Source organism: Haplochromis burtoni, unplaced genomic scaffold, assembly GCF_018398535.1.
Source record: "Haplochromis burtoni strain Fernald_Lab_line unplaced genomic scaffold, NCSU_Asbu1 Contig_305, whole genome shotgun sequence".
Lineage (NCBI taxonomy): Eukaryota > Metazoa > Chordata > Actinopteri > Cichliformes > Cichlidae > Haplochromis > Haplochromis burtoni.
The window spans coordinates 570,618-642,706 of NW_024582666.1; the positions used below are offsets into that span (position 1 = coordinate 570,618).

A 72,089-nucleotide genomic window follows, 5' to 3' on the forward strand; every position below is an offset into this window, starting at 1 on the left:
AAATGAACAGCAAGCAACGGGAAAGCCACTTTTTCACTGGAGAAATGACGACTTCAAAAGGGGTGAAGAAACAAGTGGTTGCTTGTGCAGTAGTGGTCTACTGTACACAAAGCAGTCCAGTTGCTCAAGATTACATCTTCACTTCAGAAGGAAGACCGAAAACTCTATGGGGCTTTAAACGTGGGTTAAAGTTCAAATCATGATGCAGTTCCTCTCAAATTTTAACATTGAATGGGATAAAAAACATGACCGATCACATCAGATAAATATATTTATAAGGAAATGCTGTTAAAAGGCCAAATTATTCATGCTTTGTTTTGCTGATGGTTGCTAATTTTTGCTCAGCCCTGCAACATTTTAATGGAGACATGAGAGTAAGCCGTTTTTTCCGTTATATAAGATCTTACAGAGTATGTAAAGTGCTTGAGTGCTGTAAAGAGCACTATAGAAGCCAAGTAAAATGTATTACTCTTGCCGTTCTTTTCCTTTATGCCGTGGATTTGATTCAAGCCTCGATTAAGTTGATCTGAAGATGTTTCTACTAAGCACCTCCCCGCCATTACCAGCTTTTATGATGAGCATTGATTCTGAGGCATGGTGCTTCCTCTCTGCTTACTGTAACAGTTTCAAAGGATGGTTAACGGCTTACAGTATCTGCACTCCACCAATACCGCACTCTGCCGCCCATAATTACCAATCTTTCAAGTAAGCAGATCTGCACTGTGCCTCATAATCAGTTCTGCACTGTAAAGATCCACGATAATATAAACTTGTGGCTGGCGATGCGACGGAGAAATTGCACAGGAGCCGGGGTATTGATTTCATTCATCTCCGCTGGTGCTGGGACTTGTAAACAGGTGTCTGCTGATTCTGTTATGGCGTTGTAGCACGCTTTGCAGGTAATGCAGTGGAAGAATAACGCGAGGACACACATCAAGGTCACCTTCCCTTTCAGCAGTTACCACAGAGGTGCATCTTAACTGCCTCGCTGTCCCCGCGGCCAGCTGTGCAGCGCTGGTTGCAGTGGCCAGGTGTGAATGAATGTGAAGTGGCTGTGTGAGTGTGAACCAGACCGTGGCTGATAGAAAACATGTGCACCTCAAAAAACTTTCCCTGGTGAGTAGCATGGTAAAAGAGCATTTTAAACATCAATAGATCACCGTCAGGGTAATTACAAACACTTGGTGTAATTACCATTAGCACATGAGACCACAGAGGAGACAACTGTCTGCAACTCACACGTGCAGAGGTGTTGATGATGCTGGGTTTTTTAAAAAAGCTGCAGAGGGTTCACAACTGATATTTAGATATAATTGCAGCTAATTTTCATAACCAATTCATGTATCTATTTTTTTTTTTCATTTACTGGTATTTGAAAAAAGGGGTGAAAAAAGGGCCATAACAATTTCCCAGAGTTATAAATTTCTATTTTTTGTCCAAAACCCATCCCCGCTTAATTCATGAGAAATAAAAGCAGGAAACTCTGAAACCGCAGTAGCTAGAAGTAGCAAATGCCATGCACCCGCTAAGTGTGTAGTTGATCAAAAGAAAGCAAATCATCTAATTGTCTCAGAGCTGGTTCTTGAAAGCAGACAAGCAGAATAAATGTGTTTTTGCTCATATCAGGAAGAATATGACGTTTATGATCCTTTCACTTTAAAAACAGACGTGACTCTCTGTGAAAACAGGGATGCTCATCAGTCTGCCAGTCTTGTCCATTTAATTACATCTGAATGTTTATTAAACTTGCATGACAACTGAAATTAATGATGTCATGTTACCAGCCTGAAATATTTATGCACTTTATCTTTAATCATTATTTAATTGATCTTCTCTATTAGTTGTAATTTATGCACATATGCTCCATCGTGCTGCTATTCATCTTGTTATCTTGTTGTGATGCTGGCTGCAGATATCCAGAGATGTCCTTTTAGTACCCGACTCGTGTATTCTTCTCTCTGCCCTCGGTGTTTCTTCATATTCATATAAATAAGTTCTACACTGCAGCAGTTGAGAACGATAGCAGACCGCAGGCACACAATCATGTACAGTAGTATATAAGCCAGTATCCATAATTAATATTCCCTGAAGAAAGTAGTGCAGCAGCACTCTTCATATTCAAGTCGAGACGTGATAAAGACAAGTGTGGAGAAAGTGCGAGAAAACAAAAGCACTGATTACACTTTCCCTGTCAACAACTGTGAAACACAAACAGGTCTTATATTTTAATTATCTTTCATTTGATACTGCAGCGTCTCAAGCAGAGGCCGGTCTAATTAAAAAAGAATTTTTATCCAAGTTTATGGGGTTTTTTTTTTTCTTAAACACACTCAGCAATAGGTTTACAGCCTGTCATAATAAGACCAAATAAAATGTGAGTGTGAATAAAAATCTGATCCAGATATCATGAGCAGACACAGAGCAGTGTGCAGCAGGTTGTTATAGTACAGTAATTATGCAGACACTATAAAAGCAGAAGACTGGTGCAATATGTGATGGTGCATCTTCTGTGCTAAATGGGTTAAAAGTCACATTTTCTTGATATGAAAACTTATATTAACCTTATATTTCAATAATATGAAAGGTTACTTACATAAAAACACAGAATTTTCAGGGACATCATTTGGTGCATTCATGCCTGCACATCAATACACCAGAAATGCTATTCAAAAACATCATGTCTTAGAAAGAGATTGTGAATCTATGTGCTTCTTTACTTTTTATAAACAATATATATTCCACTTTTATTTATTGCCCTTCAATAGATGCTTTGACAATTAAGATTTTGTAGCAAATATTTTAAAATCAGGCAGTGGTCTTACCATTTTACATGCAAATGGACCATTTAGACCATTTATAAATGCAAATGGTCTAAAAGAAAGTGTGTTCAGTGTCTTGAGAATAAAATGAAACCATATTTTGAAACACTGAAAGGACTACAGTCATTTAAAATGCCATAACACGTGCTATATCATATCGATTCCTCTTCCTGTCACTTTAATGTTACTAGTCTAGTCTATTTTTCATCTTTTTGTACTCTTTATTAGCATTCAGCAAAAGAAGTGTTGGGAAACAATATAATATTATAAAACAGAGCCTAAATAAATAGGATTTATCTGCTGTCTGCAGCAACTAAGGACTCTGCCGACAAAAACAGATGAGAACGTTTAGCATGTATACTTGATGATTCAGAGCCTGTGCTCTAGGTAAAGTGAGCAGATGTGTATCTTTTTTGATGGGAATACAAATTATGTGCAAAGCATTAAGTGCCATGTTTTTTCTGTTTCAGCATTTATAATGACTTGAAACTTGGCAAACACGTGCTTGTTTTGGTATAATATAATTTAATAATCACCACTTCTTCCCATTAAAAGCCAACATTAAATACACGTGGAGACTGAGCTCATGCTTGTATTAAGGTGTCCCCGGGGAACCTGTGATGTGAAAAGCAATGACCTAAGTTAAAAAGACAAGAAATTTATACTTTAGAGGCCCAAGGAGATCACAGTGAGCCAGGATGGAGAAAAAATTTCACAAGTTTAAGCATCAATACATCCACTCATGGTTTTCAGCAGTCTTTTGAGATGAAAGCGTTATTGGGAAGAAAAATATGTTGAAGTAATACTCCCTCTTTTGAGACAAACAGTGGTTCCCTGTGGATTTGAAAGGTGCCTTTAAAAGGTTCTAGCTTTCTCCTTCGCTGGAGGAGGTGGCTACGGTCATCTTGTATTCATAGTGGGTACAATGAATACCAAAGGGGCCCCGGGTTCACAGCAAAAAAGCATCAAAATAGAACAGAAACTTCTGGAAAAATGTGACTTTTTTATTTGTACTTTTTGCGCTTATAGATCAGAGTGACTCCCTGGTTCATTTTTGGAATAAAGACCTTTGGCAAATGCTACTAACCTGTATTTGGCTGTCATGAAAAATCTCTCCCTGGAAGCAAAACGCGGGACTCTACCCTTTAGAAAATCCTGCATATTTTCCTTCGTACTACTTTACATCCCCTTAAATTAACTTTTCTTTCCCAGTACACAATTTCTCTTTTCTGTACATGCATTTTGCATTACCTCGCATTAAGCTTTATTCTCCCTCATTCATATGAATAATTGGTGTGTTGGACTTGTTCGGTTAAATCAGATACTACAGTCAGGATGGATAATGTGGAACCACACGCTGCACTGCTGCTGTTCTGCCTGGCTCTAATGGCTGAGGTTGTAATATGGTGATTGCTTGGACATTGGCTGCATTTGTGGTTGAATCCCGGGTGCTATTAGTATGTCTGTGCAGTATCGAACATTAGCAAGGCGGCAACACTAAGCCACACAGGATTTGAATCTGCGGTGCTTTTAATCAGATGTGTTACCAGCACACTGCAGGAGTCAGGAGAGTACAGCAATAAATTTACAAGCAACTCAATACAACGTTCAGTCCACACAGCCAAGTTAATCTACTGCACACATACACATACTACGTGCATGCAGTTAGCCATTTGGCACATCTAAGCTAATGTATCATAGCCATAATCATAACAACCAAAACAAAACCAATGCTACAGCCATATCATCAGCTGCAGCACGTCGACCCATGGATATAGTTATAATCACAGCTACCGCCTGTCTCGATCAGCCTCGGGAGCAGCTGATGCAGGAGCCGGATGAACTAGCTCCTCTAGTAATCTTTGTAACTGCTGCAGCACAGACTTGTGTATGAGCAGCCACAGCTGAGGCTAGAGCCTGACAGCCAGCATTAAGGCTATAAAACAGCTGATAATGCAACACTCTTTGTAGAAGATTGTGTTACAGTCGTTCTTCCTGCATTCATAAACAACTCAGGCTGTCAACACATAATGTCTCTAGTCCTGTCGGTGGATGTAAGATGACTTCTTCAAGCATAATATTCAGGAGAAAAACTGTATCATATCAAGGGCAATACAATGGTTATCTCCAAAATGTACAAAATGCACCAGTGAATGCAGAAAGCTTTCCCAATCAATGGAACGAGTAGGAGCTGGGGAGCTAACAAAAAAGCCATTCAAACAAGTATCCGTTTCCAATAAAGTCTCGCCTTGTTTTCAGTTTCAAGAGGTTCTGTGCATGCATTCAATAACAATGTAATTAACTGCTGTTTCTGGACTGTGCCTGTAATGCAGCTACATCACAGAGTTACTCAAATGACCAGGTTTCAAACATATTAAAAGGATAATTAGACCACAGACAAAATGCATTTGACAGGAACAGAAATGCTGGCAGCAGCATAAGTGCCGCCAATTAACAAGCACTTTTCCCATGTTTCACAGTTCTCACTCTCCATCTCACCTCAAGAAGCATACTTTTTCCTTATGACTTTATCACACACCTTATGATCAGAGCTAACAGCAAGTCGATTTATAGCTACTGTGAATCCAACTTAACATGAATCTTTTCTGGATCGCACCTACAGAAGTGAAATGACCTATCAAAAAGTGCTATACCACCATGTTCCACACAATAATGAAATCTCATCTGACTCTAACAAATCAGTTAATAAGGAGAAGCTACATAGTATTAGAGTATGACTTTATAGTAACAGAAGTTGTACTAACTTCACAAGATGAACGCTTGAAATTCACTCAAATAAAAGGAAATATGATTGTCTGCGAAAGGCTCAGTCCTCAAATCTCATACTTTCCTCTCTGCACACTAACATTGACACCTGCAGTCATCGGTGCAACTAACTCCTGAAGTTGTCAGATGGTGCCAGTTCATCGGGTTCCTCTTAGATAGGAATGAGTCTGCCTACAGGAGGCAAACTGACAGTCTGGTGACCTTGTGTATGGACTTATACCTGAAGCTCACTCCAGTGGACATAACTGTAGACTTCAAGATGAAACCCTCCCCACAAGATCCCAGGTACCTGCATGACTGCTGAGTTGAATCTATGAAGTCTTTGCGTTTCCTGGGAAGCGTCGTCTCCCAAACAACAACATCAACTCCCTCATCAAAAAAAGCACAGCAGAGGATGTGCTTCCTGCAGCAGCTGAAGAAATTCAACCTGCTGAAGTTAATGATGGTACATTTCTACTCCTCCATCACTGTATCTATCCTCACCTCCTCCATCACAATCTAATCTGCTGTCACCGCTGCCTATACCACCACCAACACCTCACGCCCCTACCTGCGTGTCAGTAATATAAGGTATTGGATACATGCAGGTGGAATAGCAGCTAACTGTGGTTCTATTCTATGCATAATGACTGTAATGAGCAAATATTTAAACAATTTTAGCATCACAACAAGTTCAACTGTGACCCCCTAAATGGCGACTTGAAGGTGTCTTGATGCATGCTCAATCACCCAGATAAGACAATCCCAGGAAGTTCTATTCATCTGGATGTAGAAATTTCAGAGGAAGAAACCTTTTCTCACTCATCCAAGTGACTTCTTCAGACTCAGCTGCCTGCAGGTTTTCCTAACCTTGTTTATAAGCTTGAATTGGGTTTCTATGGACTACTTCCCACTTATTTAACAACGGAATATGGGCTAAATATTTATAACTCACCAAGTTGGATTTTGCTTACTCGAAGTCTAGATGGATGTCTCTGAATGACAAGAGTGTTGACACAGGGAGGTGTAACCAGCAGCTGTCTGTAAAGCCAAATGTCCATTAATTCACCAAATTGGACCTCTTGACTGTGTCAGTGACTTCTGAAGCGTTTTTAAGGGAATTATCTGACCAATAATCCAGAATACTGTGTGATGCAGCCCACTTGGTGCTCGTTGCATCAGTACAGATTATGGATTCATGCTGCTAACCAAGCTTAAGAAGTCTGCGAGCAGATAACTTAGAACCAGATTTGTTGATTACTGTAACTTCCCAAAAACAACATGGTGGTTACCAAAATGCTAACGCTGAGGCTTCAGTGTCACCACAACTAACATCATTATTTTAATCATTTTAATCATCATATGATTAAATTATTTACATTATTTCCTATTATTTTATCTTTAATAACAAAACTTTGACGAACAGATGCATGTATTCATCCTCCTGTCACGTCTCTCTATTTAAAAAGCATTTTGTTTCTTGTAGTTATTTGCAGGCTGCTTCAACTTGGATTAAAGATTTGGCGTCTCATCCCACAGACTATAATGAAGGAAAGCAAGTTCAGTAATTCATGTGATCGGATTTCATTATCACATAATGATTTGTTATCATCCTTGGAACTGACGTGGGAGTAACAGCGGAACATATTTGTCTTCTATTGACACTGCGCGCACGCACACACACACGCGCACACACACGCATGAACTGACAAAAAAAAGAAGAGGAGATGAAGAGAAAATGAGCTCTTGATTGTCAGCACACTTTCATGTATACTTGGAAACACAAGCAAACTCTTCCACACTGCTATATACAAAGCCACTGAGAGGTAAAAATAGCCTTTGTAACAGTATTAGAGCACATGGCCAATTAACTGGTTTTGTGTTTAGAGGCTTGCAGCACTCCTGAGGCTACACAATCCACCAGTGAGAATACGGAGCTAAAACAGACATCTGCTTTTGTTTTAAATGCTGAAAGGAGATAAAGAAGAAATTTCTTCTCAGATACTAAAAACTCTTATGTAGAGAATAATCAATCTGGAACACCGCACTGCAGTCCGGGAGATTTTTAGTGTTGTAATGTTTTTTTTTTCTTTTTGGTCTATCTGCTCACCAACAGCCTGCCTAATTCACTGCTGCTTGTACCTACATTTGCCCAGAAAGCCATCTGACAACGCCCTGAGGACAGACAAGAACCTTTTTTATTTAGCTATGGATTTTTCTTGTTCACAAAGAGAGCAATAAAGGTAGCCTGAGAAAACAGAAGTCTTTTTCTAATACCTTCACCTATGGTCTTTGTGCATCACTTTTCATGAGAGATTACTTACATGTTTCTCATATGTGAAAAAACAAAGTCTAAAAGCACATTTTTCCTGCTTTTACTTCCTGCTTTTGCTACCATGGCTCCAGTTTTTAAATGCAATGACCTGCTCTGCTGTAGACACGTCGCTTAAATCTCTAAAGAAAAGCAGAAAAAGAAAAGATCCTTTGTCTGAATGATAACAAGGCAAACAGTAAAACCTTTCACTGAGAGGAAATTTAGAAGAAAAGGTGTAGGATTGGAGAGCTTTTTAGACCTATTTATTATAGTGAACTCATTAGTGGTCTTTTCTGTAAAAGAAGCCAGGACATGCTGTGAAGAGAGAGCTTTATGAATGTGAAGCCATGGGAACAGTGACCCATCGCTGAGGACGCCTGTCTGGATCTAAAATATCACGTGTACCAAGAAAAGTGAGCACTGGTGAGGCACTAAAGAGGTTTAACCTGCTGTGCTTGTTCTTTAAAGAAGTGCGACCTTTAAATCGAGAATCACCTATTATTTTTTCACAAGAAAGAATCTTGATCGATCAATGAATTTGTGAAGGAAAGGTGTAATAAAAAACTACCTGTTTTTGAGAAACCTCTGTTGCAGTTGAAAGCAAAAAGGAAAACATGCAGTTTCCAATCAGGACTGTTGGAAGCTGAAAGAAATGGACCATCCATCCATCCAGGGGAACCCATCCCAGCTGCCATGGATCGGGAAGCAGGATACATCCTGGATAGATCAGCTTTCTTTCAAAGGGTTAATGCACAGAGACAAACATTTATATTCACAATCACATACGGTTAATTTAGAATTGGCAGCTAATCTAACATCCATGTCTCTGGACTATGAGAGGAATCCAGAAAGCCATCTGACAACCCCCTGAGGGGAGAGGACCCAATCAAAGGGAACCCTGAAATCTCCCAGGACTTTCTTCCTGTAAGGCAACAGTGCGCTCCACCATGCCACCGCTTTTCAGGGAATTCAAATCGAATCTCTTTTTTTACCTGTTCTCTCGAGAGAAATGCACCATTATTTTTCTTCGGTCTGTCTAATTCAGGCTGCAGCGTCCCTGCTCAGGGTTAATGTGGTGGTTTGTTCCCTGTTCACTCTTAGGATTTTGTGTTTTTACACTTCAAAGCTGCTTGCGTTTAACACTTGAACTTGTTTGATTGGATTTATTTGCATGGGGACAAAGAATTTAATGTTTCTCATAATTCTATTATAGTCTATGCCAAGAAGATGTTATTGTCCAAAACAAAGCCTTCAGTGCGGCCAACCTTAAGAAGACCGGAGTAAAAATTCATCAGGTTCTGTGTGCATTCATCCTCCTCAGGTGCTTGTTCCAGCTCTAGCACAGACCTACATAAAAGCATAAAGAGGAACATTAATTATTTTATGTAAATCTGTACCTCAGAAAAGCTCCCTCTTTAAAGTGTACATGTGACACATGAACTGTTACAAAGCTTCATGCCAGTTTTAATATCCATGCGGGGCAGCGCTCTGATTAATTAGAAATTCAAAAACTGTCATTTTATAGACGGCATTTAAAAGCACGCATAGATCGCCTGTATTTCTGAGGCTCTGTCATATTTGCATGAGAAAACAATTTTGAATTGTTCGGCTGCTCCACGGGAGTTTGTAGCTGTAAATAAACATTTGGCTAACATAAACAAGGTGCAGGGTTTTGACAAGCTACAACTCCAATCAAGTGCAATTTAAACAATCTAAATCTGAGTGGTGACCAACAATTGTGTGATTGCAGTTAGTCATGAGTGACTTTACAAGAAAAACAAAGCTAATTGTAAATGTGTTTACACTGCCTGGGGTGCATCTATTTAGATCAGAGGTCTCGAACTCCAGTCCTCGAGGGCCGGTGCCCTGCAACTTTTCCATGTCTCCCTGATGCAACACACCTGGATATAATTAGTAGGTCATTACCAAGACTGCATGCTGAAGTGGCAACCCCTAACCCTACTCAAGTGAGTTTAAGTAAAGTAATGTACTTCTAAAAGTACTTTTATTGCACCATGTTCATTCACTCATGAGCTGCTATAACATGAATCAAAACTCAGTCACGTTCTATAGTCTTGCTAACGACCTACTAATTTTGTTCAGGTGTGTTGCAACAGGGACACATGGAAAAGTTGCAGGACACCGGCCCTTGAGGACTGGAGTTTGAGACCCCTGATTTAGATGTTAGTGCTTTGCTTTATTTTCACCACACCATTACTAACTGTCACTATCCTGGGTCGTGTGACCCAGTTTTGAGTTGTCTTATATTTTGATGGTTTATGGTTTATGTTTAAGTTCAGCTCATACTATTTTGCCATGGTTGCAGTGTTAGTTCATTGTTTTTTGGATCCCTTTTGTGCCATTGCCCCCTGTGTTTAAGTCTCCCTCGCCCTTCATGTGTTTCTGTGATGTCTCCAGTTCCCTTTTTCCTCCGTGTGTATTTTTAGTGTGCATGCTCCTCGTCAGTTCGTTATGTTAAGTCTGCGTGTCTTAGTCTGTCATGTGTTCCGTGTCTGCATGAACTATGCCGTCAATCTTGTGTTGTCATGTCTGCATCCCATTATGTTTCCTGTTTTACTTTGAAGAGGTCTGGAGTTCCATGTTCAGTGTTTAGTTTCACTTCCTCTGTGCTGTCATTATGTTTCTTTGTGTCAGCTGTGTTCCTCATGTGTTTCCACTTCCCTCATTGCCGTTCTGTGTATTTAAGTCCTCTGTCTTCATTTCTGCAGTGTCAGGTCGTCTGTTTCCAGGATTTTCTAAGCTCAAGGTTTTCGTTGTCGCTTGTGTTTAGTATTTAGTTTAGCTCTAGTTAAGTTTGCGTCATTGTGCATCTGCCTTTTGTTTTGTACCTTTTCCGAGCCACAAACAGCTCGCCTTTTGTTAAATGATATATATTATTGTTAAATTATAGTTTCGTTCCAAGCGTCTGCATTTGGGTCCTCCTCCTCCTTCTGCACAGGCTGCCAGTGCAAACCGTGACATTATCAGCATCGGAGTTGCACATGTTGGCCTTTTTTATGTCAGCTAAACTCAAACCAATATAACTAGTGAAAAAGAAAACTGCTAGCAGGGTTACAGCTGTAACACAGAAAAAAGTCAATTGCAGCTTCATATTTCTTTCATTTATAAAGCTCTTTGGATGAATACAGATAAGTGAAACTCCTACTTTGGTATAAGAAAGAGTAATGCAACAGACTGAGCGCTCTTTATGTGCTATCAGGTTTTCCTTTTCTTGAAGTTTATGGAAATTGGCTTATTAGAATTTATGATACTTCATATGGCACAGAAGATGATGGACCACATTCAGTATATTGGCATGAAAATGCTCTTACCCTGCACAAAAAATGAACTTGCACACAAAATCACCGTCAGATTCATGACACGTTCTTACCGCTGTGGGTGTCATAGTGAGTCAAACTCATTTCAAACCCACTGGCTTGCACTCACTGCCTGAAATCTTCATACTATCAGGTAGCAAGTTTATCATAAGGTGAACTGGAGAAAACGGTAGCAATGTTATAAAATATGAGCCTGCACCACTAAGCTAAAAAAAAATAAGGAAAAGTATGCTTGAAGAAACTTAAATAATAGTGTCAGAGAAGGAAAGGGCACAGCTTTCCAAAGTGTTTAAATGGGATATATGACATTGACGAAAACAGCTGGAGGACAAGGAGCATGAGATGAGAAATTCACAGGAATAAAGCTGCAAAGTATGAAACATGTAACGTGATCACAATACATCCAACATGTGACATGCAGCACATACATGGAACATGTTATAGCGTAAGCAGCATATATAAATGGAAGAAAAGGGTTGCAGACTGCAGGTCACTGGTGTCATTGATAACGATTTTTTTTGGAGAAGCCAGAAGTTTTTGGGTCAAAACAAAGTTTCTCTCTCCCAGTCACAACGATGAATAGATCACTGTTTTCAAACTCCAGATAAAACTGACCACTGGTGCTATTGTTATTATTCTGTTTTCAAGTTGTCACTGAAAGAAAAAGTAGAAAACTGTCTTTCCTACACTGTCACGGGAAAGTCAATTGAGCTGCATGAGGACAGTTTGCTCTGATATCATGGTGAGAACTGCTGATTGTTTGGTTTACCACCTGCGGTCTGAAGCCTGAAGAAGATTGCCATATACCTGCTGTGAAGCGCTGCTGAGTGAGTGATGGCTCAGTGCATGTGTGTGCATCAGAAAAGATGTGAGGAAGTCAAGCTACGTGGATGAGTATGCAAGAAAAAAAAGGTGTTTAAGGATTAAAGGGTTAAAGTGCATGTGAGGAATATTCAGTTTAGCTCTAAAAGCTGCGAGTGTGTGTGTGTGTGTGCTGGGAAACTGTTTATTTTATTTTATTTATTTCTTTTGGTGTGTTTTTAATTTGTGTAGGTGTGTGCGTACAAGCTTTTACAGTTGTGTGGGTGAGCAGCAGAAATCTTTCATCACAGTCAGGTGGGCGAGAAGGAGATAGAAAGCCTTCAAAAAAGGACAAAAACAATAACAGCGCAATCTTTGTAGTTTATGGGTCTGAAATTGAATTTGTGCATCAACCCTGTTCACCTGCCATGTCACAGTGGGTCATGTCATTTCAGCTCTGCCGGTGTTTTAATCTCCAAACCTGTGGCGAACTCAAACTAACCCCTCTCCCCGGCTGACCCCAGAATGGCTGAAACGAAGCCATTAAACTGTCTCGTCCAATTACAGAGCCACTTAATCTGACACGCACAGCCATATTCAGCCCCACAAAGTCATTCGGTGATGTATTAGCACACTGTGATTCTCCCTTACCAGAAGCTATCATAAAACTTTAATGTCCTTCCAAACCCCCCACCTCGGTTAACCATCATGTAAAGTAGGAAGACAAAGCCAGCGTGACCCTGGGCGTTCCCGTGTTCCTGTGAGCCACTGTACAGCTGGACTATTTTATACAGGACACTGAACGTATACATGTGCGCCGTTTGCATTTTTTCCCTCTCTATCAAATGTTCTTGTTCTCTTTCTTTGCTCTTGGCTTCTAAATCAAGTCTGAGCTGATGTCTGTCTCGGCTCCGTTCAAGTTGCTTCAATTCAATTTACTTTAGTTTCATACAATATAGCTTGATTGAAGCTGAAATCCACTGAAATATTCCTAATATGATTCTGGTTGTTCCTTGAACCATCAAAGAGAAGAGGAAAAAGAAAACTTTGTGTTGTGTGTTTTTCCATTAATTTGATCAACTAAAATCACTCTACGGCAAAGCAGTCGGAATATTTTTAAGGCTGTTGTCACAGTCGCATTTCATTATACATAAACGACATACTGTGAGTCTTGCAGTATTTTATAGTAGACAGTAAACATAAGTTTGTAAAGTCTGTAAACAACAGTAATTTCAAAAGTGAAGTCGGTACTCATGCATTCTTTCTAAATGCCAATAGGGGGCCCCCATCTGAGTACACAAAGAAGTTTAGTTGTATACAAGCCTTTGCAAAGGCACCTTTTCCCTTATCATGTGACCACTGTAAACAGTTATGGTCTTAATTAGTAGTCTCAAGTTTTACGGAATACGATATTAAGCTAACAAGCTAACTTTGTAAACTGCGTTCCCCAGAACGGTCAAAGGATGTTAAATTATGGTGTGTTTTAAGGTGGAACTACCATGTGATTGACGTGTTGCTACAGTGTGAGCATCCAGTGTCTCAGGTCCTCAGTCAGATCCTGCAGAATCTGTAGCTGACGGTTTTATTTCACTCATCGATGGCTAATGTCACTGTGGCTACTTCCACCTTTTATATAGTCTGACACAAACCCTTTTAAAAACGTGGCAGAGCTAATGTGTCATACATCATTTATGTGTATATGAGTGCAGAAGACACAGGCAAGTGTTAGGCCACCCTGAGGGCACAGAGCCGTAAAAGGTGAGCAGGGTCGTATGTACACGAGTGGTACACGGTGGCACTGCTACCCTTAAATATGAACCAGACCAGGGGTGTATATTTGCCCAGATAAGTTGGTCTATTTCACAAACCTGTAATCTACTGGGATATTCCACGCAAACCATCTCTAATGTTTAAAGAGAATGGTCCAAAAAAGAGAAAACATAGTAGTTTTAGTAGTAGTTCTCTGGGCAAAAATGCCTTGTTCATGCCAGAGGTCAGAGGACAATGGAACAGCTTCAAGCTGGAGGCCATAGCATCTCAAAAAAACATTCATTACAACCAAGGTATGCAGAAAAGCATCTATGAAAGCACAACAAATCAAGCTTTTAAGCTGATATGGTACAAACGCAGAAGACAACACCAGCTGCAACTCCTGCCATCTGAGAGTAGGAAGCTGAGGCTACAGTTCACACGGGCCAAAAAAAGTATCTTGTCTCAATTTCTGTGATGCGGGGACGGTAACGTCAGAATTTGGCATAAACCATGAAGCCATAAAGCATAAAGCATCAATCTATCCTTCACTGCATCAGCGGCTCAGGCTGTTGGTGGTGTAATGGTGTGGGGAGATGTTGTTGGCACAGACTTCAGTCCCTTAGCACAACTGAGCATCGTTTAAATGCTACAGCCTACCTGAGTATTGTTGCTATGTTCATCCCTTTATGATCATTGTGTACCCATCTCCTACTTCCAGGGGGATAATTATACTTTGTTATTATAGATCAATCTAACTAAGGGAAAACACAGTCATTATAATTATCTACACCTACAGCACTGATGAGAGTGATGTACTAATTACTGAATCAATAATTATGATCCAACAGTACGTATATATGAATCTGAAGATGATAAGCAGGATGTTTAAATGAAGCATTATTACTGATTTCTATTTTTACACCGTTGTGTATTTTTTAGGATCTAAATACTTCTTCCACAAAACCTTTTTAAATTAGTGCAATGTTACGTTTTAAACATCGATTTTTCTGGAACTGCTCAAAATGTGAAAGAGAACTAAGTTTGAGTGGCTATGATTCACAAGAAGAAAAGAAAACGCACAGAGTCAAACAAAGATATGTAAGATTCAGACAATAAAACATGAAGATGGGCAGATTTAGTAAGCAAACATGTCAGTCAAAACAAAAAGAAAAGAAGAAAAATCTTGTCTGTGCCTGTGTTAGTCTAGAAGGAGCCTCTTGTGTTTCGTGTTTGGGTTTTTTACTTACACGAGGCACATCTGATCCAGTAATATCATTTCAAACCACTATATATTCATTTTGTTTTGTTCTTGAAAATGTAATTATTTATACATGGATACATGATTTGATGATGCATCGTTTGTTTTTCCCTCCCAAAGGGAACACATAAGAGAGTTTAAATAAACTGCCACGCTTCGTAAACGCCTCGTTTTCGTTACGCTTAATATAGAAAAGACAGATGATGATATGAAAAAAACCTATTTAGCAAAGGGAGAAAAACCCTTAAGGAAATACCTGATCACACATGAAAAGTGCTTGACTTCAGTTTTTACTCAAAATGATCTCACTTACTGTACTCTTAAAAGCCGATTTACAGACTGAAGCGTGTCTGAAAGGAGGCTTTATGTCTCGCACACGCATAACAATTTTTATGTCCCCACATTTCTGTCTCCATCTTCATATTTTTCGCTCTTCCTTGTTCTGTTCGTTTAAATTCAGCCTCTCTGTCCTTTCCGTCTCATTTTCTCAATTTCATCGACTCTCCTCTCTTTTTATCCCTCTCGCTCTTTACTCTCCAATGGCAGGCTGTCCCCTACAAACTTCCTCTGAGTAAATGGGAATTTGAATCCATTCAATTAACCCATCAGCCCGCTCTGTTTTTCTCCCCGTCTTCTGTCTTCCTTTCTTTCTTCTTCTCTCTGCTTGACTTCTTCCACGAGAATATTATTGAGCTATCACTGCATAAAAAGTTAGCCCAACCGTACAATACTATCATAATAGTCATATCAATCAGACACTGCTGCTCACCTACCATTGAATTGCTTTGACAGTAATTGATGCCTTACTTCACACGCACAAAAGCTTTCGGGGAACAGCACAGCCTTTGTTTGCCACATGCAAGTGCCCCATTAGAGGGAACTTAAACTTCCCACATGAATCGTTGAAAACAGACCAAATTTGAGGAAAACAACCAAGTATTGTTGAAAGGTCCCTATTTCATCTGCATGAGTGATCTCCAAGTGCCAGCTCACTTGATTGTTCGTTGGCATAAAATTGCGCTGCCGGTGCTTCTCTCCTCCGTGCTTCTCTTCTGCTTTAATGTGATGCTGGAGGATAAGGGACAGCAGACTGCAGAGTGTCCACTAACTGGAAAGGACTTGATCACGCTCCTGTCTGGTTTGTTTATTTAAAAATAGCTGCACCTGCCTTTTATCCCTGCCTCGTGCTCTGTTTGCGTGGCTTTTATCTGTCTTACGTGATCCCTGGGGGCATAGGGATGTTTCAGGTATATTGTTCCATCACAGTGGATAAAGTAGATTTGAGTGCCATTTATTGTTATATATCTACAGAACCGATTTTTTTTTCTCCCAGGAATGTGACGGTCCTCAACAAAGATGTTATCATCTGACTTTATTTTGAAAGACTGTGGATCTTTATCGACTCACCGGGTTTGCAAGATTGATTTCAGCATTTGTTGCGACTGCCTCCAGTGCTGAAAGTGTCAGCAAAATGGCTCAAATGTGAGGAGGATGCTGAGATCTCATCCAAGATAAACAGGCAGCTAATCTGAACTGATCATCTTTGTCTAGCAAAAATGTTAGCGTCTGCCTTCGAATGCTTGTGTGGTTATTGCTCCTGTGGAAAATACCACTCACTTGGAGGAAATATTGATGATCATACTTATCAAATATGGATAGGTATTATAGGAAGGTTTATATTTACTGTGCAAACAATACAAAGTATGGCCGAGGTGCACTGAAACTTAGTGAGAACGCTCAGGTGGTCGAGACTGAGTGGAGCCTATTTTAAGTGCACACCTAGACACGAACAGATTGTGCAAGTATAACGATGAAATCTGCGGTATGCATATATTACTTGAGAATGACAGTGTGCTTTGTCTGGGTTTTTTTTTGTTTTCTTTGTTAAAATTTCTGCAGATGGAGTCGGTTCACCAACTGTATACGGGCTGCATAATAAAGGATATACAGCTGGAGACAACAGCTAAAAATCTTTGTGACAAATCTGTATACCAGCCACGCCCCATCAGGTTACAGACCCCTGAGTGTAAACGTCTGGTTAAACCTGACCAGCTTGTTCTCATGTTCAGGCTTTTTTTCCTTTCTACAAAAATTGTGTCGTTAAAATTCATATAATAAAGCTGGTTTGTTGGACATATCTTACATGAATTGGCGCACAGAAGAGTTTTAGCAGCAAAAAGTAATCATCACAAAGTTGCCTGATATGTTAAATGAATCTATTTTTACAAGGATATCACTATATCTAATGTAACTGTTACACACAAGGATACGCAAACAGATGGCTGTTGTTATCTCTTTTCTGTCTCTCAGACTCGGTGGGTGTTGGACTCTGCTGTCACCGTCATCCGTTCATAGTTTTTGGACAGAATGTCTCAGCTTAGCCACGTTGTTGGAGGGTCTCCACTTCGCTGGCCTCAGGATTTCATCTTTGCCTTTTGCAGATGATGTGGTGTTGACCTTCTTAAGTGTCAAGAAAGAGAATTAGTACCTCCAAGTCTGAGACCATAGTTCTCAGCCAATAAGGGGGAGTGCCCACTTCAAGTCAAGGACCAGTTACTGTCCTGAGTGGAGTTCAAGTATATCAGGGTCTTGTTCACTAGCGACAGGAGAGAGAAAAGCAAGATGAAATCCCACAGTCTGCTTACACCATTAACATATCCTTTTTCTTTCTCAGCCTTGTGATAAGTTCAAGGTTTGGACACAAAGTTGCAATCACAGTATTGAAGCCTCCCGGGACAAAAAGGCACAATGGTAACACTACAGGTCTTTCAAACATCAGTTGGGGGTTCCTGCGCTGCTGACCTCGGAGTATCTGCAAAAGATCTGGAACTGATATCATACCACCTTGGAGTTTACCTGGATTAACAAGCTCTGTGTCAGCTGTTAAGGAACCAGGGCACCCTGGTAAGAAGCTACATCTGCATCCTCCTCTTCTTAAAAACGGTCCACCATTAAACTTAAGGCTGTAGAAATAAAAACCAATGAGCTCTAAAAAAAAAAAAAATAGTAACCAATTTTAGGTGAAAACAATAAGATCCAAGATTCCAAGTTCATGAATTTCATTTCTCTCAGCATTATTGCTGCTCTAAAAAAGTAGCAACCCCCTGTAATGAAATTAAAAGAGCACAGTGCTGTAGTGGTTAGCATTGTTGCCTCACAGTAAGAAAGTCCAAGGTTTAAGCTTTTCTGTGTGTTTGCACGTTCCCTGTGTCTCTATGGACTCTCTCTGGGTACTTCCTTCATGCATGGGTTAAGTTAATTAGTAAATCTAAAATTTCTAATTGAATATCTCTTTCTTTCCTGTTTGCTCTCTGTGTTAACTATGTAACAGACTGGTGGCCTGTCCCGGGTGTACCCTGCCCCTCGTCCCATGACAGCTAGGATAGGCACCAGCCTCCCGTGCATTCACAAATTGGATAAACTTATTTGTTGTCTAGTAATTGCTAAGAGTTAGGAAAACAATTCCGAAAAGCCAAAAAAACAAATTTAAGAAATATTCTCAATGCACAGGATTAGATTCCTTCATCTGATGATGACATACACCTCGTACACCTCACATGATTAGTTTTAGAAGAATTCACATCTCTTTTTATAGTGAAAACTAACAAAACTAGCAAAATTAATCAGATTTCTATAAAAACTGACTTGCTGCAGAAGAAAATCCTGATTCAAATCACTTTTTATGCTAAATATCTGTCTGCCTTGGCTGATAGAAAACATTTAATGCGCTCCAAGCTGATGCCGCTACAAGAAGATTGTGCAGAAACAAAAGTTCTCTATCTCAATCCTCCTAAAGAGTACAATTTGGAGATGCATTGTGGGTAGCTCTGTGCATACTAAATGCATATTGTCTCTCCCCAAGATGAGTTATTCCTGAGTTTGCGGCTCTAAACCACTTTACTGCAAACATTCTGCAGGAACTCATTCTGCTGCAGACTGACAGATAATTGCCACAGAGACTCGTGTGTCCCCACAGCTATCAGGCTGCACTTTAACAGGCCCGAAACAGACACCGTTAACCAACCAGAGCAGGGTACACTGGACACAAACTAGGATTGTTCTATTATGTTAAACCACTTTTTCTCTGCCTCTGTCTCTCTATCTAGCGATCTCAATAAAATAATAACATTTCATTACAAAATAACCTGTGGGTTGAGCCGAGCATCACAGATTGAGCATATCAGAGGAAGGACTTGCCCTTTAAATTATTAATTCTTTTTAACACATTTAGCCTTGGGTTTCTTTGTCTTACTAATTTGCTCCTGTCCCTCTGCAGTGGAAAGCCATGTTTCTGCCTCTCAGGAAAGTAGTTTTAAAAATCTGAGCCTGTAGTGAAAGACTCTCGGGATGTACCGAGCTGAACTGCTAAATCTCTTGAGGATCTGCTTCTGCCGGAGCCCTCCCTAGGATCAGCATACTGATGTAAAAAGTCGGTCTCATCCATACTGACACACTTTTTTTACTCATTTTTTAGGTGTTTTTGCATCTGTTTGATAGTGAAAGTAGCAAAATGTCAGGAAGAAAGGGAAATAAGAGGGACAATAAGTAAAGGTCACGAGCTGAAATTCGGCCGCAAGGATTTTCTAGCATTTCCTTCCGAAATGAAATTAACATTTTATGATTTAAGCCAGAAAATCACTTCCTCCTAATCATTTATTGCTTTTCTTTAAATTTACAATGTGTCAGTGATAATTATTGAAACTATTAATTCTTATTTGTTTTGTATCCACACTCTAATTTTAAGTTTCCCTTTATGTGAATGCTCATTAATGAGAATAATTGAGAAATACTTTATCTCGTATTTAGGAAATTATTTTGTTGCAGAGGCTCAAGCAATACTGAAATAATCACAGATCACAACAATCACAGAGCCAGCCTTCCGGATCAGTTAATTGAGTACGTTAGTGCCAAAAAAACCACAGCTAATTTCACCACACTCACAACAACTGGCTGATAATAATAATAATAATAATGGATTGGATTTATATAGCGCTTTTCTAGGCACCCAAAGCGCTTTACAATACCACTATTCATTCACTCTCACATTCATACACTGGTGGAGGCAGCTACAGTTGATAGATAATCTTCCATTTACTGCATATATTGAAGAACTCTTGTTTCCTTAGGAAATAGAGCCTACTCATCTACTTCTTGTGTACAGCCTCTGTGTTGGTCGGCTCAGCCTGAGTTGATGTGGATGTCCAGGTACTTGCACTACCCAACCACATCACATCCTGTCCCACGATAGACATGGGCCATGTAGGTCTTCTTTCTTCTGAACTGGATCTCTCTCATCTTTCTCACATACAGAAGCAGCTGACCTTCCCAGACTGCTTCACAAAATCACTTACTAGTACTCTGTACACCTTCTGCCTCACGCATAATTCATGTAACCACTGCAGAATCAGTGACCTGGAGTTGTATTGAAAATCTGAGCTGTACAGGATGAACAAGAATGGAGACAGCACAGCCCCTGTGGAGCTTCTGGTAAATAAATGGTAAATGGCCTGTATTTATATAGCGCTTTACTAGTCCCTAAGGACTCCAAAGCGCTTTACATATCCAGTCATCCACCCATTCACGCACACAATCACACACTGGTGATGGCAAGCTACTTTGTAGCCACAGCCACCCTGGGGTGCACTGACAGAGGCGAGGCTGCCGAACACTGGCGCCACCGGGCCCTCTGACCCTCTGACCATGTGCACTGCACATGATCAAATCACACAGAGTGCTGCCTAATCTCACATGATGTGGCCTCTCCGTCAGGTAGTCAGTAATCCATCATCTGCGGTCTTAGGTAAGCCAAGACTATTCTCTCCAGTCCCTTCATCACACGTGATATAAGGCCAACTGGTTGATAGTCGTTAAGCTCTGATATTTTTGACTTCTTTGTTTCTGCTTCAGAAACTGTGACAGTGATGTTTACCAGCCTAATGGTTTAGCTAGTACTGTCATCTGAGATTACTTACCAAATGCATAACTTTTATATTTGTACACTTGTTGTGAAGGTAGAAAATATCTACTGAGGTCACTGTTGGCTTTTTGTTGTTGTTGGTTTTTTTTTTTGTCTACTAGGCTGTTGGAAGTATTACCATGGAAGTTGTCACCTACCTTTCTGTTCTCTATGGAGGGAGAGAGGTAGCTGGGTATGTAAGTTTCTGTAGACAGACAGACAGACAGACAGATAGCATAAGTTTAGAAGTCTAATGGCTTGGGAAAGAAGGGGCACAATTTAACTGTTGTTCTTTAAATGCTGCTAAGCCTCTTGCTAAGAGTAAAACAGTAAGCAGTGGGGTCTCTGAGCATGTTACAAGCCCTAGTCAGGAAGTGTTTTTGTGTAATGTCCCAAACTTTCTCTGTTATTATGAGAAATATCAAATCGATCTCAGATATTTCTGAACATTAAATCAAACTGTTTTTGAATATGCGTCTTTAATAGTAACCAGTTATCATTTACACTGTCACCATTTTTTCAGCTATTGAGAGGATTAATTGTAGGACACATGGGACTGCAAGAGATAAACAAGTTATATCATCCAGTTTTAGCAAAATAAAGCTAATTTTCAGTTAATCCAAACATGCCTTATTCATCTAGTCTGAAGTCAAGTGCAGATGGTTGTGGCTCACATACTGGGATGCATAATTTTGTGTTTTTTCTGTTCTAGCTATCAGTGCTTAAACAAACAGTACTGTTGTGTTTACTGGAAACAGTTGTGGTTCTCACTGCCGGTAATTGGAAATTAATTACATCTTTTGCAACACAGTGTTTTCCTCAGTGTTTTACTGCACTGTGAATAAGCAAGAGACTGTGTGTGATATCCCTCAGAGATCTCTCCAAGCTTAAACTTGTGTGGTATTAAACTGTCGTTTTATCAGATTTGGAGCCTGAAAATGTGAATTGGGGGACAGCATGGAGTCTGATCCAGGACTTGACCGCAGCTGTCAGTCAAGGCAAACCCAGATGCAGATCATAGGATCTAAGGCAGGAAGTAGAGGCAAAGGAATAATTTATTAGAAACTAGCAATGGATTTGGTAGAATGAATTATAGAGTCTCTTTAAGTCCTGGAGTGAGCTGAGGTAGGGAAGCGTGGAGCCAGCAACGAGGCTTGGAGCAGGCAGTTTGTGGCCGAGGCTGATGTTGAGACGGGGGAGCTGAGATTAGACGGGCCAGAGAATGAGCGAAGGCAGACATTAGCTGAGGAGAATCCAGAGTGCAGGAAGTGTGTGAGTCTGGAGCAGAAAAGAGACAATAGCTCGAGTCAGGCTGGAAAAAAACTGCCAGAAAAGAGGGATGAGGATTAGCAAACAGTTTACCAAGCAAGCGAGAATGGCCTGACTGTGACTAACTGGGAAGCCGAGTCAACAATCTTGTGACATGGTGGAGTTGAAGACTGGTATTTATGGTATATAACAGTGCAGAAGATTGGCAGCCACACACACACACACACACGCAGAAGCACAGAGATATACAGGGAAAGAGCTACTTTCTAGGAGGCAGCAAAAGTGAAGGGTGTGACACTTAAACCAGCTAAAATTTCAATATCTCAATAATTAATTTTAATATAATATCATACACATATATAATTAAATTATACTATTAGGATTCAAACCAGACACCAATTAAAAGGAGTGAAATTACAGCCCTTGAGACGATAAATTATTTTGGTTAAAACTTAATCACTTCCAGACAGCTTGGATGTTTTGTCAACTCGTCTGTACAGCTGGAGTCATTTGGAGCCTGTGCAGTTATTAAGTTGATAAACACTGACGCCTACAAATTACTTTTTTATAATAGTAAATGTAAGGAAGCATAATTGCTTTATTGATTACACTCAGTGACTAAGCTGTTTGAAAGTAGGAGGCTCTATCTTTTATGCACAATCCACCGTTTAGGTTTAAGCATCGAGAACACTTTGCTAAAGGATGGTGAAAAACTGAAGCGTGGGTTAAATGTTTACGTGCCTCCACTTTTTTCTTTTCTTTGTCCATCATTAACCAAGAACCGAGTGGCAAACCATTAGCATAAACAAGGTTAATTGCCTTTGGTAGATTTTTTTTTTTTTGCAAGGGCACTTGTCTTGTTGTTCATTAAAGACTTTCCTCGTTATGTAAAATATTTCCAGCAGCAATACATTCCTCTTCAAACATGTAATTGTTGCAAATTTGCAGTAAATATATATAATCTTATCTGAACAGGAGACAATTTTGAAACTTAGTTCCTGCTTTCAAGTGCATCACATGCTCTTTAATTTCTCTTAACTTAAAAGTGAAGATGATAACTTTTAAACAGTTTATAAAACCAGGAGATTATGTACAATAAATTTATAAATATTTTTTGCAAAGACAAAAGTTCTATGAAGATCCTTGCAAGGCACTTTGGAAAAAAATGCAGTTTTTGTACTAGAAGTGATAAAAGCAGGAATTAAAAGGTGTCATTCCAAAAGAAGTTTCCTAAAAATACCAGAGGTGTTTTTCTTATTGCAGTACTGAGATATCAGAAGTATCAGAAGTTAAATTAAAACATTTCACAGTTTCTAAGACACATCTCTTGAAACCTTTCACCTTTTTTCTCAACACTGTAAGCACAAAAATCCAATTTTTAAACTGCAGTCCGTAAACTCTGACTTGGCAAAACTTTGCAAACACATCAAAACATTTTTATCTGAACCCAAAACCTACACCATAGCATCAGGTCACGCACACACAGCCAGTCAAAATACAAACACTACCGAGCACATGTTACGCAATGCAACAATAAGTTAAAAGCAATGTTCACAACATGCAACCAAAGTCTTGACAGTTTCTGCTGGCCATTGTGCATTTCTATAAAAGTTACACAGAAAAACAGTGGGTACCTCCATGTTTGAATTGGCAGATTTTTACCCCTGATATCCTTCCTGATGCAACTTCAAGGATCAAACTCAGATCTTCTGCTGTTTTTTGGCAGCTACACCAAACCTCTACGCTTAAAGTTACAAAGCATGGAGTACAAAATGAAAGTAGGGCCCTAAACGTCTTTTATTTACAACATGATGTGCAGAAGTGTCACTAGAACAATTCAAAATCATGTGAACTGAACTGTTTACTTTGGGCTTTCCTGAGTAACGTGTGTATGTTTTGTATTTGCTGTGTCTGTATAACACCGCTATACCTTTATCAAACTACAGATTACTTGTGAAAGTAGGAGATTTCAACTCTTTTTTTAATTCATCCAACATAATTATAGTATGAATCAAGTAAACACAATGTGGGGAAAAACTTTCATGAGTAAATCATAGCCTGGGACACACTCGAGTCTCATGTTGCACATTCCTCTGATTTATCTCATATGGGTTGTTGCTCCATAAACAAACATGGTAAACATGGTCTAACACAGTTAAATTTACTGGATTTTGTGTTCCCCCATCTTTCTTCTCCGTGTCTCTCATTGTTTCCATCCGTTGTTGATTTCGTCCTCCAACTCACCCCTGCAAAATTGAGTTTCATCACATCTGTTACAAGTGTGAACAATTTTGTGTAATCACGTTTAACTTCTGCCTCATGTGAATAACTGTGCAAAAATGTGTTTTAGTGAGTAACCATGTGTTTGGAGTTTTTCGAAAAGATTAAATGAGCTCTGCAAACTGTGTCTAACTGAGTGTAAACTGTTTAAGGTTTCCTCAAACAAGTGATTTATTCAATAAATCGTCTTGGGAGCAGTCAGAGAACAGCAAATCTGAAAAAGTATAAGACACAAAGAGCTGGCAGCTGGCAGCTGTGAAGTAGGATTTGGGCTTCAGGGTTAATCCTGGTACATAACCTGCTCCAGAACACGTTATGTTCCAGGTTACACATCAGCAGTTCGGTCAACGTCCCCAACATCACTCTGATGTTGCAGAGGTCAAAAGTTTTTATGAGTGTCTCTGTCTTCTCCTGCAGATTCTTAAATGTGACTTTATTTCACTAAAGTTGCATAAAAGGGAGAATTTTTGCAAGATTTACTTTGTGGCTTTAAATGTTTTGATGTAGTGTTTTCCAGTCTGGACGGACCAAAGTGTTTAAAGCATGCACGCAAACACACACATATTCATACGCCACTTTAATTCAATACTTGTATACACTCATACTGCTGCTTTCGGTCTGTGTTCCATTTAAATTGTTCCTATTTTTCTGAAATTATAGTTTTATCCTCCTTCATACGATCAGCTTCTCTGCTGTCAGCAGACTTATCCATATTTGTGATTGTTCAGGTGCAGCCATCCTCACCTCTTTCATGTGAATGTGCTCATAGCTACGCTGATAAAGCTTGGGTTAATAACCAGCTTAGCCCCTTAGCCCGGTTTCCACTGTTGAGGCGAATAAACCCAGCCATTGATAACAAAGATACCTGGGTTTGTTTCTTCATTTTATAAAACCAGGGTGCAGCAGGGCTTTGTTTAGGAAAGTCCAGATTCAACCTCAGTGTGAGTCCAAGCAGGAAGTTTAGGGTTTTCCAGATGAATCAGTGGGCTTAGATGAGTGGTTGTTGATTACTGGTCATGACAATTTGCATATTAATGATCAACGAACTGACCTCACAGCCCATTGGTCATTCAGTGGGCTAGTTTCAGTCATTGTACATTGTAAAATGTACAGTTTATAAGGTTGGAGAAACCTGCAGTCAGCTGAGACTGAAGTCATTTGGATGAGAGACGAAACTTTTCTCCCACTGAGAATGCTACGTCCTAATGAACAGGAGCTGGTTGACAGTGGGCAGGTAGGATTTGTCAACAGGGAGTTGACAGGCTTAACAAAGAGCTGTAAGCCTGACATGCTGTTATCTCGAGCAAATGAAGACAGGATGAGCAAAGTCAAAGAAGCAAACAGCTAAGAAGCACTAGAGAACTAAATATGGAGCCCAAACATCTCATCAAACATGCTGTTTGACAAAAATAAAAAAATCAGTGTGAGAGCGGATGGATGAGCCGGTGTACATTTACAGACGAGCTTGATTAGCTGATGAGTGTCAGGTGTGCATTTGAATCTGTTGACAAGCAGTGGAGCTCCACACAAACAGGGAACTCACACACAGACACACTAACAGAGAGAGGCAACGGAGGTTTTGAGGAAAAACTAGAGGCTCTGCGCTGGATGTACAGGAATCACGACAACTTGGCATCAAGCATGGTGACTTTCTTGTAGCCCAACAGTAGTTAGTGGAGAGAATGAGCCTAATACCCTCTTATTGCACAAAAATGACAAGTAGAACCCATCTGTTCAGCTTTCTGTTCCCCAAAACAAAAAAATAAATAAAGTCACACGTCACAGTGAAAAAAAGCAAATTTAGAACTTCCCACAGATCAAAACTGTTGGACTGTATAAATTTAATTGGTAGGAAATGTGATACGTGACCCATTTTCCCTTTACTGATTAATGAGTAACGACTATATTTAGTATGCCGAGAAAAAACCCACAGATTTCCCCCCCCCCCTTAGGTGGGAACACAAAATCCACTGTAGAAAATGTCAAGCATGCTGCTGTGACAAAATCACTGACGACTAATCTGATTTTTGTTTTTTTAAACAGAGAAAATGCATTCACAAAACAAAGCAAAGCTACCTGCTGATGTTTGGAACATGCAAACTATACATAACTTTGGTTTAGCATTACAAAGTAATATCGTTTAACTGTGCATCCTTCTCAAATCTATAGGAAACAAAGTAAAAAGTTTTGTGGCACTGCTGCATTTTAACCTTTGGCTATTCAGCACTGGAATTATTTCTCAGTCATTAGTCAAAAAGGAATTACCCATTTTTTCACAGTTGCTGCTGTGTGGGAGGTTGCGGTAAAAATATGTCTGCGTGGGCGCTTGAGCTGAAGGCAGTTGGACTTCTTTTAGGTTCATGAAGATGTTTCACCTCATCCAGAAGGCTTCTTCAGTTCTAAATGCTGATGGCGAGTCTCAGGTATTTAACCGCAGATGGTTCTGACCCTCCACGACATGCTCATGAGCTGGTTCGTTGTGTGATCGTGTCGGTTGAAATATGCAAAAAGCACCTTGGGCTAGGATCTCGAGCTTAGGTGGTTTACAATTTGTGTTGTAGCCCATCACCTCTGTTCAGTGATGGTTACATGAATGGCCTCCTTAACTCGTCTATTTCCTCTGCAAAATGTGAACATTTGTAGCCTGAAAACAGTTTGCTGTCTCTTTTAAGTGGAAATATACAGCTGAGGCTTGTCCTGGAGAGCTGGCCCTCCTATAAGTAGTTATTTGGTCTCCTCTGTTGAAAGGTCAGAGCAATTCTTACTGCATTGCACAGGTACAAGATGTTGTTCAGCTTGTGCTTCGGTGTTTAGGGTCAAATCAGTTTTTGTGCGAGGGCGATGTTGGATCTGAAGTTCATGGAGATGCCACACTTGGATAAAACTCAGTCAATCCTGCCACTTACAGGACACTGGGTTCCTCTGTGGTTGATGTTCTTTCTGCATCTCTTTGCTGGTGGTAGGGGCCAAAATACAAGACCGACTGGTGACCAAACACAGGTGAGACTAATGAGGGTGGGACAGGTGATCACAGTGAAGCGGAAAGAGCCGAAAAGCAAGAACAAGACACATGAGAAACCAAACTAAACAAATTAAAATGGGAAATTAGGCAAATAATTACCAAAGAGACAGCAGAAGAAATAATGTACGGGAAACTAGAGACATCACAAAACCAATAATTATAACCATAACTCACCAATGATATGTTAAAAGCACAAGGACTTTGGATCCCATGATCTCATGTTCAGGAAAACGTATGATTTAAATAATCAGTATCATAAAGACTTATTAGGAAAAAAGTTTCAAAGCACTTTCATAGCAGAAAATTAAAAGAAATAAATTTAACTATAAATACAGCTATGAGAAAGCAAATGTGCTTCATATATCAACATAGACTGCTCAACTAAGGGAACAACTGATCCTCCATATATTGGAGATTATGTATCGGAATTTCAGGAGCAGGACCGCGCCTCCAAACACGCTCCTTCCAGTTGTCATCTACATAGCTTCCCCCAGTTCTACAAGATGTTCATTCTCATTTACGTGCCCCACCCTCCCTCCCTCCTTGTTCTCAATTCTTTAACTTTTTCATTTCTATTAAGAGTATGGGGATCTGCCAGGCCCGGGAGCCATCGCCAATCCCCTTCGTGGCCTTCCCCAAACCGCAGCTCAATTTATGTCAAAGCATTCACTTTTACCTACTAAAACACTGTCAAATCTTAAATGAGGACGTGGGCCAGGCTAGTGAAATATAAAGCCAGTTAAACTTCAGGGACATCAGTGTTTCTAATGGAAGCATAAACCACTGTGTGTTTGTTTCACCTGCACAGGTGCTGTCAGCACAGCTGCCACTAAAGGATGTCTGACTGTCACACCAGCCTCACGGAGTTTGTTTCTAACAGTTAGAAACTTGAACTTAAGCTATCTACATGAGTTCATTTAGTAGGACGTAGTCCTCCTGCTGCTTTTTCTCACACAACGGAGCAGACGCTGGTACTTGTCCGGCTCTCCTCCTGTAACACACATGTCCTGGTATCTCCTCCGGATGTGCCTTCCTGGGAGACCAGTATCTGAATGGGTTGCAGATACTGTTTCATGTCACCAGCAGAAACAAGGATAATAGCAGAAAGCAAAACCAAGGAAAAATCTCTCCCTTTTCAGGGTTTGTCTTGTTGCTTCTCCACTATTATTGTGATTTGGAATGATATAACATAAATGGAATTGATTAAATTGACAATCCCTCGTGAATAGTGGCAAAACTCTGCTGTGTCTGATATATTTTCATTGCACTGGTGCTGCAGAGTGGACATCAGTGGGTTAAATCACAACAATTTGGTGGATATAATTTGCAGGACGTGGTGAATATCTCTCTCCATCTTTGACTATTAAAAATACATGACTGAGTTGCACTTTTCAAGCGTGCAAAACAGCCTTTAAAACCAAATTTTAAAAACTGGAATATCTGCAGCGATTGGTTCTCATTCCTCTCTCCGCACAGTCTGTGTCCGTGTATATAGCGATACATAAGACCATGTAGCACAAGATGAAAGACCAATTAATTCAGAACTTTTAGGAGACCCTGTCATAGCTCGGGGGCCCCTTAAATGGTAACCCACTTTCAGACCACTTATGGAGCCGACTGTGCCAACGCGAAGTCAAAGCAAAATGATTAATGATGTTATTAAACAGTTTAGAGAGGTTGTGTGTTCTTCTAGCTGGAGCCAATTGAGAGCGATTTGTGAGGTGATACAATGTAGTGGAATGAAGTGAACCATGTGTTCGCGAATGTGGGTGGAAAAGTGTCGAAGTAAAATGGTTGTTGCTTTGCGAATGTGTGTGCACAGACACGCGAGTGCGTGAGCCGACGTTCCCAACTGTCTCCGCTGAGGGAAGCGTAAGTGCGGGGAAAGTTGAGGAAGGTATATGCATGAGTGTGTGTCAGGGGGTGGATAGGTGTGTGTGTTAGAAACAGAGAAAGGCACATGCAAAGGTCAAACTGGGGACAGGTGGAAATAAGCCAGTAAGCTAGAATCTCATTTCCTGTCACTTGAAAGGGAGAAAGAGTGAGAGATGGAGGGGAGAAGGGGGAGGGGGGAGCGAAAAAGAGAGAAAGAAGAATGTCATCGATCGAATTTGGCATAAAGGAAGCGGGAAGCAGAATAGAAGAGGTGAGCAAAAAGGCACAGTGAAAGTGAGACAATATCGAAATGTTAGGGGGGAGAGAGGAGAGGAGAGGAGAGGGAAAATCTGCAAAATAAAAGGAAGAGAGGATGCAAACAAGGAAGACAGAAAAGCAGATGACAGGAGGAGACAAAAGAAGAAGGAAAGAGAGAGAAAACAATGAGAGTGAGGGGTAATGAGAGAAGAGGGAGATTTGAGATAAAAGAGGAAGTGAGGTGATAAAAAGAGAGGAATGTAAAGGAAAGGAGAGGAGCGAAAGAAAACATCAGCAGGAGAGGAATGGGGAAGAGACCAGATGAAAGGAAAGAAGAGGGGAGACATGGAGAGAGAAGGTGAAAGGAAACAACAATATGAAAAGGGGTGGCAGGAGATGAAAGCGGAGGAGGAAAAAATAAAGTAAAAAGGGAAGAGGAGAGTGGTGATGAAAAGAGACAATGAGAGGAGAGAAAGCAGGAGATGAAAGAAGAGAAGAGAGCAAAATGTGAAAGTGAGAGGCTATTGGGACAAATCGACAGCTGCTCCTGAGATCCTGTTAGGGCTCAGTCTGGAGAAAGACTGCTTGTAACACACACACACACACACACATTTAACTACACAGCGCAGACATTCAGCACCAGTGCACACACAAATACGCCTCATTGCTTTTCAACTGGCTGCATACTATAGGCATAAATGGGAAACTCACACACAGTCACACGTTTCACACAGAGATGCTGCAGGCATGCACACACACACACTAGCATGATGCAGGCAAGCCTTCAGCTTTGCAGCATCCAAAAGGACACACTGCATCATCATCATCAGACTCAGGAGGACGCACACACACAAATCAGCTCCGATATAAACCAAATGAAAACACGCAGGCGAGCTAAAGCGGCTCCAGCAGCGTCTGTTTAGCATCATCTGAATGAAGAGACAATGGCAGTAAGTTGAACTCTGTGATCCATTAAAACCATTTAGATACAACCTTCACCCACCTCCCTCCCTCCCAACACCTCCCACTGCTCACTCCACCCACACTCACAAACGTTCAAAATGCCATCAGTTGCACTCTCTGAGAGGAATAATGAAAACTATGATTTCCATTCTGGGTGTAATGTGCAGGGAGTGGCTCCACACATTGTTTCTCTGTGTTCGTCCTCTGCTGCCTGCTTTAACGCTCCTCTGTGGGTGTCCGCTGGAGCGCGCCAGGACAGCACTGCCCCCTGCTGGTCTGCAAGGAAACGACAATAAAAATCTAAGAAGAAGAGGCTGCCTTGGAGTTGCACCAGTTTGGTATTTGTTAGCTGGTCTGACTGTTTTTTTATGAAGCTCACTTTTAAAAAATTCAAACGCCTGGAGCTTTTCACTGATTTTACACACTGAAGCTGGTTTTGCTCTGCCACTCAAACAGAGACAGTAGCTGTAGGCTATAATATGAAAAATCATAAAGATGATGCCATCAGAGTAGTTTGCTTTTTGACTGAAAGCCTGCATGCAAAACTGAAGGTGTGGTGTTTGAACGAAGCAGTGTTTTAAACGACTGCTGCGAGATGCTTTGCTTATAAGCAGAAAGGATTATATTTTATCTCGGCTGCATTTGAGAGCTTCAAAGGGGCTTCTGTGATGTTTTTTCCACACCCATACAGTTGGCGTACTCAGACGAGGCATTAAAAAAAGCCTCTCAAAGATCCCCCATACAAAACAAAATCAGTGAAGTACCTCTTAAGCTCTGTACCTATATGATAACTTCCCTCTTTATTCATTGCTCTCACATCTCTTCTGTATAAATAAAATCTGCAACATTCTGGCATTTCTTTGGATTCAGTACATCTATATTGTAAAAGTAAGTGTATGTGTAGCCAGTTTTATATATTCAGAGTTACAAAAAATCTTTAGACTAATGTACTTCGTGTCCATTTTTGCATTAATGTTGCAAATGTAAATGTTTATTAAAATCCAAAACATTCTCATCCCACAGCATCAAAAACCACCACTCTGATTGTCTTCAAATTACACACATGATTTGCTTCAGCATGACTGTTTTCACACCTGGCCAGAAATAACTTGTGGCTTTAGAAAACTGGGGGTGTCAGACGTTAGTCAAGTCAGCCAATCAACATTGTCGCTTTCACTCGATGGTTAGAATTAGGAAGCAAAAACCAAAAAAGTTTAAGAAAAGATCAGAGTTTAGGCTAAAACACAGTCTGAATTGAAGTATAGATGTTAGTTGCACTTTGAAAAAACAATGCTTACTCACTGCTTTTTAGTGTGAAACAGTGGGGTCTTTTACAAGCACACAGGATGTTTTGAGAGTGAGACACCCATCTCATTATTGTCTGAACCTGGAGTGCTTACACGCTGATGCCAAAGGACACCTTCTTCATAATTTAGAAACACCGGTGACTTTGGAAAGCAGCAGTTTCTGACTCTTGGCGAACAAAAAAAGGCTGAAAACTTTTACATTTTCAGCACTTTTCTTTCATGGATTTGATTTGAATCCAGTAGAAATGGTGCAATCTACCTGCACTACAAGTCAGAGTGACACTGCACTATCAGTGTAGGAGCAGAATCTCACAATGCCAGCATTACATTCAACCCAGAGCCCAGGAGTGGTGGCTTGTTTCTTCTGTGCTCTGATGACCGAGAGAGGGAAAATGACCGTGTGAGTGAGCATGAAAGACAGGCTGGAAACTGCTGGAAGAGGAATATGGACTTTACAGTTTCTGCTTCTGCTTTCATCTCGACGTGACCTCTCCTTTTTTGCCAGCTTCAAAACACAATGGGAGCGCACTTGCTTATTACTGATTTGGATCCAGCGCACACACATGCGCCTCCACTCCCTCCACCACAGTTTCAAATGAGCAGATCAGCTGTGCGCCCTCTGCCTCGCGCCATGCATCATCGAGGCAAAGAAGGTGTCGGCGCTTATTAAAGGATGGAAGGCTGACTGATTTCCTGCAACTCTTCAATTTCCAATAAATAAATAAATAAGAAGGAACGGAGAGAAAGACAGGGAGAGAGAGGGAAAATGTTGCTATGGAAACAGTTCAGACAAATGTAATTGTCTCCCTCCATCTTTGCAGGTCAAGGCAGTGGACATTTCAGCTCCATAATCTCTCCATCGCCTCTCCATCTGCCCACTGGCCTATGAGCGCATAATAGGTTTTTTGGAGTCGTGAACTACAAATAAGCTGAGTGATGCATAAGGTGATTTCATAATGTGTGCGTGTGTGTGTGTGTGTGTGTGTGTGTGCGTGTGTGCTCCATTACTGCCTCTTTGCATGGTGACATTAGAAAAAACCTTTCACTTCCATTTAACAGGAAAACTTTCATTTTTATTTTCATCATCCACTTATCACAATCTTAAAGATACTCAAGGACATTTTATTAGAAATGACTCCATTAGCTGACTCAGTTTTTGCATTACATCATTGCATGTCCTTGTTAATGTCTCTTATTAGCTTCAAATATAGATGAGGTCATTATTTTCAGTTCTATGTGAAAATCAGTGCGTGGTTTCTTTTGTAAAATGATGGATTATGTGAATTCAAGTTGGCACCATATGATGGCTCTTTACAGAGCAATAGTCAAACTCTCAAACCAGCAGGTGTTTTTGATAACTCAGACAGAAACTGTGGTCTTAGAAGAGCTTTATAACTGACAAACAACACAGACTAATGGTGAAACAACAGACTTTAAGTGTTCCTAAAGTCAGCTTGTGCAGAAAATCCAATTAGTTTGAGGTTAACGAGTGAAGAGTCAACACCTGGAATGAGAAGAGATTACAAAAACCTTTGTGACCAATGAAAAATGCAAACAAATCTGAGCAGCCTCTCCTGCAGCCGTACCGGAGAAGAGGACATAACTAATCTTTCATGTCCTTGTTACGTGGATTGTCACAACAAAACACCAGCAGGCGGGTGTGACAGCTCATTTTGCTCAAAAGTATCCTGGTTTCTGATGTGTTGACTGATACGGGGAAACAACACGCAGTTTATGTTTAAGGCTCCACACAAAGTCATGTAAAATGGAAAAGATGTCTCTGGCTCCAAAGCTGTAACTGCAAACCGTTTCTCACGACTTTCTGCGCTGTGTGTGTCCCTGTGACAGTTTGCAGTGGAGTTTTGCAGCTACACTGATTGATGTGTTTGTTTACAAGCTACTGAGGTCGCTCTGCTGAGTCCATCTTTGTGTGAATGGTGAGGCTGAACTTTGGGAGTAGTCTATTGAAGTGGATCACGCAGTATATTGAAAGGCTGTTTACATATATTGATGATTTACATTTATTTCAACTCCCCAAGCAAATTTAGACTCACTGAGCTCTTTTAGTAGGAACATCAAACCGTGCAGGGCCTCCCACTGCTTTCAAAGCTGCCGCACCTCTTTGTGGCATCTGTGAATTCATTTTGTGTGACCCACTGGAGAATGATCCAATTTCTCCCATCCCCCCAGAGGTGTTCTAATGGATTCTGATCTGCAGACTGACGAGGCCATTGAACTTTCCTGTGTGACATGGCGCATCATTATGCTGAAAGCATCCTTCAGGAGATGGGACCGGAGCCATAAAGGGATGCACCTGGTCAGCAGCAATCCTCAGAATTGGCTGTGGGTTTAAAATGATGATTTATTGGTCTCAACGGGCACAAAGCATGCCAGGAAAACCTTCCCCACATCATTACACCGCCAGTCTGGACTGTTGACACGAGACAGGTTGGATCCGTGGATTAATGCTGTTGAAGCAAACATTCATCAGGCTTGGCTTTATTTCCAGACTTCCACTGTGAGTGTTTGGTGTGAGTGTAGCCACTGCAGCCCCACACTCTGCTCTTAGCTGACTGGATGGATAAACTTGTGACAAAACAATTCTGCAATAATGCACGATTATATCTGTGTCACTCCAGCTGCACAACTGGCTGACTGCATAATCATGCAGTCATGTATAGCAGGTGTGCATTTGTTTCCCTACTGTTTGATGAGGATTCATATGGAGATTAGTTTACTTCAATTTCAGGAGTCGGACCACAGCTTAGAACCTCTGCTTGTGATTGTATTATTTATGAATGCCCTTCCTGCCCTACATGCCAGTTTGTTGTCGTTTCCATGCCCAGCTTCCCTCCTCCTTTCTCGGTTTATCGGCCCGTCTCGGTGGCACCAAGAGGATCTGCCTGACCCGGAAACCACCGTCGATCCTCAGTAAGGACTTCCCCAAACCACAGTCTTGGTCCTACATGCTTGAGGTTGTGGTGATTGCCACTCACTGACTCTTAGAGGGATTTTATATGTTGAACTCCTCCTTAAACATGTTTCTGTAGGATACCACAAAAGGGGACATGTGGAAGGTTACGCTTTGAGGGGACATTTTTCTGTCTGCTATGGTTTGGGTTCACTTCTTCCTTCAAAGACATGTAATGGCCAACTCTTTCCAGCTGGAAGCATTTTTTTTTCTATTATGGCAATGTCTCTATATGCACACTGAATATATGGAAATGCTGTTAATCACAAAATCCTCACAAAAGGGGGAAAAAAATCAACATTCACCACCTCAATTTAAATAAGCCTCCAATCCCATTTCCACTGGATTGGAGGTCTGGCTTCAGCGATGCTACTAAATGACCAGGTTTTTGCTTCAGTGGATTTTCTTCCTTCCCTGAGTGGTTCAAGGAGGATGATACATTATTTTCATGCACAGATTGGCCGCCACAGAGTCCAGAATTTAACTCCAGTGAGGAGCTTTGCGATGTGCTGGGGAAGGCTTTGGACAGCGGTCTGACTCGTCCACCATCAATAGATCTTGGTGAAAAATTAATGCAACTCTGGACAGAAATAAAACTTGTGATATTGCATAAAGTTGTCGAAACGATAACATGGCGAATCCTCAAAGCTAAAGGCTGATCGGTGAAATATTTTTTGGAGAGTCTGTGTGGGTCATGGCCATTGTAGAATCAATGTGTTACACCGTGGGTGTCAAACATAAGGCCCTGAGGCCAGAATCAGCCAGGCAAAGACTCTGAACTGGCCAACTGAAAATTTTTGGAAAATGTGAAAGAGGACGTAGATTTTGAAGGTTTTTAATTTCAAATAAATTAAGTAAATTAACCAGAACAGAAAAGCCCGGGCAATGAGCTATCAGGACTTTTTCTGTAATTTTACACATTTATCATGTAGAAAATCTGAGACATTGTGTTAAAATTGCACTTTTTTTTCTTATATTCAGAAAATTGGGAGTTAAATGTTGACTTAAAGGCATTTACACAGACAGAGAGGGGAGTGTTGTCTGCACGTGGCCTGTGAGGTAAAATGAGTTTGGCATTCCACCATCATCAAGTGTGAGGGAATATTCTTTGGGGAAAAAGGTTCACGACCCATCCAGTGGACAATCACCGATGCAGAGCACTGATAATACATGCTGACCCAACACTTCACACTGGTCTGTCCTTTAGCTCATCCTTGGTCTTTAGGAGTAAATGGATCCCCAGCCTCGCGGGAGGAAGCCTGAGGACCTGGAGGCTGAAATCCAGAGCCAACTTCCTGTGATGGTGCCAAACACTCTGGATCCTTGTGCTGTACATCACAAATATTTAAATACCCGTGTGTATGTTTGCCCACGTTTCACGTTCATCTCATCTGAGCCACCAAACCGGCGTCACTGTAAGCAGTAATTCTGCGAATAAATGTAACTTCATGCATGGGTAGCTCAGATAAGACCCCCTCCATTATGAAGCAAAGCAACAAAAAAAAATTAAAATATGTGAGATAATGGGCTTCAATTATGAGGATGTTTCCTTTGTGTGTTGAATCGCACTCTATTATTGTTTCAGAGGAAACAACAACAATGAAAATAATAACCACATATTTCACATCTCTGCTTGAGATCAGAAGTTTTTCCTTTTTCCTTCCAACAACACAAAAGACCGGAGGAAAACAAAATGTAAATTCCTAATATCAATGTTTCATCAGTCACGACTTGAGCCGGATGCATAAGAATTTATAATAAACCAAATGTGTTTCAGATCACAGCCTCTTTCTTCCGAAAAGAAAGGGGAACGATTTCTGTGGGAACATGAAAAAAGTCGAGCCTGTTAGGATAAAACAGACAATGCAAACAGGATTTTGTGAATTTTCTTTATTTCTTTCCAGCTAACTTTGATGTCAACGGCATCTCAGAGAATAATGACGAATGGTTTAACTCTGTAGACCGACAGAAAACAAATAAAGTCAAACCGTTTCCGTATTTTAATGTGATCATTAAAGGGAAGGCAGGGTAAAAGCGTAAAACAGGGCTGTGAAGCTCTCATACGAACCAGTTTGTGTAATGCAAAACAATGCTTTTGATTGAGTACATCTGCACTCGCTGCTAATGGAGCTTCACCTCAAGAGTCCCGTCCAGAATTAACTCAATTTAAAGAAAAGAGAAAAAAGCCAGCGCCTGATTGTGCTGCAGTTTTAGCAGATGGCACGAAGGAAACACTGAGCACAATGAGGCGACCACAGCGGCGTAATGATCAGAAAGTCTGCCTGCTACAAACTTCATTTAATCTGCGAAAGGCGATACGAGCGACGTGTTTATCTGCGAAGCACCACAAATGGAAAAAAATAAAGGAGTGATTCTGATGTGTTTAGCATACGCGAGGCTAATTTATTAAACAGCCACTTATGCGGCTCCCTCGTGGCTTTGATGATGTTTGCTTCCTGACCACAGAGAAGAAACCGAGGAAGTTTTATTTTCACATTAAACATGTATGAAGGCGATTGTTGTTGTTGAAGAGACGCTAACAAAAAAAAGAATAATGTTGGAAGTAAACACTGAATATTTAAAGATCTCCTATTTTGATTGTGCTAAAATATCATCGGTGGCAAAGAGCTGAGCTCCTAATTGTACTTGATGTTATCTCCTATTCCCTTTTTATTCTGCTTGTCTAAAAAGGATTCCCAAATCAGTCAAATCAAGAATTCATCTTTCATCCTTTTAGTTTTTCATATAAACGTCACTCAGAAACTGAATCAGAGCATTTTGCTGCGGATCTGAAAGATGCGATGAATCCGAGCAGGTTTAAGCATCTCTCCTCTGGCCTGTAGCGTCAGGTATTGATGGCTCACAGCACCAAAATACGCCAACGTCCCTTTACAGCTCCTTCAAACAAATCCACACTCTGCTGTCAGCGGCTTCATACGGGAACTATTTTCTTTCTATAGAAATACATCCGCTGACCATGACTGTACAAAAATATGCACAACAAAAGGCTCGTCCTTGAGATGGCTCAACAGGATGTAAATATTAGAGGTATCCCCGTGTTGTGGGCCGTAATGACAGTCAGCCACATGCTTGGATGTAGTTCAGCAGGAGAAAAGAAGTTCTACATGAAACGGCTCGTGACAACGTCTGTGGATTTTTCCCAGAGTAACTGGTTTATGATTTCACGCGGAGTTCTTAGAATTGAATTTTCGCTGCAGTGAGCACTGCGAGGCAAAGGCCATCTAGGTCCATTATATTAAAGAGAAGGCACTCGTCTCTAAAGCTGCTTCACCGTGAAAACTTGCGCAGTAACAGCCGTAAAAAGCACCGCAAGTCAAAGGAAACAGATTTCCCTAAAAATAAACCTAAAAGTGCAATTTTTGCACAAAATTTGCAACAAACTTACATCAGGAAGGTTTCGCTGTAAAGGCAGCAATTAGTTACATTAGTTACAGTACATTAGTTACAGTACAACAGCACATCCGTCATACATTAGAGTCAATTTTAAAATCTATGAGGGGAATTGTGTCTGCTTCATTTTCACCTTTTCCATGAGCTGCTTTCAAAGAAGAGAAAGATTAAAAGTGTCTTCAGTCGACACTTTCATTGTTGCCACATTTTGAGTCTCTATTTAAGTAATTTAAAACTTGAAAAACTGCCTCTTCTGGGTTTTCACATATCACAGGTTTCGTTACAGTCTGTGTCACGCTGCCCGTTTTAACTTCTCAGCAATTAAAACATTTCACGCCCTCACTGACGGCTCATTTTAAAACAGTTGTAACTGCGAGGGTCACACAAGCATCCTTTTAAAGACACCTCTAACTGTCTGATGAGCCACATGAAAGCGGAAAAACAGGTGCAAGCCAAGGTGCCGTTATCAGAGCAGCACGACGCTGAACAGCAGCGAGGTGGAGACGGCACACATGTAAGAGAAGCCATGAAGGCGTAAACAGACGTTTAAATATCGAGAGAGAGAAAACTGCAAACAAACTCAATTTAAGACCCCAGAAAGCAAAACTGAAGATCTGCAGAGAAAGAACAAACCTTTTATTTTTAACTGTTAAACAAAAACCTTGCAATTCACACGAGGTCATATTGTTAATCTGTATATAACTAATATTGTATTATTGCAGCAGCGTGAAAAAACCTCAGGTCTTTCAGAAACTCATTTTATTGTGATATGTTGTTGAACATTAAAACGGACAAAAATACTCAAACTACTAAAAACAGTTTGCGCACATTAAGATGCTTGGATTTCTTTTTTAACTAATCCACTGAATTGAGAATGAAATGATAAATCAGTGCACAGATTTTTTTAATATATACACACACAAATATATTTTTCCCTCAAGCATCTGCTGGATTTCTGACAATTAGCAAAGCAGCAAGAGAGGCTGTGTCAGCGTCCAAGCACCAGTGAAACTGACAAAATCCAGGTTAAGTGAACTGCAAGCAATCAATGTTGCAGTCCACATCAACCTTTATCGACTTTAGCATGTAATATATATATATTTTGTATTATATTAATCCTTGTTTTTAGATAGATTTATAGATACAAATGGAAATTTTTCCCCTTTTAGCTCGTGCCAAAAGAGATAAAAATATATAAAAAAACTAAAAAAAAATAAGAAAACCAAAAACCCAAAAAAAAAAACAACAAATTCAAAAAAAATGAAATTTTCCCAGTTCGCTGCAGCGCTCCCATTTGTGGTACAATAAAAGGGGGAAAACAACACATAAAACACCAGCAGACTTTTCATTACAACACTATCATATCACATGTGAACAGAGATGGAGCCATTATAAAGACTGTAAGAATGGAGCAGATTTGAGTGGGAAAAAGAGGACGTTTCCACTCCAGATGAGTCAGAACATGTAGAAATTTGGAGTTAAATAAAAAGCAAGGTGCTTGAGAAAGATTTTGGCGTTCCACACTTTGATTTCATACTCACACGCAGCACCGAAGTGAAGATGTCTGCTGTTCAGAGACAGTTCAGTCAGGTCCAGCACTTTTCACTCAGGACTGAAGCACCCATTTTGGCCACAGAGTTCAGTAGTGTGAAGAGTCTCTTGAAGGTGGAAGCAGAGCTGAAGAGACAACCCTAAAAATCATCTGTGACATCAAAACTCATCCCACCAGTCAGAGGCGACGAGATCATTTTTACGAGTCTGTTTTTTCCTGTTACATCAGCGGATTATACGACATGACATCTGACTGGTAATGAGTCCTGCCTTCAGCAGCAGCCACACTGCCAGCCTGCACTCAGTCACAAACACATCCCAGAAACCAGCAGCTGCTGCTACAGAAGTGCCTTCAAACATTTGATTAGCATCCCAGGAGCACTTCTCATCAGCAGCGTCAACACGAGTCTGCTGACACATTTCTTGGCATTTCACGTCGAATGATTACAGATCTACTCCTACACAGCAGCTACCACTCAAGAAAGCCGCACTCAAATCTCTAATGAAGTCTGATTACCTAGCAACATTGTTTTTAATGGCTTTGAAATTGTGAAGGTGGCAGCGGAACAAGATTTAGGACGTTAAAGAGCTTTTTATAGAGTCCAGCAATGGCCTGAATTTTCCTGAATGCAGTTCGCTCCCTGGACAGCCACGCTGGAGATGTGCTCAAACATTGTGTTTTCCTGCTCTGATTGCGCCTCTCCAGGCAGTCAAAGCCATAATGAAATCCAAACTGAGACATTTCATTAGAGTTTTGCCTCCTCCTCCAAAAGCCTAAGCTCTGAGGCTGAGTGGGCTCCAGGTTCGTGGAGTAACTCTGTTACTGTCGGGTCACAAATGCTCAAACTTTGTAAAATCAGGATGTAAAAAATATCAAAGGAAATTCTTTTCTTGAATTAACAGCCGTGTTTGAGGCGAGAGAAAAGCGCCGCATGCTTGTGCAGAGCGGCTCAGCGGTCATTAGATGAAGTCGCAGCCTGTCTTCAAAGGCAAAAATCTTAATTTCCACTTTATGACTGAAGGAAAAGAAGCGTTTAAGGAGGGGAAAGTGTCAGCTTTAAAGTTCAAAGTGAGGCTTTTGATTTCATTTAATCATCCAGAATTTGGCTTCCCTGCCGTCAGCGACAGCCGCAGTGGAAGTCAGCGTTGGGGTCCATCAGGAGTTTCTTGCGGTCGACGTGCAGACAGTCTATGTGGTACCAGGCGTCGCACACGTCACACTGGATCCACTGCACCGTGTCCTGCTGGGGCAGCCGGCACCGCGGCGCCGCGCACGGCTCCACCGTGCCAACCATCACGTCGTCCTCTTCCTCGTCGTCTTCGTCCTCGTCCGAGGAGGAAGAGGAGGAGCCGGAGGAGGAGGAGGCCGAGGAGGTAGAGGATGAAGACGAGGAGGACGGAGAGGGCAGGGAAGGCCGTGGGGGGAGGGGGTGTTTCCTGGGGCGGCCGCGTCGCTTACTTCAAGGAAGGAAAACATAAACAGGAAGAAATGAGAAGGCTTGAAGGTGACATCACCAAAAAAAAGGAGGAACAAATACGTTTGTTTTTTTTACACTGTTGCCACTCCATGCCTCACAGAGGAGCTTCAGGCCTTGTTTAATATGAAGCTCCAACATTGTACAGTTTGTATATATGACAGAAAATCATACAGGGCTGTGCTCTGTAGAGATTTTTTTAGAAAATCCTTCCAAACTCACCCTGTTGGATGATGAAATCGGTTGAACTGCACGCTAACTCTCTCGTCTGCGCGGATCCTCACCGACGGCGAGGCCAGGTTGTAGTTCTCCCCTCCCACCACCAACGGGGAGAATACGGGGGAGCTGTTAGCCCTCCGCCTCCCTCTCGCTGCGGTCGGGGAGCAATGGGCAGGCTTCTGCTGGCGGAAGGCCGCGATGTTTCCGTGCACCACCGTCTTGACTCGGTTCATCTTCTCCGCCTCTTGTTTGCTTGTGAAGGATGCCTGGAAGAGGTGCTCGTTGAGTCGGCTGTTTGTCATGGCTCCGTGGAAGCTGCCGATGGTCCGGATGCCGACGGGGAAGGGCTTGGCCTCCAGCGGCCTGCGGATGTCGCTGTGAGGTTTGGGCTGCAGCTGAGGAGGAGGCGGCGAGCTGAAACCTTCAGATTCAGACTTGTAGAGCCTCCGCCTCTTCTTCCCCCGCGCTCTCTGTCCATCCTCCACAACTCCTGCCAAAACTAAGATCAACAGAAAGAGAGCAAGGTAATGTAAGTGGAGAAAGAAGCTAATCACAACACTAATTTGTTCTTTTCCCTCCTTTTTTTTTTTGCAAGTAAAATCCTTGAAAAGAAACCAAAAAAACAATTTCATGGTAAAAATCTGCAGCTTCATGTCAAAAAGCTCCAGAGAGTAAGCAGTGTCATTCTGCAGCACGCCGCTGTGCTTTACCTCCTCGACTTCTGGGCTCGTCTGAGCTGTCGTCCTCCAGCAGCACCGTGTGAGCCGACTTCCTCCTGCTCCTGGAGGTCTGCGGGAGGGCCTTCGTCTGAGGCAGTGAAGCTGCAGAGGTGAATGATGGAGGAGTGGAGTGTGGGAGCAGGGAGGAAAAGCCCACGGCAAGAGGAGGCGAGGTCGAAGTGCCGGGGTCAGAGACGGTTCCCTCGTGGCTGTGGCTCCTCTTGAAGGTCCAGGCGCTGCCCTTCATCTTGCTCAGGCTGCCGATGGAGTTGAGGATGACCGTGGCTCTGTTGATGGACAGCTTCGAAAGGTCCAGGTTGGCAGCTACCTTGCGGTCCAAGCTGGTCCTAATCCTGTTCTGCAAGTCGGACGAGAAGGTTCCCGCCTAGGAAACCAGATATAAATATTTCATTCAAACCTTCACGAAGCGTAGGCCAAATGTCAATATCCAGAGGTGCGAGTCTAATTTGTCTGGCTGATGCATTTCTTTCCAGAAAAGTCATGGCACCTTTGAGATAATAAATCTATTTCTGCCTCTTGCTGCAAATCAACCTCATGCATCAGCACTTTTTTAATTGAAGTAGAAAAGTACGATTGCACATGATTTAATCTTCAAATTTCATTTAGTGAGAGTATGCCTCCATGTCTTCGTAGATAAAATGCTTTTGGGGATTTTCTGTGGGCTTGTTATTGTTTACCAGACATTGTGGTACATTTTTATTGGCATTCTGAATACAAATAGTGCCCAGCACCACCTAATGAACGATGGCTGCACACACTTTGACACAGGAGTGGGATGAAAATTACAGGGTAGAGTCGACATCAACATTTTCATTACTGTCAACATATTACAGGAAAAAAAAGACTGTAGAAGAAGGCATGTTAGTCCTTTCATTAGTTTCTGTATCGACTCACCTGTCTGTGGCACTCAGACCAAAGACAACAATTTAAAAACCACTGACATCTTTCATCTTTGTAAGAAGTCCCATCTTAAGCAGACGGTCACTGTAATTTCTAACAAATCCCTCAAACAGAAGCACATAAAGTGCATTTGTTGAAAGACATTTGGTTTCCTAGTGAGTATTTAGAGCAGCAGGGCTGTGAGGGACCAAATCAAGAAGCTATAATAACAGTCTCTGACAAGCATCTAAAATTAATGTCCTTATCGCAACTGGGGAATATTAGTTTTCTTCCCCCATATACAGCCGCTACATTAATGCTGCTCCTTTGGTAGCCTACATCATGGGTCACGTGATCTTTTGCCTTGGGGGACGTTAGCCTGCGAGCAAAGAAGGCTGCTGGTGCTACAGAATCTGACTCTTACGTGCATTAAGAAAACGAGACTCAGATGTAACTTTCAGGAATATTTGTTGTATTTTTAGCATAAAGGAGAATCAGAGCAAGCACACAAGCTTACAGATCCATGGGCACCACAATTCTGAGGCCGTCATTCTACCGTTAATGTTACTGCAAACTATTCATTCAGAAATCCTCTAACATTTGCAGACATTAGCAAACATAGTACAGAGGCTGGAAAAAGACTTTGAGCCCACTACCCGAATCTATCCGCCCATTTTCTTTAAAGCTTTTCCAGTTCAGGGTTGCAGAGGAGCTGGAGCCCGTCTGTCACAGAGTATCAGGACAGCACACTCTGGACTGGCTGCCACACGACTATACACACCTATGTCTGTGAAGGTTCTCAGTCATCCAGGTCATCGTAGTCAAAGGAGCTTGCAAAGAAAAGCGTCTGGACTTCTTTAAGTTGCTTGAAGACGTTTCACCTCTCATCCGAGAAGCTTCTTCAGTTCTAAGGTCAAATGGTGGAGAGTCCCAGATATAAACCTAGTGGGCCATCTGACCTCAGGAATTCGCATGATAAGGTGGGGCCAGGTTTCACAATGAACACACCTGAAACTCTGGCTGATTGGGACCCACACCCAGTTTCACACCTTGGCTCAGGCGATTAGAGGATCATCAGGGGGTCCTTTTGTCCCTCTGTGGGGGGTCACTCCCACTAGGTTTATATCTGGGACTCTCCACCATTTGACCTTAGAACTGAAGAAGCTTCTCGGATGAGAGGTGAAACGTCTTCAAGCAACTTAAAGAAGTCCAGACGCTTTTCTTTGCAAGCTCCTTTGTATACACACCTACAGCTGATTTACAAGCACCAGTTAATCTAATGCGGAGTGAATTGTTAACAGTGGCTCTGTAGGGTAGAGATTTACTCAACAGAACAATTTAACTTTTTAAGAAAGGTTTAAAATGACTGAAATAGACACAAAATATCTGTAAACTCACTGTTTAACCTCGTCTGTTGAACTTGGCTTGAGTTTTTAAATTTTCGTACTTTTAGACTTGTTGATTAGTAAGTTTCTCCCTCCTGTATAATCAATGCAGACTGCTAAAAGTAATATTGAGGAATGTCTGAACTGTGTAATGTTGACATATGGACATTAGCAGTGTCACATGGTGCATTTACTCATGCAGCAGACAGAACATGTCCAGATTTATCCTTTGACCCCAGACTTGGTGAGAAACACGAACCTTCGATATCTTTATTTTTTAAGAAAAGTGTCACCATGAGTCTGGCTTCATACTGAATGTAAATAGTTGATTCCAAACCACGGACTTACTTTTGGAAGCGTGATTGCATCGAAGTCCAACGGGCGAACTTTAACCTTCTGGAAGAGGAAGTAGAACTCCGGGTTCCCTGGATCAGTCTGGCCTCCGAAGATCAGCGTGTCACCGTCTGAGAGCTCCCACTGTATGCCCGGCTGGAGGCGGACTTCATTGACCCACGTGCCTAGAAACACAAGACCAAGAAGATTTGAAGAAATGTTAAACTACACACTGCCGGGCACAGATCAGCCCTCAAAATAAAACGTTTTAGAGGTTTCTAGGAGGTCACACTGACATGTAAAGTAGTGGGAAACTCTCTGAAGACACAAACGAGCAACAGTTTTACAACTGAAGGCCGACGTTACCGGAGGCTAGATATTCACAGAGCTTTTTAATATATGAATCTGACAGGGGCAAAAAAAAAGAATAAATCATGAGAGCAGAGCCCTGAAATAAAGTCATTCGGTGACTGTGTGTTTACAGCTTCCAGAATCCAGGAGAAATGTAAAACAGTCTGCGAGATGGACCCAGAACTGAGGAGCTGGAAGGCTACAAGGCAATCACACGGCCATGACAGCACAGCACAAAATGAGAAATGCGGGGCGAATACTAAAATGTAACTTTAATAGCAAAAATGAAAAATGTGGGAAACAGACTGTGAAATTACTTGAAAAATTAGGCAGTAAGGGTGCAGTTTAGATTCTGAGCCTGTCGGACAGCGACTGAATGAAGACCCAACGCTCACTCTTAATCTCCCCCTTCCTCACTCCGTGCATCTTCCTGTCTACTTCAGACTGCACTGACGACTCTCAGCAACCTGAGGTTCAGACTATCTTGTGTCCTGAATTACTCATGAATTTTTTTGTTCGGTTCTTCTGTTTGTACATTTGCTTTTATTTGTTCTCCTGAAAGTTGAGTTTACTGGTCCATTTCACACTCTCAGCTGTGAACGACCCGTTGAGACCGAATCAAATGGACCTCCTCGGTGCGACTGCTTTTCAAAGCCGGCGTGTGGACGCGTAACATGTTAATTGTCTTCATTCACAGCAGAATGCACCTGGCGGCAGGTATTGTTAAGTTTCAAACCAAATGTCTTAAACTCCTGTTTTTGTGGTGCCCTTTTTGCACAATTTTGTATCCATCAGTCTGTCCTATTATTTCTAACTAAGGCTGAAGCTGATGGCTCTTTTCTTTCCTGCAGGCTCTGAATGGGCTTTTTGGGGTCCTGCAGCAAACACAGTCGGTCCATTTTCAGTGAAAGATGATGCTTCTGCATTACGGCATCTGAGAGAAATCTATGCATCCATCTGTTCATGTCAGCCCCGACTGTTCGGATACGCAATAGTTAAAGCTTTTATTTTACCGGGCTATAAGAATCAGCCAGGATTTTATAAACTTTTTTTTCTTTTTATTTGCATGACCAACAGCTGTAATCAAACCAAATGTGATTTGTAAGTAGAAAAAGATGTGGAACGGAGACATGTTTGGCATGTTTGCTTGTAAACTGACATCGCTGATTAATCCATTTATGAAACGCCTGACATTTAATTTATTTTCCGTCTGAAAACTGAACAATTAATCAAATATTTTCTGTCAGCTCTATTCTTAAGCGTAACATTTCTTTTATACGTTGAGCCTGCGGCCCGTTCAGCCGCACAGAGCAGCCGCGCGCATTCTCGCATTGACACCGGTCGGCATCATCTGATAACGCCGCCACAGATATTCATAGACTCTGACATTTTAATAACAAAGGTAATCTTTTGATCAGATATATCCTGTTAATAATATAGAATCATGTGTTGCGACCTCACTGGATGGTGTGAAGCGATGCATACACACATTCAGTGGCCACTTTATTAGGTACACCTCGTTAATACCAGTAATTGCCTTCTTTGTGGTTCAAATTCAACAAGGTGCTGAAACATTAATCAGACATATTGGTCAATGTTGACAGGACAGCTTCACACAGCTGCTGCGCATCACTGTGAATTTCCAGTTCCACCACATCCTGAAGGTGAGCTGGTGATTGTGGAGGCCATTCAAGTAAAGTGAACTCATTGTCATGTTCAAGAAACCAGTTTGAGCTTTGTGACACGGTGCATTACTCTGCTGGAAGCAGCCATCAAATGATGGGCGCACTGCTGTCATAAAGGAATAGACATGTTCAGCAACAACAGTGAGGTAAGCTGTAGGGTTTAATGAAGGCTCGGTGGGTACTAAGGAGCCCAAAGTGTACAGAGAAAATATCCCTTACACAGTTAGATCTCCACCAGCAGCCTCAACGACTGATACGAGCCAGGATAGAGTCATCCTTTCCCTTTCTAGTCTCTTCTGTAGTGCAGTTCTGAGGATACAACCCATTGGATCTGTGTCCTCAGTTTCCTGTTTATAGTGGCGTCCCAGGTGGTGCGGTCTTCTGCTGCTGCGGCCCATCTGCTTTGATTTGTTATGCATTCAGAGATGCTCTTCTGCAGACACTGCTTGTAACAAACGGTTATTTAAGCTACCGTTTCCTTTGTATGAAGCAGTCTGGCGTCCTCTGATGTCCAACATCATCAAAGTCACTTAAATCAGCGGTCCCCAACCTTTTTTGCGCCACGGACCGGTTTATGCCCGACAATATTTTCATGGACCGGCCTTTAAGGTGTCGCGGATAAATACAACAAAATAAAACTAGTACCGGTACCGAAAAAAAGAAGATTTATTCATAACACACGTGAAAAGACCCAGGAAAACCAGAGTTAACGATAAAAACGATAACAAAATAACGCTGAAAACCGATAAAAACCCTGAAAACAGACATTTCACACCTGAGCCTCAACTCTCGCGGCCCGGTACCAAACGACTCACGGACCGGTACCGGTCCGAGGCCCGGGGGTTGGGGACCGCTGACTTAAATCACCTTTCACCCAAAGCTCAGCTTGAACTTCAGCAGATCAGCTTGATCACATGTATGTGACTAAATAAATTGCTGCCGTGTGATTGGCTCGTTAGATATTTGAGTTGACAACCAGAAGCTTGACAAATTTATCATATTCATCACTACCCAGTGTCAGGTTTATACCACAGTATTGGTAATTACCAAAATCACTCCATGTGTCTGTACTGGTCAGTTCATCATTTCAATGCTAAAACATCATTGTTGTTACTGTCATCCATGAATTTTCAAATATACTGCTTTACAAAAAAGTAACACGCATCATTGTTTTTTTAGTTAAGATGTCAAATTCCAAATTATTTAATTGCATTCCTGAGCAGATACATTTGTTTCAGTGGTTGAATTTTATGCTTGATTCATTTCTGACTTCTCAGAGAGATTCTGCGCTTTGGCTCGAATTTTGCTACAAAAACACGACTTCAGTTAGAAATTTCTCTCCTGTTCAAAAACAGTAAAGTGTCTAAAATGCAAAGAATGCGCCGAACAGGAAAGAGGCTGTATTAAACCACTTTGTGATGCAGGCTGGCCTTTGAAACAAATGGGGTAAAAAGTGTTCTTGCAGTGTGGTCAAGTATGCCTCGGAGTTGATTGCCGGGAGCCGTACTTACAAAAATACGTCAAGGAAGAAGAAAACGAAAGCTGGCTGAAGAGAATGTCAGGCTAAAAGTCAGTGCTAGAAGGAAGAAGACCAGACAGAAGGATGCTCATTTACCTCTGACCTTTACAGGTAATTGCTTCTAGATCATATTCATAGATCTCCAGATAGACCTGAGCAGACGACTGAACAAACGATGCTTAAAGAGAGCAGCTGCTAAGAAGAAATTCAGAAACTCCTCCAAACGCTGGATGAAAGAGTCCAAGCCTGAGCTCTTTAATCAACACCTATAACAGGTGTTGAAACATACACTCACAGGTCAGGTGTCTTACACTGCGCTCCACCAGAGTTCATCTCTCTGACGGCGCACCTCAAAGCTGATACACGTTATGCTTTGTTTAAGGTGTAAAGAGGAACTTTCCCCTATATTAAATGCATATTTTATCTTCTGCTGGTTTGCTGTAGAGATGCTGCTTTCACTTGAATTTAACTGAACCAGATGTCAACTTGTCTTGCGGTACCAAAAGTGGAGCAAAGTCTCTTCCCAGAACGCACAGTTACCCCAAAAGAAATAAATACATCTACAAATCGTGGGCTTGTTTTAAATCATTTCATATTAGGACAATTTGCTTTCTAAAAACTACAACAACAAACCATGGCACCAACATTACAGCACAGCTGAGGGGCAACCCCGTCAGTGTTTACATCCTGTCACGCTGTCATTAGCACGAGCCCCTCGTCACGGCTAAATGCCCATTTGCTTCCTTCAGAATGATACGCTAGCAGGTGTAACCGAGTAGTAAACAGTTCCTACACGAAACTGCTCACAACAAGGTTTGTGGATGTTTTTGAGGAACCAGGTGAGGATTTGTGTAAGAAGGACACGGCTGCTGATTTGTTTTTTTATCGAATTTTTTGGTGTTTTGAAACCAAACAGTGGGTCTGCCATTTAGATCAGTTACAGCACAGAAATAAGCAGCATCTTTAAAACAGATGGAATTGCAGCACTGCAGAGGAGAAATACATGCATTCAATTTTATAAGTACAAATAAAACGTGTACACAATCCATTTGAAGCTAACGTCATGCTTCGTGCTCACACTTGCATGGATGGTAAAATCAGGGTCAAAGATCAGGAACAACTGAGTTTAATTAATTCCTTATCACCAACACGCTTTAATTTGAGTTTGATTGTTTGTTTGTTTTTAAACAAATCAAACAGGAAGGAGAAAATGCTTCTCGGTGGGCTGAAACAATTCTGTAACTGTAACGGTTCCAATAAAATAAAAGTTCTGGGGGCAGAGATAAGAAAAGTTTTTGAAGTTGAGGTTCCAGAGATGCTCTTTGTTCGTGATGCACGTGAGTCTTTACCTGCACGCCTACAGCTGTGTTCAGGAGCGTAATGGCTCACTTCGTTTTGATAATTCGGTCGGTAAATAAGAAGAAGAATGTTTTCACTGCTCGAGTGCACAACAGAGCTTTAGGGGAGGGTTAATTAAGATTTCTGTTTCAGTTTAGTTTCAGTTCAGACTGAAGGTTTGATTTTTATATTTCCAGAGAAGATGCGACACATTCTGAAGGCTGCTGAGTGAGAGTCCTGCAGACGTGCTGAAGCCTCATTGATAACTTTGAATAAATTGTCAAAGTTTCAAACTAAAGGACATTTTTTACTGTATTCTTAGAATTTTTTGAGGACTGTTTTTCATGTCACTTCACTGAAATGTGTTTTCACACTCATTTCAACCTGACTTTAATAAAATACTTCTTCCGTTCTCAGTAGAAGTGGTGTTATTCCTGTAAACAGGTGTGTTTTTACCTCATTCTCTTCCACAATGACTGAGGGAGGGTGTGAAAGTGTGAGAATCTCAGGTTGACTGTGACGCTGTGTGTGTGTGGGTGTGTGTGATTCAGCCCTCGTGTCTCACCATGGCTGCTCCTGTCCTTAATGTGGACCCTCCATCCTTCCTCCTCTTGAGCTTCGACTCCTTCGCCCGTCTCCCTCTCGGCTTCGAGCTCAGCGTGGATGCGGGACACCGACGGCGAGTCCAGTGTGACGTCGCACAGCTCCGCCGCTCGACCCAGGCGGAACACCGAGTGGTTCTGCGCCGGCCTGAAGGTATACAGGTCCCGCGCAGATTCGCCTGCCGACGACCCGATCCGAAGCAGCTGGAAGCACGGCTGCACCCCAGCCAGCATGGCTGAAGCCTGCGATTGTCTGCCACCACGAAACCCCCCCCCAACCTGCCCCCCCCAGAGGCCACCCCTGATCTGTGACAGGCCCTGAGTTAGAGCAAGTTACGATCCATTTTTGAACAAACCTGTGCTAGTGAAGAAGAGCTAAAATGAAGCCATTTGCGTTCGACCCAAGAGCACTGACAGCTAACAGCGATCTATACTTGACGATAAAATATTCCTGACATGCACCAGAAAGCAGCGAGTGTGAAGGTTACAGACAGGTGCAGCCGCTTTGAGCAACAGGTGTTTGCATTAGTATGGAAAGCTGATGTCTTCTTGTGTCCTCCTGTGCATACATGAATAAGTAATGAGGATATAGAGTAGCATATAAGCCGGTGAAGTGTGGAAATGAGCTCCCGCACTCTGTTATGAGGCCCAGTTTAAACAGACTAAATCCCCCGTGGAGTGGAGGCTAGAAGACGGTGGGCCCAAGAATAAAGAGCTGCTGTGATGCGGACCGAGCCCACGCTAATGTGCCGCAAATATTAAACCCCGGAAAAGTAAACCTGGTGGTAACAGGTGTGACTTTTAGCTGGAAAACTAATATTTTTCAGGTTTGAGCAGCTGTCAGCAGAGGCCTGATCTCTGTGCGTGTGCGTTTGTGTGTGTGGAGGAGATTAAAATCCCAGGCTCGCTGACATCAATTGACATGAGCCGACTCACATGTGGGAAGCCTGACAGGGTGCAACAGCTGGGGACTGTCTAATCTGAAAGAAAACAAGAGAAAAGTCACTCAGATGTAAGGTGCTTTTTCTTAATTGCTCCACTTAGTGTCTGAAGGAGGAAAAAAAAACAGCTGAGAAATACAACTTATCTGACACTTAGAGTTACAGAAAAGCTTAAAACCCCTTTTGTCACATCACACGGTGCAGCAGGTGAAGTAAGAGGATATCACACTTGTGTTAACTGTACAGCAGAGCAGAAAAAACCCTGTCAGCTGCACTTTTTTAAGAGGTGGCTGCATCGTGCATCAGCTGCCTGCAGACTCCTTGACAATCACGGGATCAGCACACAAAGCAAAGCACACAAACCGAAACAAATTCACACAAAAAACTCGCTTTTTCAAATAAAAACTCAATATATTCTCGTTTAAATGCGCATATTTGACGAAGCCCTGATTGCCTGGCGTTAAAATGAGGTTTAAGATAAGCAGTGGTTGCCGATCAGAAGCAGGCTGAAGCTAGCTGACGTTAGTTCCTTGTAGGTGGAGTGAAAGTCAAAGCAGCCACTTACAACAAGGACAAAGCTGCGCACCGACTTCATGTCTTTAAATCCTCAGATCCACGCAGATTGACTCACTCCACGGCTCAGCGGGGAAGTTTCACCCATAAAACACCGGCTTAACTTTATTTTTCTGCGGTATTCTGTCGCCGCTGTTTGCCGGACTTCGGTGGGTCTTCTCGCCGTCTTTCCTCCCAGGAGGAAGTCCTTTGAAATTTGGCGCGCCACTCCGGGAGCTTCCTTGTGCGAGAAGCGACGTCACATCCTGCCCCGCCCCGATTGGCTGCGGGCCAGGGCGCCTTCAGCGGGAGCAGGAGCGGCCCGGCCGGAGGAGGAGGCCCGACGCAAGTGTCACAGCTGGGCTAGCCACTTTACTCAAGCTCAGCAGGCCAAACTGCTGCACAGTGAGCAGTAAAAGTAGTTTACAGAAGTTTAACAGACAAATAAGGGTTAAACTCAAACACAGCGCAAACAACAAAGCAACATATTTAAAAGCAGCTTAAACTGTTCTCACAAAGAGCTGTGAACAGGACCTGAAGTTAAGAAAAAGCGAGGAAAATACTGTTAGTGCGGTAGATGCTGGTGCTGTGCAGCACTACAAAGTTTGGTATAGATCTGATTACTAAATCTAAGTAAAGCTGTATAATAACTGAGCGCTGTAGCAATATACTGTGTATGCCTGTACAGGCAATAATAGAAACTTAATAAGTTTAGTTATATAGCGCCAGATCTCTACAGCGGTCACCTCAGGGTGCTTTATGGCAAGGTGAAGACCCAACAAGAACAGAGAAAACTCCAATAATTAAACAATTCCCTTCAAGCAAGCACTTGATGACAGTGGCAAAGAAAAACTCCTATTTAACAGGAAGAACCAGGATCAGGGAGGGGCAGCCGTCTGCTTCGACCATTTGGGGGTGATGGGAGAAAGACAGGATAAAAAACACACACTGTGGAAGAGGGCCAGAGGTTATTAATAAGAGCAGTGCATCATAATTTATGAGATGACTCATTGTCAGTTTTGCAAATTCTGAACACATTTTAATAACCACGCTATGATTTTGACTTCACTGAATCGTGAGTTAATATAAGAAAACAAATTTCCTGTATTTTGAAACAGGGTTCTGTAAAAACCTGAAATGGAAATGTGTTTGTCTCTAAAGCACTTATGGACTCAGCTTATGTGCACTTTATAGCATGAATGAGATAAATCACTTTATATATTATCTCATTCACCCATATACATGCACACTAATACAAGCACCTTTTCTACGTTTAAACTCTATATTTAACATCCACACTCCAATAAGCACAGCTAAGGGTTCAGTATTCTACCCAAAGATACTTTGGCATGCAGACTGGAGCAGCCAGCAATTAAACCACCAACCTTCCTGCTAGTGGATGACCCGCTCTGAGCCACAGCCATCCCAGCGGATGACAATGGCCTGCCAGAACTGCCCTACCGACGAATCCAGTTCAGCCCGCTGGCTTTGCAAAGTGTGAAAATTGAATTGAAGTCCAAAATTACTCTAATTTTCTAATAAAATGAACTGCTATTCCCATGTGGTGGAGCTTCCATGTGCCTGCTACACAGGAGTGGAAGTGCATTGAAAGTTAAAAGTATTTCCAGAGCTAGACAACTTATTTAAATGATAAAAATATAAAATACTAATACTTCATTCCAAAAACTCCACATGTGCAGGTGTTGTGGTTTTCCACTGTTATAAACTATAATGTAATAGATTCAACCAATGTGGTAAAACTGATGCATTTTCTTAAAATTGTGCTTATTTATCTTCTTTATTCTCATTTGTTTTATAAATGGGTCTCTTTGTAAATGAGAAGAACAACTGAAAAAGAAAGTATTCCTCATGTTGTTGAGTAGTCTTTAAGATATTCTAGAAAAATATGTGTTCATTTAGGCCTTTGTTTGGTGGTCTGATCAAATTGGAATTATAAACTGAGTCTAGAGGGCTTTTCAATACAGCAGAACTGAGTTTATCCAACAGAGTGGTTTCCTCAAAGTTGCAGCACACTTATTCATGCTGTACACACCCAGTAGCTCTATGCAGCATAAATAAGTATAGACAGCATAAAAGTGAAAAACGGTGGTAGCGCAGTGCAGCGTTGCCTGACAGCAAGAAGGTTTCTGGTTTCACCCTCAGGCTGTCGGGATGTTGATGCGTGGAGTTTGCATGTTTTCCCAGTGCCTGCATGTGGGTCTCAATCTGGGATTAGATGGACAGAAGACTGTGAAACAAACTAAACCTACAAAAAACTGCAGTAAATTCTCCAAGATGCTTCAAACACCCTTTGTGCCAAGTCCTCAGAAAAACTTGCACAAGCCTTCTGAAATGATTTTATTTACACTCACACATCATAAAGTCTGATTTAAGATGAGAAAAGAGACACACAAGAGTCTTCAGGTCAACTCACAGTCATGGCTAAACGCTATTATTCTGCACAAACACAAACATCAAGGGGAAGGAACAGCAAGTGAGACATTGTCAAATGCAGGATGTCAATAGTAGCAGCAGGCACATTAATAGTCCTCATTTGTATTTGTGTTGTTTTTATGTGATTCTGTTAATGGGAATTTTGTTAATTTGATGCAGCAGGAGGAGCGAGTCAGAGGGAGCATTTATTCTCATTTAACTGTTTATTATTAGTGCCTGTTTAGAAGGAACCCATACAGTGATTATATTTATAAGGAAATATGATTCCTGTTGGTGTGTTTTTGCCTTTTGTCATTATCTATGATTTGGGATAATGTTTCTTAAAAGTCTGCACTACAACCTCTAAAGCACTGAGATAATATTATGCAAAAGGACTTAAGCGGCACCGATGCCTACAGGCAAGCACTGCACAATCAACTGGAGTGCTTTCATCACTACTTCCTATTACTTCTGGGAATATTTAGGTGAACTTAAAGAATTCAAAATGTGCTCTGTGCTTTCTCGGGAAAGTGGTTACCTTCTTTTACAGATTAAAACCATTTATATATAATGTGGCTTTCCTGATATGTTTTGGAAATGCGTGCTAATCCTTTATTGAAGTTCAAATGAAAAATACTTGAGTTGAATGAAGGAAACGGAAAGAGTACCTAAAAAAGCAGCGAGACAAAAATACAAATCTCGTGATTCGCTCTGGGTTGAAAATTCATTTAATTGGAATTATTCATTCATTACAGAAAAAAAGGAGCTTTACAAAAGTATGTGCCATTATGTCAAAAGGTCTCAAAGGTAATACAAATAAGCACTGATATATCATTCAAGCAAACCAGGCTTGTTTATGGCAGTACACTGAAGTATTGTTAGAGTCAATGACTACATGTGAGACCTGAAAGACCTGATTTGTTTTTCAAATTAAAGCAAGATGTTCATCAGAAAAGAGAAAAAAGAGGAAAGCAATCGGACCAGAATTCCTGGTATCATTCAAACAGGTACACTCATGTCTCCTTGAATCGTTCTGTCTCACTTCCTGTGACCTAGACTCACAATATTAACACAGATTTCTATGTTTCAGTGTTTTTTCTTCACAACATTAGTCAGAACTCAGCACAACCTGCATATTTCTCACATTTTCCTCCAAAATGCAGGCTAAAAAAGTTAACCTGCTTAAAGACTGTTTTGCATCAGACATTAGAGGCTTGCCATTCGATTACTTTCTCCGTTTAACCCCACTGCTCAGCATAAAGAGAGACACTTCACTTTCAAATCAGCTGATAAAAAACAGTCACCTTCTAGCTTTTTAGTGTAAAGTCCACGGAGACAAAAGATCACGGCCCGATCAAACTGAAAGAGAAAGTGAAACGATCCCAGCACGCTAAAAAAAAACTTCAAACACAGTCCTAGATACAACATTAGAGATGTGTTTTTGCAGAAAAAGCTAAGGTAATATCGACAATGACAATACTTCTGATGGGCTAAAACAACAAGGAGGATCCAGTTAAGCTTCAAGAACCACCCCGACTACCTGATCCTTTTAAGCCAAGGAGATGAACGCACAGGTAGACTTAATAAACAGACCGGGCATGATGCAAGGTGCACCCAGTGTCAGTGTAATATCCAGTCACATAAACTAAACATCTGTAATACAAATTTTAATGCCACTTAGAGTCAGATCATGCATTTCAGATTTGAAATAGACATCAACTTGACAATTAAGAATTTCAGTCTATGCACATTCAGCTGTATGTTAAAGGAGAACACCAGATCAAAGGCAATCTCATTTTAATGCATGCCATTTTATTTTTGTCAAAAATGAAAAAGTTAAATATGATAAAAACACATTTCAAAGACAAAATCAAAGAAAGGCAAAATTCTTCAATATTTCACACGTTTATCATTTATTTCATACTGGGTGTTAATAAATGCAACAAACATCCACTTCTGAAGGAAAATCAATTTTATGAACATATGGCAGAAAAGTACATGTGAAAAAGCACTGATATTCATCCTCAACTCACACTCGCAGCTGAATCCCTGCAGTGAAAGGTGACTTTGTTTTGTAAGGTTAAGGAGGATCATGGGAAACAACAGCCACGAGTTCACAGTGAACTCTGGTGGCCGGCTGTACAGAAAAGTGCTGTTCACATTATTATTATCAATATTAGGTCACGTCTGCTGTCCCACAAGCAATCTACTGGTCGGCATGCTGCAGTTACACTAACTCTTAGGTATACTCGGACAGCAGGTATAGGCTATAATATCAGAGTAAGGAGAAATACTAAGCACAGATAGACTAGTTTTTTGGTGCTCAATGTGATGCTATAAAAAGCCCAGACAATGAAAGTCATTCATTCAAAGGAGGTGAGTTTTTAAGCATATCCACTTCTCTCCTCTGAGAACAAGTACATTTATTTCAAAGTAAAGACATTTATTATATGATTTTTTTTTTCATACGTACATTTATTAACCTTTTCTTACATGAAAAACATCCGCAGGTGCTGGGAGGCTCGCGATAGGTCAGAAGTTTGACTACAAAACAGATTTCAAGCAGAAAATGGTACACCGCATTTCTGAATAATTCGCAATGCTGCTCAGAGCCAAAGTGCTGCCGAACCGGGATCAGTTTGTCCAAAAGATTACCGGCAACATTAGCGTGGTAAAATATTGCACTCAGAGTGACGGAGTGATAAGTGCTTTCCAATTAGTTTCTCCAATTATCCGTCATGAATCAGAGATGAGACTAAATTCAATCACAAAAGCCACTGATTTGAACTGGAGTGAATTAAATTTAATTGATGTGAGAGTCAGAAGCTGCAGTGAACAGTAGTGTGGATATTTCGTGCGAGAGCGTATTTCTGTTATGATCAGAGGTATTAGCGCACTGCCACACTGCAGACATCATTTCGTGATTTTTTTTTATTATATTCTTTGGATTTACAGAGAATAGTAGATTAACAGGAGAGCGAATCTACCAGAACTGAAAGAACATTTTATTAAATCTCCCCCCTACCCACACACGGATCAACACTTCTGTTCTGAGAGGCTTTGTGAATAGCAGCTCAGATGTGTAATGAAAGAGAAAACATCAGACTGAGGATGAATGACAGCAAGTGAAATCCTTTCATAAAGCCTATGTCAGCCGTGATTGCCTGAACCTAAAGTTTTATTATTCCAGCAGGCACAGGCTGCGATCCAAAGGAGGGCGGTGTCCTTTCACCCTGCCAAGCACAAAGTGCCCTCCAAAAGAGGCTTTACGATGCATGTTCGATCTGAAACCTTTCATCTTTATGAAGTAAAACGCATTTGAGAAAGTATGCTGCTCTCAAAATTGAAGTACACAAAATAAAACGTCAACCAGGATCTGAAATATCTGCACGTAAATGTTAAATCTTCCTGACGAATGCATCTCAGATATTCTGATGTGATAACTTCATAACAGCTCAGACCAAACAGTAAGCATAGCAGGCAGATATTTGTCTTGAGCAGTATCTGGGGCTCCACAAAGGACTCCATATATCTGCTGAATATCTTGGCAGCCTGTGCAGCAGATATACCCCGCTGTGGTTAAATGGAGTTTTTTTTTAAAAATTCGACTTAGCATACAGCAACATTTTGAATAATATGCTAATTATGTTTCTTGTGCCACAGTAAAACTGCAACATGTCTGGCAGCACGACAAGAACAGCATCCTAGTTAAGATGCATCGTTTCCATCTAGCTGCTAGCTTTGCAGATGCCAGATAAATGGCTTAAGCTGTCTCTAAGGAAGGTTAGCCTGTAAATTAACAGGCTGAATTATCTGAATCTTGGTGGTTACGTGCAGCATGATCACAAGAGGAACGCGTATCTGATGCTTTAAAGTTGATAAGCCCTGGCCTTGGTACAGGATGCACTTCATGTTACCTTATCACAAACCTTCAGACACTCTGTAACTTAGAAAAAAATCCCAACTCTGCTGCTAGTTTACAATTATATAAAACATGCAAGCAAACGATGCATCAGAAATCATTCACAATTTTATGTCTCTCTCTCTCCATATATATGAATATAGTGAATTGTGTATATATAGTGAATATATATGCTACGTCTAAGTGTCTGGTATCCTTTTTCCCTATCGTGCACTTAAAATATACCACAATGCTCTACTAAATAGTGTAAGTACAACTACTACAAAAGATACCATCGCACACTGTGCTGAAGGTGAAATGTTCTGTTTATGACACTGAGAAAATCAGCCTTAATACCCAAAATACTGCCAGTTTATTAGGGCTGATGCTGTTATGTTTTAACTCTGTGACAGCAGCAGAGAGTCACCTGACTGATATTTGAAGGTTTGATCACAGACAGCTGTCTACACAGAACTTCCTTTACAGGCATCAGCTTATAACGAATGAGTGAATGATTTCAGGCACGACCAGAATCACCCGGGACTTCCTGGAGTTACAGATTTGGGCAAGAAACCAAAGAAGCGTGCGCGTATTTATGAGAAACAGATGCGTTTCTTTACATATCATCAATTTATTATCCTGTAACTATATCCTACTGGCCTGCATTTGTTTGGATTTCTGGAACTTTATGTGAATCCGACATTCCTGCCCCGGTCTCGGAGGCAGTGTGAGGTTAAATCAACAGCACTCTTGATGCTTTGCACCCCAGAGGCGGCAGAGTCTCTGCTGACATCAGCTTTGATGAAAGGACTTCACAGATCACGACCGTGGCCCAAAAACACAAACATGGCATGAGCTACGAGTCTTCCCAGCTAAAGGCATAGTTTTCTGCTTACTGTCGATGTGTGGTTAAAGGATAAATGCAGCTTTTTAATAGTATAAAATCTTGCATAAGCCTTGCAGTAAGAAATATGTTAGTATTTTCACACTATACACATGCAGATCACATATCTGTATATTTACAACTGTGAAAAAAGGATAACTAAGTGAACATGATCATGTTAGGATGCGCTACGCCTGATTCCTCTTTCCTGTGGGTGATAGTAATGTGTAAGTGCTATAATACTAATATTGCTTTAGAATTAATTGAAACTCCACTGACCATCAATTTGCTCACCTAACAAGAGTTTTGGAAGCCCCTCAGTTTACACATGAGCAAAAGCACATCCATAGAAAACAGCCATATAAAATCATTCAGTCACATTAATGTAGGGTACACAAGTCATTGTAAACACATGACACTGAAATACGCAACTCAAACTAAGTTTTCCTGAATAAGAAGGGAACGAGCTAATAAAAAGTCTATGTGTTTGCTAATCACCTTACTGTATTTACAATAGCTGCTTCTTATCTTTTACCCTTTTTAAATACAGTATGGACCCTTTTTAAAATTTAAAAAGGGATTACTTGTTAAATTTTGTGCTTTTCTTTGCCAGGCATCGATTATCTGCACCTGTCTGACCGCTATTAGTCACCCTGGGAGGTTTGGATCGTAAATCTCTCTTTTCCAGTTGACATTGATTCGGTTACAGCATGAGGTAGCCTTACTGCTAACAGCTGTCAATGGCAGCCATAATAGTGATATCGAAATGTGGACTCGATGATGAAGATAAGCGTGGTTCGGGTGTGATTCAGAGGGTGGAGCGTGTGCCTGATGTTTCCGTGACACAACCCTGGTGGTATCACGGACTGTCAGGCCCTGCGGAGGACAGGACATGCCTGGACGCCGTTTCGTCAGCGCCGTGAGACGCCTCGCTCTCGTACTGCGGTGTAAATCAGCTTCCAGTGACCTGGATTAGCCCACGAGCTCCTTTCACAGCGAGGAAGGGGAACCAATTAGTCAGAAGCAGTTGTTAGGATGGAGAGAGCTTAATCTAATTGACTCTGTTCATGCTTCTTTTAAAAAACGTTTTATCTGCCGTCACTTATTCCATTTCTCACCTGTAGCGTCTGTGTGTGTTCTCCCACAAAATGTTTTCATTGCTCTTAAGTGACCGCTAATTTACCAAACCTCCTCATGTGAAAAGAAGCCCCTTCAAAAGAAGAAGAAAAAGCTGATTTTATTCAAGGATGTAATTTAAAAGAGATTTGACTACATCTCCAGCCCATTCTGTGGCCTCTTTTTAAAATCACACTTTTTAAGCTCAAATCTGCAGCACGATTTCACAATTCGAATGCCCTTGAATGGATGAAAGGTGGCCGTGCAGCACTTAAACTTAAATATTGCTCTTACTTCAGTGATTGAACAGATTTTGAGCCTTTGTAACATTGTAACATTGTAACAGCTAAGTCAACAACACTGGACTATCATATAGTGAATTATGTGCTAAGTTGGGATTCATAAAGCACAAGCAACAAGTTTAACTCTTAATTTGTGATTTGTATCTTCTCCTCTTTTTAATTTCCTGTTTTTAATGGGTTGAATTGAGTCATGCCTCCATACGAAGCACTGAGTGTCTAATAATGTTGTTTCGGTTTACACGAACCACCCCCTCCACACACACACACATTTACACTTCTCACGACTTATTCAGTCTCCTTCTGTTGAGGCTGCGGGCTGCATCGTTATCGCAGACTGATCCAAACTGTGCCTTTCCACTCACTTCATTTTGGCAAACAACCGGGCTACAATAATTGGAGCACCGTGAGATGGATTGGGGCTGAGATGAAAATAGGGGGCTTTAAATCATGCAAGTCATTTATCTGTTCGCCGAATAGAACACTGTTCCATCTCTGTCGTCTCTTTTATCACCGCTCCTCACTCGACGGTGTCCGTGAATTGGTCCGTCTGCAAAGAGACCGAGAATCCAATTACGTTCTCAGGAGCCGTTCCAAAAGCCCCAGACGTGTTGAACGCTAGTCTCTGGATTTTATTTTCCTCTGACAGGGCTTGTGACAACTCCCTTGGGTGGGTAAAACAGATGAGGACAGTTTCTGCAGTTAGTTGTTGCTCTTTTGGGTGTTTTTTCCCCTCTTTTTTTAGCTTTTATCATTAGTGCGAGTGAGATGAAGTGGACGTTTAGGCAGTTTTCTCCAGATGATGCCCTGAATTTGGCAGATTTGACACGCTGGATATGAGAGAAAGGGAAACAGCCATCTAGTAGTAGGGTACTCAATCTAATCTAGCTCGTTTCACTTTGCAGGTTTTTGAGAAATAATACCTCGAGTAGATTTTTCTCCGGGTAAATGACTGCTGAAACAAGCACTTTTGTCAGAGATGTGGAGGCGCTCTCCGACATGCTTGTACTGTTAATAATAGAGAGGCTGCGTGTGGGTGGGCTGAAATGCAATCATCACTGTGTTTGTCTGATGCAGTGAGAGCAGACAAAAGTGCTGTCAGAGGCAACGCATTGAGATTCGCCATTGGAAAGGGAGACGCTCTCTGCTGTTATTGTCGTTAGTAGGCTTGGTCCTAGAAAAATTGTCTGATTCCTTGATGCGCGCTGGCTCTACCTGTCAAACTGTCACACTGCTGTCGCCTTTTTTTGTTTTCACAGGAATCAAAATCATTTGATCCCCTTCAGCCGTTTCCCTAAAAGTGATGAATGTTTTTTACCCTTTTCGTGTCATCACAGCTTCTTTTGTGAGCCTATGCTTCTTTAGCAGGCATGCAGTCTACTCTAATGTCAGCAATGTCCTGTAGATCTGAACTATGATAGCTACTCTAATGTTTAATTTAAATGCATGCATTTTCCAGATGCACGGAGCTGCTTTTGATACAGCTCGGGGGGTTCTATTTTTACCTTTCATTTTTCAGAGCTTTAAATTTTGCATTGTGCGTTTTGAGCATCTGCTGCTTTAGTTATTTTCTTCTAGGCTAGGCTAGACATCCGGATCCAAGCTTTAACGTTTGTCTGTGATGTTGCTTCAAATGCAGTGACGAAGGACTTGATGGTGTGAGATATGATAAGTTCCTGCCAGACGACTGTGGATATGTTGGGAGAGGTGAGCTTAAAAAAAATACACCCTGGTACTCCCTCTCAGGTGCTCTGGGCCGTTTCCTCCTTCTGCTCACCTTCTCCACTCTCAGCCCCTCCCTCCGACTTGGCCGTATCTGACTCAGCAGTGCCTCTGGAGGCGGTTCCCGGCGATGCAGCACCACGGAGGCTTCCATCAGGGGTCGCAGCTGCGAGCGAGTGAGGATTAGAGATGGGGCTCAAGGCAGAGTCAGGGGTTTGGCTAGCGCTGAGGTCGCCATCAGGGACCACAGTGGCCTCCAAGCCCTCGGAGTGCAATCCTTCAGAGATGGCTGGAGGGGAAGCGGCATTCAGCAGGGGCTTGTGGGAAGCGTAGGTCATCGCAGCATCTGTGTCGCTGTCCAGTGGGAGGCCAGAGCTGGTGAACTCGACTCCGGAGTCGCTCATCTCCAAAAAGTTATCTGAGTTGAGAGTGTGGTAGCGGCCTGGTTTGGACACCTCGAGGCCCTGCATAAAAAGAGGCAGAAGGAGATGAAAGGCAAGCTAAATATACAATTCAGAAGAGTTAGGATGCAAAGTAAGATGAAAGGAAAGATAAAGGAGGCGAAGAAGAGTAAAAGAGGAGAAAGTAGGACCCAACAAAAGATGAAAGTAAGACAAAGAAAAGTTTAAAAAAACAACAACTAGAAAGTAGAGAGGCGATAAAGCAAAAGAAAGCCAGGTAGAAGGGTAAAGAGGAAAATATTATACAGGGACAGAGGGCTGAGATGAAAAGACAAAAGAAGCAGGAGTCGAAGCGAGTACAAAACAGATACCCCCAACAGGGCGTAGGAGACGAAGGAAGGAGGTGATATAGGATCGAAGAACGGAAGAAAAACAAGTGGTTAAAATTTAGGTCAGAGGAAAAAAGTGAATAATTTATGTACATTTCTCCAACCGTGTTTATAGACTTACCTCACCATCTCCTGCAGCCATCCCTACTCTTATGTTACATGGACACAAACAAAGAGGTGCAGCAAAATGATAAAGAAAACACCCGAATAGATCAAACCACAGTTATACTAAATGTTTGGCCTGTAAGATGTGGGCTAGAAATCACATTTTCATTGTTGTTGTTCCTGAGATTCAAAGCTCTCTGTTGTCACATGCATGTTGATGTAAGACAACAAAACTCAATTTAACATCAACTGTAAGACATGTTTGTAACAATAGACTAAATTTAATTTAAATTTTATCCGGATGCTGCTGCGTTGATTTTTGAAACAACAAATTTAGAAAAGAACTGTAGTTTTATTGTGATATTCCACGTTGGAGAGCAAGAAGTCCTGCGGGAGCTTGAATCAACCGTTTTAAAGGACTCCCTGAACCTTGACCACTTCACTTTCTTTACTCCTTTATTGCAGTTATAAACTTGAGTCTAATTTGTTCCACTGCCGAGTGCAGCGTGTAAGGTCGATTGCATTTTAATTACTCTTGGCACTGAGGTGACATTTTATAGCAGGTAGTTTCTGAGCAATCTCAAACACAAAGATGGGCAATGATGTTTCTGTCTTTAAATCTTTTTTAATCTTTTTTTAATTAATATATTACTTTGAGCGCAAACTTTTCCAAAAGTACACCAGGTGTTGGACATTATTAAGCTTCAGATTGTTCTCATAATCAACATCAAGACTTCAGTCTCAGACGATATTGCTCTAATCGTTCTTGTATCTACAGCTCTTATCACTAACAATTATGTAACCTATACAAGCTGATGGTGAAACTCTTCTTCTGTTGACCTATTAGCCTGATTTTCACGCCAGGACCAAACAACATCGCACAAAGATAAGAAGCTGGAGCCAAAGCTGAATTGTTCAGACATTCACTGATGGCACAAAAATGCTTATTCATCTGGCTACACACCAGTATTCTTATTATCCTTTATTAGCTGAACAAAAATGCATCTAGTTTTAGGTTTACACTAGTCAAAAAAGCAACATGAGTTTTATATCATGAATATTTGAATATGTTCTCCGTCTTTGTTTTAATCCATTTCTCAGCATATAATTTTAAACCCTTACATAACACAAACTTGAGTAGTTGTTGGTTCCTGTTGATTTTAGTCAATGGCAGGGCCGTAATTTATTTACCGAGTACAAACACGCTCACTTCAACTCCTTAGAAAAGGTTCAGTTTACTACATTACTATGCCACTGGTCTCAAAAATACAAATAATCAGTGTGTGCACAACACTGTGATCAGTGTCATCATGCTGCAAATGACAAAGCTGCTCCAGGCCAGTTTATTTGCATGCCAGATGCCGGCGTGCAGGTCTGAACTGTTGCTGCAGCCTTACATGACCCTGAGAGCACCACGTCTGAACTTGGTGAAAATGTGATGAGACAAAGATCAGCTGCTCCAACCTGTACCTCTCTGCCAGCCATACAGCTGCATCCCAGGAAAATCTGGAAACACTGTCAGAGCAGAAAAGGCCCGAGATACTCAGGGTCGATGTAATCATCACTGGCAGCCACAACCAATGACCACTGCACAGCTGCAGGCTATACCCAGGAATGCAGAGCAATTCCTTAGCAGCTAATCCTTACACTTGTGCACTGCACAGATGGCTGACTGCTTGCTTCACATCCACAGGCCATCATGTTAAATGTCTCATATATATATATTTTATAGTGTTGGTCTATAAAATCTAATATACCTCAAACTTTGAATACGAAAGTTAAAAAGTTAACACGCCACAAAGTTCTCCAGCTGGTCGTGGGAATTGTACAGTTTTATGAGCAAGCACGTAAGAACCATGAGAGTGAATAAAGCTCAGCTGTGCAACAAACTTGCCCATTGAAAGCCAAGATGTGAATCATCTTTCTAGGCTCATCTGTCTTTCAGATTATGTGTTACTATGTTGATGCATGGTTATTAAAATATCTATGAATTTGCAGCTAAAAGACCAAGTTTGAAGCTGTGATCTTTTAATTTCTGCTATGTTTTATTTATCATTTTAACATGTTTTTGCGTTTTAATGGCTTTTTGTTTCCACCACTGACCTTGATGGTGACCTCTGTACTCTCCATGGGTTTATCACACATCGACTGTGTCAGCGATTCCTCGGTGAACCTGCTGTAAGCCTCACGAACCACCTGCAGACACACACACAGAAAGACACATACAAACATGCAGGATGCATGTAAAAATCGACCGTCAACAGCAGCTGTTTACACATCGCTTGTCATCATACATGTTTTACGTTACTACAGGACAATGACACACATACACAGGCTACATTTAACTGCACAGAAAGCTCCTAAACAGAGATATTAAAAAGGATCCTTGTGTGACATGACAGAGAGCACTTCTTTGTCTTCATGTCAGGGATGGAGGTTGAGAGGAAACAGAGCCCAGGGGGGGAGTTACAATATTTCACAAGTGCCTATTCCCTTCAACTGCAGGGAAGACAGCATGGGGGCAGATTGAAGATACAGTAGATGGACTCAAGGTGCACTCTGAAAGTTTTAAAAAGGACAAGAAAGAGCCAGATGGATGTGCTAAAAGAGAGGTAAAGCAAGAAAAATCGGGATGAGTGGAGATGTGTACAAGAAAAGTGTGAAGGCGTAAACAGGAGAGGGACGGTAAAAAATCTCAGAAGCTCTGTGCATTTTAAATAAACTGTCCATTATTCAGCACAGTGGAGGGATAAGGACACAGACAGGGAACGGTGTGGATTACAGTCGGCATTAAGCAAACGACTGACTTTGTGCTTAGAGAGAGAATCCTGCTGAGGAGGCTGTGCAGATAAAAAAGATTAACTTCAAGATCCTTTATTAATTAAATAAAATCATACTTGATTAAAACTTGGTTGGCATCCACTTCAAGGTAGTCTTTCTGGTAAAGCTGGTACTCTTTTGCTTATTTTTTCAGCTCCCACAGGAACACCTGTTCTGATCACTTCAACTTGTGGTTTTATAGTGTGCACCGTATCTCTTCTAATAAAATCTGGGAGACGGATGCAAAGCTGCAAAAAGCCAAATCTGCCAATGGGCGGGCTAAACATGGAGGACTAAACATTTCCACCTTTTTATTGCGCTGTGTGTCAGCAATGACGTGACGTGGCACAGTGTGACTCGAGGAATTCATGGTTCATCGAAACAGTTTAGAAATGTATGAGAACATGACCTTCAAGAGTATAAAGAAATTTTATTGCTTTAAAAGTTACTGTTATGGTTGGACTCGCAGAACTTTTTTATCATGCATGGAAATTTACTGTTGTTTGTTCTGTGGTGTTTGAAGGGTAAATGATTGAAGGAGCACACTGCTTGTCTCCAGTTTACAAAATTTTTAAAAATTCCTTTATAATATCTGCTAAACATAAAAAGGATGCAAACGTTTACTTTTTTTTTTTACTTTTTTTTGAATAAATGCAAGAAGTTCCATGTCTGATGTCTTTTTACCAGCGAAGGAAGCAAAGAAGTAGTACAAATAGATAAGAAAAGCGACCAAACAGGAGGAGGAGGGGGCTGGAAAGATAAACATGGTATTTGACAGACAGCAAGCAGGAGTAAGATAAACGTCAGTAAATGTGACAGAAGAGACTTAAAGTGGAAGAAATAATCAGCAGATAGTGAAGATGTACAGAGGAGAGCAGGACGGTGAGATGGATGTAATAAAATGCAAAGGATGAGACAAGCGGTCAGGTGAGGTGATGAGTCAGGCGTGATTGATCTGAGCTTCATGTCGGTCTCTTGGGTTAAGTCTCGAAAGGTTGCTGACATCCTCTCACGCACGTCTGAGATCTAACAGCTACAAGAAAATCCATAACAGCGAGGCCGCCTGCTGTCATCTCAACCTCGGCTGTCAACACACAAACACACATCAAGCTCACACACAACACCACAGCTTTAACACACATTAGAGATTAACACAAATGTACAGTACATCACTGGTGATCACAAACAAAACGTTAGGACTCACAAACATACACTCAGAAAAAGTAACCGCACAGAGACAAATACAGTGAAGGCTGGAAGGCTCTGCTGCTTTGACATTTCTCCCACAATCATCAGTAATCATGAAAAATTGAAATAATCACAGGTCAGAATGTGTTTTATTGGGTAAATATTTGTTAGAAAAGGTGCAGGGAAATAAATGCAGGACTGTACTCGGACAAATCAGAAACCCAGAGACGGCCAGGAGAGCACATCAGGGGAGGGGCTGAGATAAAGACTGAAGGGAGGGCACGACTATATAAGTGCAGTGGGGACTAATCAGAGATAAGATACAAGTGAAGATAAATAGAAAATAAAAAACTAACGCTAAAACTTTGAAATAATATTCTAAACTTGAATGAACGAGGCAGAGGGAAACCCAGAAGGCTTGAAGACACAGACAAAACTGAGGGAAAGGAAAGAGCAGGGAAATACTGATAACATCATCAAGTCATAAACCACAAACACAACAACACAATCACAAAACTCAAAAACGTCAAACACAAGGAAAGCAAAGAAATCCAAACTCAAAAGCAACTCAAAGTTTTAACGTCCTGATTAAAACTAGATTTGACTGAAGCAACAGCAGCTGATATTTATATAACAGTAGTGAGCTGTAACAGTGACTGTAGTGTAAATGTAGTTAAAATAAACAGAGTGAGAAGAATCACCCTTTGATGGAAACTTAATTAAGGCTAAATTAAGGATGCTTTTTTATTTTGAAAAGCATCCATGACGCGGTATTTTTAGCCGTCTTTGGTGAGCGACTTCAGAGCTTTACTGGCTGGCTCACAAAGTGTTTTGTCCAAGCAGCTGACAGATTTTTTTAATTAACACTTTAAGAAGTGATATTGCTCAATAGCGCCTTAAATCTGTAAAGCTTTAAGTTGTAACTGTAAACAGCGTCGAAACTATTTCTTGTTTTTTGAATTGGAGGGGAACGAGTTTCCCAAATTTGGATGAAAAAAGTGTCCAACATATTCTAGTTGAAATTACATATTGCTTCATAAAGAGAGTGAGTTTTTGTAATATGTAGCATATTTTTAGAAAACCTATGTTCTTGTAATGCATAACTTTACTGTTTTAAGCCTAAATTGAGACTTGAAACAGTTTTACATGAGAACATTTCTTGGAAGGATTGTTAGATGTTAGATAATAAATCATAATTGAATGTTCCACATAATTTGTTTCTTGGAAAATGGAGGGTTCAGGCCAGCAGCCTGCTATTTATCTTTTAACACCAGGGGAGTGTTAATCCCTTTAGGAGCTTGGCTTCGAGGCATAGCCTGAACTTATAAAGAGGAGTAAGACTGTAAAAAGACCGAGAATCACAGCTGTGGTTTTTTGTGTGAAATCCTGTTACAATCACGTTTCCTGTGCATGTAAAATATGTGATAAAGGAAAAGTCTTGACCTGATTCACGCTTGTAAGATTTCTTTCTTTCTTTCTAAGGAGGAATTCCCCCGACAGGATCCAGAACACAGCACTTAACCATTTTTAAACTTGTTATACATAAATAAATGAGCAGAATGTTACACAATAAAACAATGTTTTTTAATAAGACTTTAAATCAGATCACTTTACAAACCTGATAGATTACCCAATAAGCACACAAGCACATGCTTAACTTGATTTACCTGTGACCTGGAAAATTACAGACTTTTTCACTGTATTGCAGTTTTGTGTCTCTTTGAAAACACTTTCTAATTTACAGCTTGTCACATCCTGATACAGGAATCCATTTTTTATTGAACTTTTAACCAGGGCAAATATGATTGTTGAGATTTTTCCGATGCACAGGGAAGAAAAAAACTGCATCAGGAGAGAGGCGGGAGACAGCACCAAGGCAGGGTCTCCAGAAGGAGTTGAGGGGATAGAAAGAACTCTTTCATTTAACCTTTTCTGTCACTTTTTGGTTTGATTTATGTGTTAGAGCTACTGGGTTACCTTTATGAACAGCCTCCATTTTCACTACGTAAAAATATAAATATCGAGCGATCGTGGTTCGAGAGTTGGGAGTTCGCCTTGTAATCGGAAGGTTGCCGGTTCGAGCCCCGGCTTGGACAGTCTCGGTCGTTGTGTCCTTGGGCAAGACACTTCACCCGTTGCCTACTAGTGGTGGTCAGAGGGCCCGGTGGCGCCAGTGTCTGGCAGCCTCGCCGCGGCTGTGGCTACAATGTAGCTTGCCATCACCAGTGGGTGGATGTGTAAAGCGCTTTGGGGTCCTTAGGGACTAGTAAAGCGCTATACAAATACAGGCCATTTACCATAAAGTTTAAAAAGAAATCTTCTGTGACAGCTGGGATCAGCTCCAGCCACCCACAGACCAGAGCAGTTAAGAAAATGTATGTATAAGACCGAGCTCTATTAGTAAGAAGTGTTATGGATTATTTAATATTTTATAATGAAAAACAAAAGTCAAAGCCAAATTATAACAACAGTTTAATGTGAAAATAAAAAACTTACTTGTGAATAATGTACGGTAAGCAACTGGAAGAATAACGACCGGGCATCAAGTGATAGACTAATTTTTCATGACTGGTGTCATTAAGGAGTAAATGTAAAAGCAGCAAATAAATGGGGGGTGTCTCACATCATGTCACATTTTAATTTATTACTTTGCATCACTCGAGAAAAATGAACACATAACACTGAATGCAGATAAACACGCACACATTAAAAGGAAACAACTGACACACACACACACTTTCTGGGCTGTTTGGCTGCACAGGTAAAATTCTCTACACAACAACAAGCAAACAAAATACACATACAATGCACACAACTCTTCAACACTGCCTTTCTTATAGCGACTAAAACACACAAACAGCACGTACACCCACAAATATTACACTGCATATTTACCTTGTGATTCACGCCACACTATAAAACACCACCGAAGAAGGAGAAACGTGTGCACGCTTAGCTGGCTGGGTTTTACACTAGCAGTGAAGCTTCAGTATGAGCAGTTATCATAACCACACTGTTTATGAGTAACTGCAGTGCTCTGAGGTTTTACCAGCAGTGGGGGAGAGAAGAAGCGGAGGGAAGGAGCGGGAATATTTCACTGATGCTGGAACCAAAGCGCCACACGTGATATCAGCGTGACTTTCTCAAAGTTAGAAATTCCCAGCTGAAGTTACGCCAATATTGAGGAGGTTAAAGCCATCTCAACAGGTCATTCAATCACTATACTGAAGTTTAAAGATCCCCTCCAGACATGTGTGCAGACTCTGTTTAAAAGAATGATTCGAGTCCGAGTTTTTCCCTTAAAAAAAAGGTTAATTAGCCTCCTGGAAATGCCTAAAATGACATAGTCGCCCTCCGTCTTAATGGGAAATCCTGAATTTATGAATACGCAAATGTCTTCCGCTTCAAAATTGTAATACTTTTGGCCTATAAGGTGTCTCCTATACACCACTGAAGGGTTATTTTCAATATATGTGCAAATCAAACCTCAAGTTTCCACATCATGCTAGTGAAAGTCATCTATTGAACCACAGCTAACTTCTAGTGTAGCATCATCATTCCTGCTTGAACACCTTAAAGTTATATTTCCAGACAAACTTTGAACACTGGAGGCAGAGCCACTAGTGAAAATAAAATTTCTGAGTGGAGGGAAACTTTAAAAAAAATCAAAGTTTTTTTGGTTAAAGCAAGTAAAGCTGTTTCTGTTGTTCCCAAACTCAGATGGAGCCAAGCAGAAACAGCCCTCCTCTTCATCAACTGAGATTATTACTTGTTTTAAAAAACTTGAGACTTAATAATGGATTAAATGACTTGTTAAAATGGGCATTTCTGGTGTTTGCACCCCAACCTGGCTCAAAACTGTGACTGAAATCCTGCAAGACAATTCCTAAAGTTGACTGAGCTGTGAAACCTGAGTAAGATATAACATCTAAACTGATTTTCTTAATTCAAATCTCAATTTTTGAAAGTAAAAACAGAGGAACTGCCTAATTTTGTAGGACCACTGTGGAATATTGCATTCTTTACCCCATTAATGTAGAGCAATCAAACTCCATCCACATAATAACCTTATAAAGTGAATTAAAAAGGATGCAGCTCAGTCACATGACTACTGAAAGTCTGCAAGGATCACAGAAACAGTTTGTTCCAAGTCGTAGAGCCAGATCCACTTACGGTAATTTATCGACTTTTTGTCAAATTAGGTCTTCGATCAACCTCTGCTTGTTCATTAGGATTGATAGCAGTTTCTCTCGTGTCCAGGATTTATCGAGTGTGCCGGTGCTCAATATCTTTAATGGCTTCATACAATCTCAAACACACTGAACACATCGTTTTTGAAACTGTCACCAATGGTCGGGTCACACAAAAGCCAGTTGATCAAGGAACTTATTTGCCACAAAAGCAACACATCTGTTCAGACACCAAAACGAAGAAGGGAGAGCAGCAGTAAAAGAGGCCAGAACGCAATTCTCTCACCAAGAAGAGGCTCCGTGTGAGGCTCCTTAAAGTAAGAGGGAGAAAACGCAACGCACATGCATCAGCGTTAGCCGGGCCAAGAAATCAGAGACATCCAGCTGAGAGCATGAAGGCCTCTATTCACGCTCATACTTTCAATTCACTAAACACTCATGAAGCTGAAGCAAGATAAACAACATTAACGCACCATAACAGTTTTCAGTCTAACATCTTAAATATTTTAAAAAACACAGAGAGCATAAAAATCAGTGCGTGCATTTATGATTCTGTGATGACTGGAAGATACCTCATATTTTTATTTTTGTCACATTGTCATTGGTTAGTAAAGCTAAAATGTATTTGTGGATTGGGGATCGTGCAGTAAATGCATACATGGGCTGAAGACATGTGACCTAATCTACAAATAAAAAAAGTAACTGAAATGTG

The 72,089-nt window shown here is 41.1% G+C and overlaps 2 protein-coding genes across 3 annotated transcripts in view; both read right to left on the reverse strand.

Annotated features, from left to right (window-relative positions):
- Positions 1-39,617: 39,617 nt before the first annotated feature.
- Positions 39,618-52,144, reverse strand: tcf19l (transcription factor 19 (SC1), like). Its single transcript, XM_005941206.2, has 6 exons — positions 51,944-52,144; positions 50,401-51,417; positions 44,958-45,127; positions 42,316-42,709; positions 41,609-42,104; positions 39,618-41,369 (listed from the first exon to the last, which is right to left on the reverse strand). Exons 2-6 carry the CDS (start codon positions 50,669-50,671, stop codon positions 41,030-41,032), a joined length of 1,671 nt encoding a protein of 556 aa, XP_005941268.1. The 5' UTR covers positions 50,672-51,417; positions 51,944-52,144; the 3' UTR covers positions 39,618-41,029.
- Positions 52,145-56,015: 3,871 nt separating this feature from the next.
- LOC102314625 overlaps positions 56,016-72,089 on the reverse strand; it is a 31,645-nt gene continuing 15,571 nt past the window's right edge. Inside the window, exons 9-11 of one of the 2 annotated variants that reach the window (XR_006055364.1) lie at positions 71,664-71,688; positions 65,283-65,375; positions 62,707-62,748 (exon numbers count right to left, since the gene is read on the reverse strand). Coding sequence is in view for 1 of the 2 variants with exons in the window: in XM_005941207.2 (XP_005941269.1) it covers positions 62,305-62,748; positions 65,283-65,375 (537 nt within the window). In the remaining variant the exon portion in view is untranslated. Of the gene's footprint in view, positions 62,749-65,282; positions 65,376-71,663; positions 71,689-72,089 lie in introns of both variants that reach the window. The other variant, XM_005941207.2, reaches the window with a different exon arrangement.

Coding starts and splice junctions, on each gene's coding strand:
- tcf19l (XM_005941206.2), bottom strand. CDS start 50,671: ATGCTGGCTGGGGTGCAGCCGTGCTTCCAGCTGCTTCGGATCGGGTCG. Junction 45,128..50,400: donor TAAGGACAGGAGCAGCCATG/GTGAGACACGAG, acceptor TTGTGTTTCTAG/GCACGTGGGTCAATGAAGTC. Junction 42,105..42,315: donor CGAGCCCAGAAGTCGAGGAG/GTAAAGCACAGC, acceptor TGTTGATCTTAG/TTTTGGCAGGAGTTGTGGAG.